Source organism: Peromyscus leucopus, chromosome 22, assembly GCF_004664715.2.
Source record: "Peromyscus leucopus breed LL Stock chromosome 22, UCI_PerLeu_2.1, whole genome shotgun sequence".
Taxonomy (NCBI): domain Eukaryota; kingdom Metazoa; phylum Chordata; class Mammalia; order Rodentia; family Cricetidae; genus Peromyscus; species Peromyscus leucopus.
Window position 1 is genome coordinate 17,468,029 of NC_051081.1, and position 60,948 is coordinate 17,528,976.

At 50.2% G+C, this 60,948-nt stretch overlaps 1 protein-coding gene across 1 annotated transcript; it reads left to right on the top strand.

Moving 5' to 3' along the window:
- Positions 1-7,316: 7,316 nt before the first annotated feature.
- On the top strand, positions 7,317-59,217 carry Kcnk12 (potassium two pore domain channel subfamily K member 12). The gene is made up of 2 exons (XM_028892973.2): positions 7,317-8,814; positions 58,190-59,217. Exons 1-2 carry the CDS (start codon positions 8,424-8,426, stop codon positions 59,089-59,091), a joined length of 1,293 nt encoding a protein of 430 aa, XP_028748806.1. The 5' UTR covers positions 7,317-8,423; the 3' UTR covers positions 59,092-59,217.
- Positions 59,218-60,948: the final 1,731 nt, after the last annotated feature.

The window sequence follows — 60,948 nt, forward strand, 5'->3', positions numbered from 1 at the left end:
AATCAGAGCATTTGACATGCAGACCATCCCACAGCATACACATCCTAAAAAAAGAAACTTATCAAGAGATCACTGAACAATTAAGAATTATTTAAGTTGATTTTTGTTCTTAAGACATGGAGTCTCTTTTTCCAACTATATGCAACTCCCAAGAGAGTCATTTAGTATTTAAGGACACAAATTGGAAGTAAAAGAATGGAAAACATATTCTTGAGGGCCTGAGGTACAGTTACACAAGTAGCACACTTGGCTAGCATGTGTGGAGTCTGGATTCAATCCCAATATCGGGGGGTGGACTTTGGGACATGGGATGTGGCCCATATAATTCAGTGTAGAGCCTGTACTTAGTATGTGCACAGCACTGGGTTCAATCCCTATACTGGAGTGTGTGTGTGCGTGTGTGTGTGTGTGTGTGTGTGTGTGTGTGTGACAGGCATTTGTGAGCTGCCTAATGTGGGGGCTGGAACTGAACTCTGCTCCCCTGAAAGAGCAGTGAGCACTTCTAACCACTGAGCTATCTTTCCACGCCCCCAAAAGATATCCTTTAAAAACAGTTACTAAAAGAGAGCTGGGTGGCTATCCTATTCTTAGACAAACTAGACTTTGAGAAAATGAGTGAGCGAGCAAGAGAGAGAGGAAAGAGATTGCATATTAATAAAAGGGTAAACTCATCAAGAAACTCTACTCTCCTAAATATATAACAGAATCCCAAAATGTCTGACAATAAGCACTGACAGGTTTAGAGGGAAAATTATACAGTTTTATAATAAGAGTTGGAGACTTCAATATCCCATATCCAATAGTCAATGGGACTATTGGACTAATAGACTAATAATGCAATAGAGGCATATTCCACATGAGGTTTACTCAGTCTCAAGAACCCTCTCTTTTGAGTGGCAGTTGTCAAGAAGAACATCTCCAGAGCAAGAGCAAGACATCATAAGTACCACTGTGGTTGCCTGTGACCTTGCATCCTTTGTGACATTACTTATCTACTGCTGATCACATGCCCCTTCCTGTGAAGATCCACGTTGGGTATCAAAGATGTCCTCTTCTCGGGTCATAAGTCCAGGCTTAACTTTGTCTTCAAATGCCAAATGGCTCCAGGAAGTTAGAGCTGTGGTACATGGGTCGTCGGTGATGTCCCACGCCGTCCACTCACTTAGACCCTGGTGTGAGCCCCAGGCTTCAGCCAGGCTTCACTTTCCTTAGAACAATTTTGTCAAATAGCTCCTGGTCCACAGTCTGCCCCTCCCCTGCTCTTCCCTTTACCAAGTCTCCCTGGCCTCACGTTAGATTAGCCGACTGTCTCTTCTATCCCCAAAGGTGACAGTGGCTTACTCCTCCACCATCCTGTGGCACTGGCATGAAGAAACCTTTGCCAAATCACTGAGGAAAACACAATCCTAACTTCAAGAGAGCGTAGGGAAGACAATGGCTTTTAACAACCAGAAAGGGAACCCAAGCAGCCTTTCACAGAGGAGAGATGACCAACTTCCTCCAGTTTTCAAAAAGAAACTTTATTATTTAAAAAAAACCTTCCAAATAAAACACAACACACCCAAGTTAACCATAGCCAAAGTCTACAGAGCTTAATGAATTTATAGACAGTTAAAATTGGCATCAAAAACAGAAACTGTGAAGCTTCATGTTAAATTTTACACTTTCAGTACTGAATGTATTTTATGCATGTATCCACCACCAAATTAAAAAAACCCAGGACAGAATAAGAACTAGAAAAACAATTAGCTTTATATCCTTTTATATTTATGTTTATATATATTCATAATTTGTGTCCATTAGCCGATTTCACTCCTTCCTGATTCACTTAGATTTCACACCAATTCTTCTAGACTTGTTCCACAAGATAGAAAGTGAAGAAATTCATTCTATGAGGCCAATATCATCTTTATACCAAAACCAAGTAGAGACAAATAAAAACAACTGCAAAACAATTTCTTTGATGACCATAGATGCAAAATTTTTTAGCCAAATACTTACTAACCAAACTCAGAAACACACTAAGGAAAGCTTACATTATGACCAAGTGGGCTTTGTCCCAGAAAGCTAAGGTTGGTTCAATAAACATAAATCAATGAATGTACTACACCGTATAAACAAACCCAAGGACAGAAACAATGTAATTATTTCAATTGACACAGAAGGCATTTGACAAAGTTCAACGTGCCTTTGTGAGAAAAGTTCCAGAGATTTTAGGAGTGGCTGGAACATACCTCAAAATAGTAAAGGGTCTGTCCAACAAACCTGTAGCCAGCATTATATTAAATGGAGACAAACTGAGAGCATTTCCTCTAAAATCAGGAAGGAGATAAGGTATCCACTCTCCTCTCTTATTCAGTATAATGCTCAAATCTTAGCTACGGCAATCAGACAAGAGAAAGACATAAAAGAGGTAATAGGAAGAGAAAAAGTCAAACTAGTCCTGTTTCCAGTGACATGGTTTTTACTTAAAAGACCCTATTGGGTCTACTAGAAAACTCTTGGACCTAATAAACACAGTGAAGTTGTAGGAGAAAAAAATCAACATATACATAAAACAGTATCCTTCATTTATACTAATAGTCCATTCTCTCATAAAAAAATTGGAAGTAATATTCTATCCAAATTAATTCTCCCAAAATTGAGTATTTATACAGGAATATATGTAACCAAAGAGGTGAAAAGTCTCTACAGTAAAAAATATTGAAAAAGAAAAGTACAGAAGGTACTAGAAGATGGAAAAATATTCCATGTTCCTGGATAGGCAGAATTAATATTGTGAAAATATTTATGCTACCAAGATTAATATACAGAATTAACGCAATTGTTATCAAATTACCATGTCATATCTTACTGGTCTAGAAAAAAACAAAGCATTTATATAGAACCAGGAAAGACCTGAGGAGTAAGAACAGTGCTGGAGTCACAGCACGGGACCTCAAACTATACCATGAAGCTATAGTGATGAAGAGAGAGGATTCCGTTATCAACAGATGATACATGAAAACAGAAAGTTTCCAGAAAGCAAAGGGCAACAGCCCCCAGAACGGGAGAAAGTGATCACCAACCCCCTTCAGATAGGGGGCTGATACCCAGAACTTGTAAAGAACTGTAGATAATAGTGTCTGAGCAGTTCTGAGAAGATCAAAAAGGTTTGGAGGCACCCAGCACGTTTCCAATCTGCTACTTGGAATGCAGAATCCTAACAAAAATTCTGTCAGCACAGATTAATTTTTAAAAGAGAGTATTGTTTGGAACAAATTCCTTTGTTCAAACTGAATTTTATAACCATTTTTCTCTTTACAGCTAAACTGGTTCAAATTTTCCACCTTTTTGTTGTTTTTGAGAGAGAGTCGCATGTAGCCCAAGCTGGCTGCAGATTCACTATGTATTTTGAACATCTGATCCCCCTGCCTCTGTTGGGATTACAGACATGTGCTGTCACTAGGGTTTTATGTGGTGCTTGGATCAAACCCAGAAGGCAAGCACTCAACCAACTGAGCCACATCAGCCCCCCAACACTAGTTATTTTAATTTTTAATAAGTTATTTTTCACTGGGCATGGGTATGTACATCTTTAATTCTAGCACCCAGGAGACAGAGGCAGGTAGAGCTCTATGGGTTGTAGACCAGCTTGGTCTACATAGTGAAGGAAAGAAGGAAGGAAGGAAGGAAGGAAGAAGGAAGGAAGGAAGGAAGGAAGGAAGGATGATATTATTTTTCTAAGGAGGAGGCATGTGTCTGAAACTCATAACCATCTTGCTTCACCCTCCACAGTGCTGTGATACAAAAATGGGTCACCATGCCTGGCTCTACTATTTTTTAAATACAAACTTGTCAAATCCATTACCCTTGTGCTTCTTAAACAGGTCTACTGAGCTTCAGTTCACATAGCGTACAATTCTGGGATTTACAATACATAACTGGATGTTTTTTAGTCTCTAAACGGAATCATAGCATCATCACCACAATCAACTTCAGGATATTTTCACCGCCCTCATACAGAAACTCAGTCATCCATTGTCATTCCCATCCGTCCCTGTCTCAGGGTTTCCAGTGCTGTGAAGAGACGCCATGACCATGACGATTCTTATAAAACAAAGCATTTAACTGGGGCTGGCTTACAGATTCAGAGTTTAGTCCATTGTCAGCATGATGAGAAGCACAGTGTGTGCAGGTAGACATGGTGGGTGCTGGAGATGGACTGAGAGCTCTACACTCAGATGGGCAGACAGCAGAAAGACAATGCCACCCTGGGCCTGGCTTGAGCATCTGAGACCTCAAAGCCTGCCCCCAGTGACACATATCCTCCAACACACCTCCTAATAGTGCCAGTCCCTAGAGCCTGTGGGGGCCATTTTCTTCAAACCACCACAATCCTTAACCCCAAAGTGACCACTGAGCTTCTTCTGTCTTTGTGGATTTACTCATTAGGACATTTCATAAAACTGGACTTCATAATATGTGATCTTTTGTGATACTGTTTTCCTTATAAGCACAATTCTTTTAGGATTATTATATGTTTATTGCCCATATCAGTACTTCACTCCACTTGCTGGTGAACATTCTGTTGTACAGACATACTGTGTTTTAGTTTCTCACATATTAGCTGACCTAACAGTTCCTGTTTGTTACCGCTGTGACTGTCAGTATTTCTGAGTGTAGTAGATACACATTCTATGTATCTTGGCTGTGTTCCTACGCATGGAGATGCTGGTTGAGTTTGAATCTGGCGTTACCTGACTTTCTTGGCTAACACTCCAACATTGTATTTCCCCTTACAAAAGACAGAAAGGGAGGAAGAAAAGAGGAAGAGGAGGAAGGGAGAAACAGACAAATGTCTGTTCATTTGTCCTGTCTGAAGTTCCTGAGTACATGGTAGATACAAGAAGGTTGGGGTTGAAATGCCAGCATCAAAGTCATGGGCCAAAATTTCCTACAAAGGAAAAGTTTAGTGAGAAAAAGAAAACTCGGGTTGACAAGATGGCTCAGTGAGTAGGGAAGGGCACTTGGTACCAATCCTGATGACCTGAGTTCATTCTTCAGAGCCGACTTGGTAGAAGGAGAGCATCAACTCCCCTAAGTTGTCTTCTGACCTCATCCACATACAGTAGTGTGTACTCACACATGTTTACACAGGCGCGCACACACATCAAGTCAAAATTTTAAAAGAAAAGGGAATCGAAGCTGATTCTCTATTTGGAAAGCTGAAGAAGAGGGGCCCACTGCGTGATCAGTGGCCTGGGGGAGTGGGTCGGAAGTGGGGTGCTTTAGGAGTAAGAAGTAGAAGGCGTAGAAGGCAAAGCTGGGATGAGACACCCCCCCCCATACTCCCCCACCTGCCACACCCCCATCACCAACTCTGGAAAATCACATAATAAAGGCGCTGAACCACAAACTCACAGACTTAAACACCAATTTTGTATAGGGCTAGAAAGCCATTGGAGAGTGAGGTTTGGAGACATCTGTCACATGACTAGGCTGAATGGGCAGGACGACAGCAGTGACTGGCAGTTAGGATGGCCCTAGGTGGGGAAATTTTGCCTCAGCAAGCCCTAGCCTCAGGACTGTTGCGACAATTCTGGGCTGAGGTAAAAGCATTAGGATAGCCAGCTGGCACAATCAGTGCCTTAGATATTGATTTAGTGGGCAAAAGCCACATTCATCATGGGGCTGGTTCCCTAAAGGACCCACATCTATGAGCAGGGAACTCATCATTTCTCTATTACATAAATAGATTCGCCACTCGGCACTGAAGTTGATGCCAAGGGTTTTCTGCTAATCAAGCTAGAGTCGCAGGTTGGAGGACAGGGTGGGCCCCCAGCCAGCTAGGCAAGGAGTGAGACCCAGAGGCACAGAACGCTGCAGTCAAGCACACCAGCCCTGCTCTGGGAGTCTGGCAAAGCCAGGAGAGGCCTGGCAGTGTCTCTCAGCTGCATCTGGAGGCTCCGCGGACATCTCCTGAAATCACACCTCTCGGGCATGATTCTTTCAGAGGTCCATGGCTAGGCCATCCTTACTGTCTGCAGAGGCCGACTGGGGCAACAGTCAGCGGAGGCAAAGGCTTGGGAAGGGAGCAGTTGACGATAACAGTAGTTTGCAGTGGTGATGGATGGCGACTGGATAAAGCTCCCACTGTGAATCAGCGTACTCAGGGTTCTCAGTGGATAAGCTGTTCTCCTCCTTAAACCACAACTAGCCGTCCGCAGTGGGGTGGATCTCTCCCCATCTGTGCATACCTAGAGGGGCGTGGTCCCCTCTACCCATACACTGGAGCAGCGCCTCTAAGATGCAAGCCTCCCTTACCCCTGGTTGGTCACCATCTACATCCCAAGACAGGTGTCACTCAACACTCCACACCTCTCCTGCCTCCAGTGCCAGCCTGTGCCTCTACACTGGGTGGCGGGATGGGGGGATTCCAGATTTATAGCTGTGAAATATTCACTGCGTGGTTGGTTCACAATAAGTACCACCACGCTGCAAACACCCCTCTGAGTAGGTGGTAGCGTTTTTCCTGTGGTGGAGGCTAGCAAGTCTGGCCCTGGGCTGGGGGCAGGATGAAGACAGCTCAGCATTTTGCCAGAGTTCCCTCAGCCACCTGGAGTGTCTAAGAAGTCACCATCAGTATTCTCTTCCCTGTTATCTATATCATATCCTTAGTAGGCTCTTCCTCGCGGCCAATAAAAGAGAGAAGGAGGGGAAAGGGGGGAGATGGTTACCCAGAGAGGACGGAATTATCTGTCTATACCGAGGGCGTTCCTCACTGCACAACTTTATGACCCCAGCCAAACTGGGTTCTGCCTGGCAGAGAAGGACCAGCGGCTGCGCGCATCACCCACTGTATATACACCCACCGATACAGGGCGGAGGAGGCTTCCGTAGGGCGTTCCAAAGCACACTGTTTCTCCTAGCGAGCTTCTACCCTCCTCACCCTCCACCGCACCCGGGGTGTATCCAGTCTCTGGCCCCTCGGGCGAGTGAGCTGGGGTAGCAGAGAAGCCCCAGCAGTGCCGGGCCTAGGATCCTCCTGCTCTGGTGGCCCCAAGTCCCCCACCTGCGCGTGACTCCTCCTCCCGACTCAGTTCCGCAGCGTCCGCACCCTGGCGACACGCTGTTTCGGCCACCGCACCTGCGTCAGGGTGGAGTAGGGGACAATCTGGAGGTAGAAGGGGAAAACAAGGAGGGTCTGGGGAGCACCGTGGTGCCGGGTGAGCAACCGCGCTCCGGGTGGAGGGTCCCCGCAGCCTAGAGCCTCCCACCCCGGTCTGCCGCACCGATGCGCTGTCCGCGGTGCTGACGCCGGCCGGCCGCTCGGTCGGGAGGGGGAGCAGACGCCCTGGTTCCCGCCGCGCCCGGAGCCTGTCCTTGGTTCCCAAGCCGTGTCTCTTCCCCGAGAGGACTCCGCCGGAGTCCTGGCGCAGCGGTTGGATCCAGGCACAAAAGAGTGAGCAAAGGGAACTTAAACTTCAGGCCGGAGGCCGAGAATCGGAAGTCGGGTTTGGCTCCCGATGGCCCCCAGCCCCTGAGACCTTAAAGCACCAAGTTGAGTAAAGTTTCCCAGTGGCTTGAGAAAGGAAGCGACTCCGGAGCCCAAGCGCAGGGAAGGAAGGACGCGGTTGTCTAGCGCGCTGGCAGCCAGCACCGCAGTGGGACACCTGCTCCGATGGGACGCGCTGGTGCCGCCAGAACGACCCGGAGGCGTCGCAGGAGCCCAACTCTCCACCCCTTCCTCCCTTCCTTACTCACCCCTCCCCAACACCCCGCCCCGTGCTCCGGTGACTCCGCCTTTCCGTGCTGGGTAGCTCTCCGGCGGTAGCAGGGAAGGGAAAGAACCGCTTCCCCGGAGGACTCGGCTCGGCTCTGAGGCTCCGAAGCCGACACCGCCAGCTCAGTATCAGCGGTGGAACAGGACCGCCCGCCCAGCCTGCGCCTAGGCGCCACCGAGCCCCGGCAGCCTCATGGGACGCCCCAGAGGACTCGCTCTCTGCCCTGTCACCGTGTTCCGATCCTAGGCGTCCGGACTCCACGGCTCAACCGGTTCGCAACCCCACGGCCTGTCCGGAGAGGAGTATGCGGCCCGGGGCCCGGTGGACTCCGGCCACCGGGCGGCGCTGGCCTAGCTGCGGAGCCCGGAGCCCGAGGGCAGCAAGTGACGAGCCGCGGGAGGCAGTAAGGCGTCGGGGAGCCGAGAGAAGCGCTCCAGCCCGGGTGCCCGCTGGGCCGCACGACCCACGGTGTGTGGCCTGAAACCCGGGCAGGAGGCGGAGGCTCCCTGCCGTCCCGGTTCCGGGGGAGGCTGCAGAGGGGCTCCGCGGCGGCCCCCCAGACCTCTGGCCACCATCCTCACGCTCCTGCTCCTGCGGTGGGGATGTCACGGCCCCGGCTCCGAGCGCCGCCCCAGCCCCGGGGCTGAGCTGCGGACCATGTCCTCCCGCAGCCCCCGGCCCCCGCCCCGCCGCTGCCGCCGCCGCCTGCCGCGTCCCTCCTGCTGCTGCTGCTGCTGCCGCCGCTCGCACCTCAACGAGGACACCGGGCGCTTCGTGCTGCTGGCCGCGCTCATCGGCCTCTACCTGGTGGCGGGCGCCACCGTCTTCTCCGCGCTCGAGAGCCCGGGCGAGGCGGAGGCGCGGGCGCGCTGGGGCGCCACGCTGCGCAACTTCAGCGCGGCGCACGGCGTGGCGGAGCCGGAGCTGCGCGCCTTCCTCCGGCACTACGAGGCCGCGCTGGCCGCCGGGGTCCGCGCCGACGCCCTGCGACCGCGCTGGGACTTCCCCGGAGCCTTCTACTTCGTGGGCACCGTGGTGTCGACCATAGGTGAGCGGCGCGCCCCGCGCGTCTTTCCCCTGCGCGCCGGTCACTCGCTGTCCTTTCCACCGACCTCAGGCTGGGCCCTCTTCCTGACACCCTTTGCCTGCTTCTGTCTCGTTCTCCGTCCTCTGGTCCTCTTACTTTTCTTTCCTGCATTCGGAGCGAGAGGTGGCCCGAATGCACCATCTCCAGCTCTTAGCGGCTGTCATCACATTTGACTTGTGTGTCAGCGAGGCGCCAAGCACTTTGAGCGCTCCATGTCCAGGCTCCGCTCCTCGGTTTTGTCCTCTGTAAGAGGGTTGCTGAGAGAACAGGTGTTGAGGGCTGCTATTTCCCACTCCACCCAGGCCTCGCTATCCTCAGCAGGTGAATATAAAAGCCTTTTCTGCGTCCATTCCCAGCTTTTTAATTTCCTCCTCGCATTCTCTTCTCCTGTCGACACTGCCCCACCCCCTCAAAGTAAAGTCCGTTATTTGCAATCCACCTCTTCCGCTCAACTGTTTTACACCATTCGCCTTGGTTGTTCCCCTTCCATCTTCTCCAAGTTCTTGACCTCTTGTCCAACCAATGACAGCCAGGCGGTAGTCGCCTTTGCATTACACTTTCGGTATAAACAGCTCAGGTTTTCTTAACGTTGGGGGAAATGTGCAGACTTGAGATCCCAGCTCTCCTCCCCAGCTAGACTGAGTCCCCTGGCGCTCCTTCTGGAGAGACGGTCTCCAGCCACCACTGTGTCCAGCCCCCTCCACCCACTCCTTTTCCCAGGCGTTCCGCATCATGTAAAGCAGCCACCTCCCCCATTTATGTAGCTCTGCAGAGTGCCGAGGAAACATACTTTGACAAGACTTGGTTGTGTCTCACCCACTCCTTTTTGAGTCTCAGGGTAAGAGAAGCTCTTGCTGGTCACACTCGTCACCCCAAGACATCCTTTTCCGCTGGTACAATTTGGGAGGAAGGGGCTGTGCTTTCAGGGTGGAGAAGTGAGAAACTTCATATGAACACATTTTCTTTGTGACAGTTCAGAGTATGGGGCATGGACTCCGCCTCAGGCAGAGAGAGGTAGCAGGTTTGTTCAGGATATGCACAGAGGGAGATGTCTCTCTGCATCTCTCTCTGTCTCTCTCTCTCTCTGTATAGTCTGTGAAAGTACTTCCTTGCCTCCAATCATTTTTCTCCCGTGTCATGCTTGATCTGATTATTTTAAATAGAAAAGGCAAATATGGACCAAGTCCAAAGTCTACACAAATTAGATATTTTTAAAAAACCCTTTAAAAATATATATCATGTTGTTATGGTGATTGAAGATATAAAATGACCCCCTCAAAATCCCCTTTTAAGAGCTGCATCGAGTTGCTATAGCAACTAGAGGGTTTTTTTTTTTTAAGTGCTTTAAAAGTACTAGGGATGCTTAATCTTGGAGGATGACATCATGTGTTTATAATTCATTGTTGACATGTACTTGTCTGGTAAACACTCCCTGTTGCTTCTTCTACCTGAAGGTACACCTGTGAATATATTTTGTCACAGTACCTTTCTCCCAGTGACATGCTCTAGCTTCCTAATGGAGCTGCAAGATAAGCAGAAGTTATTGCCCAGTGTGCTCTTCCTCTCCAGGCTGGGAATCCATCCAAAGAGCCTGTCCCTGTGACCTGTGCTCACTGTGTGTCTCTCCTGAGCATCACTGTCCTTCCTTCTGGGGCTTCCCCCTCAACTTCATGTACAAAATCAAGTCAGCTTGTTTGGAAATTGTTCCCTACCTCAACCTTTTCCCTACCGTCAGGATTGGCTGCTCTTTAGTCAAATGGAATGGAACTGTGCTCTCTCTTTTAGATTTAGGCAGGCAGTGCGGATGAGCTACCACCAAAGATTGTGGCTGGGCTATGAATGGCCTAGCAAGTTGCTTCCAAAATCTGCAGGGCAACATTAGTACCAGCCTGTGGACGGCTCGGGGTGGAACTGGCCCTCTGTGGGGAAACCAAAACTGCGTATGCGTATGAGTGGTCTCTGCCAGCTGCCTGCTTGCCTGCCACACTTGGGGATAGTGGTTTAGATTGGTCCTTTTATGTCAGCCAAGTAAGTTCTTCTGAGTGCCCAACCAGCGTGATTATCCTTTCAGCCTTCTCTGTGAAAAATATATTTGGTTGAGATTTCCGCAAAGACCTACATATGTCGGTTTATATTCTGCTTGTCTATCCCCTCCCCTTCAAATGTCTGTTTGTTATTATTACTGATGCAGTTACGGATGCAATCACACAGGGAACCAAAGCTCAGCCATAAATGCAGAGTGGAGGATCTCCAGTCCGCCACCTCATCCAGGGAAGAGGAAAACTATCATGTTCTGGGTTTTATTTGATCAACAATCCTCACAGGGTGTGTGGTTCATGCGACAGTGTGGAATTCAGGGGTCCAACTCTGTATCCCGCCTAATGAGATGGAACATTTTTGTTGTTGTTTATCTGGCTCAGCTGAATGATCCGCATGGTTTAAGTATAGACATTCCTTCATTCATTTTGTAACTGCGAAGGGTTTTGTGTGCCAGGCCCTGTTTAGAAAGGTTAACTTTTGCTCTTCATGACAGCAGTTTGAGCATATCTCAACAGGGGCAGCTGAGATGCAACATGTCTGATCCATCCCCACTAAAGATGACCAGAACAAAAAGGAGTCTGAGTGGTATAGTGTTAGGAGATTTATACAAGGTCACACAGTTATGAGGGATTCACCTCAATCCAGAGCTGAATTTGTGTGGGGTATATTACAGTAATTTCATACATAGAGCAGTGGGAATATCCTTATGTGAGAATGAAATATTAATAATGTGTATCTGTTTCTCTCTCTCTCTCTCTCTCTCTCTCTCTCTCTCTCTCTCTCTCTGTGTGTGTGTGTGTGTGTGTGTGTGTGTGTGTGTGTGTGTGTGTGTGTGTATCTATCTGTATGCCTGTATGCATGCATAAATCTGATGCTAAGGCAAGGACTAGTTTGCTAGTCGGGCCAGCAACTGATTAAATACAGAAAAAAACTTGAAGGGTCGCACAGATGTTCCAGGCAGATGAGTTAGAAGCAGCTATAGGCCTTAGGCAGGCAAGGGCCAATACAAACTACAGAAAATCAGAAACAGGGCTAGCAAGCAGGGGACATTCTGGAGAAGTGTGGTCTAAGAACCCTCACTCTCGAGAGCACCCATTCAGGGGAGGTAACAGAAAGGGCGGGAATTGGTCTTCAGTGGTAGCAGCAGAAAGGGAGATTCGATCTGACCATGCATGTTCAAGGTCAGACGGAACATCACCGTGAGAGGGAATATGTGTCCTAGCATTTGACCTGAACAGGGCCCCCTATCCTGAGCTGGGCACTTTGCAACTGTGTAAACACACACGTCTTCACACAGCACAGACCCCACGGGGAAATGTGCCTGCAATTATTCAGCGGTAGTTGAGGATGTATAAAAAGTCTGAGTAGCTCGAGCAAGACATTTAAAAAGTCCACTTTGTACCCTAAATTATTCATCCTGGTTGCTCACACAGATCTGAAGCCCTGGGTAATTACTACTTCTCCCTTTACTCTCTGTGACATATTCCCTAGGGGAGGGTGGGGTTAAGTTTATTTTAATGTGAACATGTTTGTGTCTGCATTCCTCCATTTAACAAACACCCAAAGCAACAACACTTGAGACAGATGCAAGTGTGGCCTTTGGTACATCATCATCTGTATCATCTGGCGTCAGGTGAACCAAGGATGAGGACCGTACCAAGGCACTCACTCCTCTAGTTCCCAACTGTGTTCTTAGCAGCAACACTCTGGCTTGGAGAAATTCAGAACCGTCCAAAGAGTATTAATCCATCATCTCACATCTTAAAGGATGCTTTATTGGTTTGCTTTGAGCAGATTAAAAGGAAGCTCTCCCTTGGGGCTTTCATTATGCATCTGCTGTCAGATTTACACATACAGAAGAACATATTTAAAAGTCTTTCTCAAATGGCAGCTTGGTCGAAACAGAAATATTTTTGCTTCCTTTTATTAGGTTTCCTGGCAGAGTTTCTGAGCTGCAAAGCTAAAAATCATGCCGGTGGAGACGAGATGGTGTAGGTACGAGAGTTGTTGAGTTTGGCACTGCATAATTTAGCTCGATGCTTTCAGAATTAGGCGCACTTAATTATTCGGCCACAAGATTAGTAACAAGTCCTGACTCCATTCACCCCCCTCCCTTTAAAAAAAAAAAACCAAAAACATGGGTTTCTAAAAACTGTTTTTGCTGCAGAGGAGACTAAGACGCTGTAAGACCAAGATCACTACCATAATTCATTTGGTTCTTCTAACATGTATGTGAAGTGGCTGGAGGTGGTTTTGACACCTGGAGTGGCGTCCGTGTCCCAGAAGGAGGTGGGTGCCTTCTCTCAGTTCTTTCTTTCATTAGCTGGGTTTTTTGTTGGAATGAGACACTGTGACAGAATTGAAGGATATTGGGGGAAACAGACATTGGGTTTGAAGCTGGAGATGAACAAGAAATGCGTTTCTATTCTCTGCCCCTCCCCCACCCTCCACCTCAGAGCTGACCCAGGCCACAGTAAACAGTGATTGCTTAAGTGATTCAGAGAACAAGTCCCTCAGAATAGAACACTGCTCCAACCCAGCCCTTCTCCTGTCTGCCAATCCCCTGCAGTGGGCAAACTAAGGACCTAACTGACCTGGGCTGCTCTGTTTCCCTCTGTTCTATCATCAATGTCAAGTCCGTGGCTCTCCGTGGCCTGCACATGTGGCTTTTAGTAGGTGCATACTCTTCGTTGTGGTTGATGCTTCCTTACTGCAGGCTAGCTGGGTGGTTCCCTGTCCGGGCTATTTCGAGCAATGCCACAAAGAGCATCTTCAGGCGTATGGCCTGGTCCTTCTGCAGAGCATCTCCTCAGGGTGAGTCTCCAGCCGTGAAATTGCTGAGTCAGTCAGTGGGCACCGCTAGTGAAATTGCTGAGTCAGTGGGTGTTGCTGTCTTCACGGCTTCGGGCCAGCCATCTTGGAGGGAGGAATTGTTGGCTCTCTCCTGAAGTGAGTGTCTGCTTCTACAAAGCCTCACAGAGGTTGCACAGCCATCCGCTAATTACTCCCTGGACGCGGGCCACATATATAGGTTTTCTCTAGGATCATGATGAACTAGGCTGATGCCATCTCAGCCTCCACTGCTGCTTCCTGTGGGAGCCTTGGTTGCGAGAAGAAAGACGAGGAGAAACATATGGGGACAGCTACAGACTAAGAGAAGAGGAACATCTGGATCCGCATCTTTCCAAGTCTCAGGCAGCTGATGAGGAGCATCCTTCCATTCAGCCCTGACACTGCCCAAGGGCCTCAGTCTGGGTGGCTCAGAGTTACACCAAATGGAGCAAAAGCACCCTTAAGTTTTTATAGCCGCAAGTACCATGAAGATCTTCTAGAACTTTCTCTACGCATTTAGAAGAACATTTTGTCAACAAAAGCCAGCCAGAACCCATTATAGAACAGACTGTAGCAGAGCTGTGCTGACTAGGTATCAAGACAAGAAGCTCACCATTAGACCATCCCCCAGACACCATCTACTATCTGAACTCCCCCATCCCCCCACCCCTTAAGACAGAATCCTGCCGTGTAGCCCAGGCTGGCTGCTGCTTGCTCTATGGCCTGGACTGGATTAGAACTCATTTCCAAGGGCTAGGATTGCAGGCATAAAATATTACAATTGGACCCTTGAAGTCTTTGAGGGACCCTAAAGCCCTTCTAAGACTAGTCCAGAAGGAGCTCAATTAAATGTATTCCTTCTCTTCTACAAGGCCCGGAGTGGCCCAGAAGTTGCCTACAGTCCCATAGCAAGCCTGAAAGGGCAATGAGAACTCAGACTTTAGAAAAGTTTCCTCGGAATTGCGGAAGGAGATGGATTTCCCACTTACACACATGTACTCACGGAGGGAAGGGGACAGGGATGGAGGGAAGTGCAGGAGCAGGGGGATAATGTTCTTGCCAACACTGCTCAAAAGGAAGCAAGGACTGAATTAGGCCCAAGTTCTCCCAAGCCAGTACCTAGGCTTCTAGAAGAGCGCGTGTTCATCTATCCACAAAAAAGGAAGGGGAAGGAATTGTTTGTAAAACTTCCTGATCTGAAGGTGGTGGCCACAGCCTTAGGTATGTGCTTGGAATCAAGGTCCCCACCTTCCCAACCTTCGCCTTGCAGGCTGCTCATATTAGGAGAAGCTAAGAGACAGCCAAAGGCCGTTGTTCTGTTCTTGGGGTGGTCCCGACCCCAGGTCTTCTCTGAGTGCTCCAGCCCTGCCCTTGCCTCTGTCCAGTGCCACTGACCCCAGGTTCTGGAATGGGTACATGGGCCAGCAACCAGCAGGACCAAAATGTGTCTGGATCCCATAGAGTCCACACTGAGAGGTTCCAGCCTCAGATCTTCACAGGAGCAGACGGGGTCCCCCTGGAGCTGAAATAATGGGTGGTAAGCCCTGAAGCATCCCACTGTCTACGGGACTGAGGGGAGCTGAAACAGCATGTGTGGGGGTGCTTGTGCAGGGCAGAGAAGGTCTTTAGTCCTCACCCAAGCTGTGCTTGGCTGCTCAGCGCTCTGGCCCTAGGAAATCCCACCCTAAGTGCTGCTGTCCATAGCCAACTGCCAATTTTAGTCCTTAGAAGCAACTAGACCTCCTCTAGTGGCCTGTGGCTGTGGTGAAGGAGGCTTTGCACAGTCTTGAGTGCCACCTTCCTGGACTTGGACAGAGCTAAAGTGGTTCATCATCGGGTCACTGGTGACATGAGTGTCTGGGTCCCAGAAGGTGTGGCTCTATTCGCTTCCCCTGGGTCTCAGAGGACCCCTACTGAGGTGACTGGTAGAACACCCAGTGACTTGCAGTTTCAAGTTGTATAATTCTTATCTTCAGGGCAGATGTTGTAGACTAGAAGGACAAGGTCCCCCATGCAGTGTCTCTCACATTGCACAGGACAAAGGAACCACCCAGGGTCTCCCCACTGCAGTTTCCGACTGGAGGCCTACGGTGGGACCTTGGGGTCTGCATTCCTCACAACCTCCTCGCTGTGTCTAGACTTCTGGGCCTCAGACCACACTGTGGAGTAGGAATCAGGGCAGGAGCACAGTCAGGGTCAGTGGCTGTGTGGCTTTGGGCCGGGCACATCCCCACCAGGTGACTCAGTCTCCCCAACCTTTAAAGAAGGGAATGCCAGGAACCACTCGAGTCCCTTCCCCCTCTGATGCTGTCTCATGTGTGAGGACTGTTCCCTTAGCCTTGCCAGTGTGGACTGAGCACACACTGGCTACACCAGCTGCAGCTGCCCGCCTGCGGCCCAGTCCAGCTCTGTGCCTTCCAAGCTGTGAACTACTGGAACGGGAACTACTACTATAAAGTGAAGATAACGATGTCTCCTGAGCTCGGTGTGTTGTCCACACCTGCAGTTCTAGCGCTCAGAAGGCAGAGGCAAGAGGATTGCCATGAGTTTGATCTCAATGTGGGCCTACATAATGAGTTCAAGGCCAGCCTGAGCAGACCCCATTCAAAATCCACAAACAAAATATCTAGGGATGCAGCTCAGTGGTAGATCACGTACTTGCCTAGCATCACACCAACCAAATGTACATCACATCAAAACAAACAAACAAACAAATAAATAAATAAATAAATAAATAAATAAACAATAGAACTAAAAAGCAGTAACCTGGGCATGGTGGTTCATGCACACTTGTAATCCTAGAGTTGGAGAGGTGACCCCCTGCAGTCAGTCTAGCCTACTTAGCAAGTTCCAGGCCAGCCAAAGACTATCTTAAGGGAGCAGCAGGGAGGTTGGACCTAGAGAGATGGTTTAGCCGTCTAAGAGCACTTGTTGCTCTTGCAGAGACCTGGGATTGCTTCCCAGCACTCACATGACAGCTTACAATCATCTATAACTACAGTTCCAGAGGATCCAATGCCCTCTTCTAGACTCTGCAGGTTCTACACACAAGTGGTACACAGATTCATGTGCAGGCAAAACACTCATATACACAGTAAATCAATAAATGTTTATACACACATATGTTGATGGTCTCTGGCATATATATACATGCACACACTATTACCATTGCTGTGCTAAACACCATGATCAAAGCAAGTTGGTAGGAAAGGATTATTTGGCTTACAGTTCCATATCACAGTTCATCATCAGAGGAAGTCAAGAAAGGAACTCAAACAGGGCAGGAACCTGGAGGCAGGAGCTGATGCAGAGGCCATGGAGGGGTGCTGCTTACTGGCTTGCTCCACATGACTTGCTCAACCTGCTTTTTTATAGAACCCAGGATCACCAGCCCAGGGTGGCCCCATCCACAATGGGCCCTCCCATATCAATCACTAATTGAGGAAATTCCTTACAGACTTGCCTGCAGCCTGATCTTATGGGTACATTTTCTCAACTGAGGCTCCCTCCTCTCTAATGACTCTGGCTTGTGTCAAGCTGACATAAAACTAGCTAGCACAACCAACCCCTTGTCAACTTGACACACAAACACATCACTGTTAAGCCATAACCTTTCCTTTCTTATTCATCCCCAAGATCACGCATTAATAAAGACATCACAATATAAGACATTTTACAAAGTCTCACAGCCTTTAAAAATTCAAACAAGGGCTGGAGAGATGGCTCAGGGGTTAAGAGCACTGACTGCTCTTCCAGAGGTCCTGAGTTCAATTCCCAACAACCACATGGTGGCTCACAACCATCTGTAATGAGGTCTGGTGCCCTCTTCTGGCCTGCAGACATATGTGCAGGCAGAACACTGTATACATAATAAATAAATAAATCTTTAAAAAAAAATTCAAACAATTAGGGGCTGGAGCAATGGCTCAGTGGTTAAGAGCACTAAATGCTCTTCCAGAAGACCTAGGTTCAGTTCCTAGTACCCACATGGCAGCTCTTAACTGTCTGTAACTCCAGTTCCAGGGGATCTGGCACCCTCACAAAGACATACATGCAGGCAAAATCAATGCACATAAAAATACACAAATTGTTTTAAAAAAATTAAGCAATTAAAAATTAGGTCACTTTAAAATATTCAGTCTCTTTTAAAATCCAAAGTCTTTTAAAATTTAATGTCTTTTAACTGTAGACTCCTAGAAAAATGAAAGATAACTTGAATACTTTCTTACTTCAAGAGGGAAGAACCAGGGCACAGTCATAACTACACCAAAGCAAATCCAAACTCAAACTGTGTACGTTACTCAGTGTCTAGGATCCACTCCCATCTTCTAAACTCCCCCAAGGGGCTTGGGTCACTTCTCCAGCTCTGCCCTCTGCAGCACACACAGCTTGTCTTCTGGGCTCCGGCTGGCCCCCTCCACGGCTGCTGCTGTTCTTGGTGGTCACCCACGGTACTGGCGTCTCCAGTATGCTGCAGTAGGCCGCATTCCCATCGATAGCCTCTTCTAGGCTCTCTTCATGGTGCCAAAGCTCAACTTCTCTACACGACCCCTTCAGTCCTGGGCCTTCAACTGCTACTGAGGCTGCACCTGCACCGATTTCCTCTCCTGGCCTCCCAGTGCAAGGCCTCAGCTGCTCTCCATGACTGTCTCAGTTAGGGTTTCTACCGCTGGGAAGAGAGACTACGGCCACAGCAACACTTATAAAGGAAACCGTTTCACTGGGGCTGGCTCACAGTGTCAGAGGTTTAGTCCATTATCATAATGGCGGCGTGGCGGCAGATGTGGTGCTGGAGAAGGAGCTGAGAGTTCTACATCTTCATCCACAGGCAGCCCAAGCAACCGTGTCCCACTTCCTACTCCAACAAGGCCACGCCTCCAAATAGTGCCACACCCTTTGAGTCTGTGGGGGCCAGTCACATTCAGACTAACACAATGGCCCGGTTATGCCTTCAGAACCAGTACCACTTACTTGACACTTACACCACCAAGTTCAGCTGCCAGTGTGAGATACAAACCGTAGCCATCTCTGGAACGCAGCTTCTGCGTGCTGACTTCGAGGAAACACTTCCCAGATTTCACCTCAGTGATGCTGGTCTCCTCCCCCTCCCCCTCCTCCCCCTCCTTCCCCTCCTCCCCTTCCTCCTCCCCCTTCTCTTCCTCCTCCTCCTCCTCTTTTTGAGACAGGGTTTCTCTGTGTAGCCCTGGCTGTTCTGGAACTAGCTCTGTAGACCAGGCTGACCTCGAACTCACAGAGATTCACCTGCCTCTGCCTCCCGAGTGCTAGGATTAAAGGCGTGTGCCACCACCACCAGGTGCTGGTGTATTCTTAATCACAACTAATTTCTTAGCTCCAGCTACCTAGCATCAATTGTCCTGGTAACACAAAGGTTTCCCTTCAGTGATGTTGATTTTTTGTTACCCATGTGCTGACTCTTCAGCCTCAGCTGACCAGAACCATAGATTCTTAATTCAAATATGCAATGACCCTGATAGAGTCTTTAAGTGACTCTCAAACTTCACAGGCCAGGCCTCCATCCTCTGCATTTCTCTTAACACTCTTGTCTTCCAAGCTCCCACAGAACAACTCACCAAAGTTTAAATACTCAATGGCTTTACAAGCCCAAAGTTCCAAAGTGTCTCCACATTCTCCCCAAAACACATGATCAGGCCTGTCACAGCAATACCCTACCTCATCTTGGTTTCCAGACAGTTTCTTGTGTCTTGCGCTTTAACTTTAGTAGGCTGCTCAACTCACAGAATCCGCCTGCTCTGCCCCGATGCTGGATAAAACAGCACCAACATCTGGTTAGAGCTACTATGCTGTGATAAAACACCATGATCTACGCAAGTTGGTAGGAAAGGGTTTCTTTGACATATGAGTCCACATTCAGTTCATCATCAGAAGAAGTCAAGACAGGAACTCAAACAGTGCAGGAACCTGGAGGCAGGAGCTGATGCAGAGACCATGGAGGGGAGCTGACTGTTGCTCATGGCTTGCTCAACCTGCTTTCTTACAGAACCCAGGATTACCAGCCTCAGGTGGCCCACCCACAATGGGCCCTCCCACATTAATCACTAATGGAGGAAATCCCTTCAGGCTTGCCTACAGCCTGATCTTATGAGTGCATTTTCTCAACTGAGGCTCCCTCCTCTCCAATGACTCTAGCTTGTGCCAAGTTGACATAAAACTAGCCAGGACACATACCCAGAATAGAAAGAAATGGTTCTTGCTCATGACCTGCTTTAAAAGTTAAAAGGGTTCATCCTGTGTGCATGCCTTGTCAGGCCACAGTGGCACAACGGCTTACTAGAGTTGGCCATGCCTTGTTGGTGACTCCTGGGCTGCCCTTGGAGCCCACCCTCCCCCACCCCCCCACCCCCACCCCCCCCCCCCCCCCCCCCCCCCCCCGCCGCCTCACCACCCTGTGCAGGGTCCTCTGGGTCTCTGCCACATCTATACAGTGGCATCCACCACTTTGAGGTGACCTCTGTCTCTAGGGAATGCTATAGTCCTGTGCTGTTACATAACTATTGCGGTGATTTGGTTTAGTTTGCATTTGAGGCAAGATCTCACGTAGCTTAGGCTGGCCTTGAACTTGCTATGTAGTTGAGGATGACTTTGAACACATGATCCTTCTGCATCTACCTCCAAGACTATAATGGTGTTCTTTATTAGTTTTTTTTTTTTTTTTGAGCACTCTTAGATACATTTATTTATTTGTTTGTTTGTTTATGTGTTTTTGGAGACAAGGTCTCATGTAGTCTAGGCTAGCCCTGAACTTGATATGTAGCTAAGAGTGACCCTGAATCCATGATCCTCTTTCTTTCTTCTCCCAAATGTTGGGATTGCATGCACCACTATGACCCATTTTCTGAGGAGCTAGGGATCAAATCCCGGGCTTTGCAGTTGCTAGGCAAGCACCCTGTCACCTGAGCGACATCTCCAGGACCCAGCTAATGTCTTAGCCATTCTGCACATGATCTGGCCAAGGACTGAGTGATTGAACCCAGTGCTTTTTCTGCCCCCGGCCTCCACAGAGCCATCAGCAGCCCTGTCCTTCCCACATTCCTGTTTCTTGGAAGGAGGTTGTGGGCACTAAAAGCAACGGAGAAAAGTCTGGCCCAGGTGGGTCCTACCCTGTTCCCCTGGACCTGGTATCAAGACCACTGATGGAGAATGATTCCAGAAACTTCTCACTCCAGACCACCACGCCAGCAGTCAAGGCCTGTGTTCCAGGGTTGAAGGAATGACCAAACCCTCGTCATCTCCTTGGTTGACTCCCCTTCCATGTCGTCTGGCATGTCTACACATGTGCCTTCATCTATGTTTTCCCAGAAGCCTCCCCAAATCCTTTGGACAGAAAAAAAACACTTCTCCTTCTGTAGCTACAGAGGAAGCTCAGGGAGGTTGAGGGACAGTCGTCGTCACGCAGGTCAGTCCTGGCAGAACAAGAATTTGGGGTCCTGACTGCCCAGGATCCTATCTGCTGTTCCTGACTTAGTCATTAAAGCCTGGGAACCCTCGGGTCTGCCCCTGGCGGGAGGTGGAAGAGGTAGGGGAGGATCCCAGGCAGGACTGCAGGGCAGTTAGGAACTCTAAGACCTGGCCTTACCGTGTTAGCCTCCATGGCTATGCTGGAGCAAGGGCTGCCCGCTCTCCATCCCACAGCCCACACCTCTGAAAGGCGGCCGCTAAGCAGGCCGGCATGGTACCACCGCCCCCCAAGGGTTGACTCAAGGGAAAGTCTGCTCAAGGTCATAGCCTAAAGGTCAACCCTGCCCAGCTGTTGAGCAACGTAAAAACCCTGTGTCTGTGAGTGTATCCATTCACCAGCCCTAACTTCGGGCTACCCCTCCTCACTCCTCCTCCAACTCCTCCACCTACCCACACACCACACACTTGCTCCAGGCACATCAGCAAGCCGCTCGGCCAACGCTCACGCTGTTTCCTCCACCTAGAAGAAGACGCTTCCCTTCCTTCCCATTTCTACCCATTTTCTACTTGGTCTTCCAGGTGCCTGGCATGAAGGCCCTCTCACAGCCCCTAGACATGTGCTAATTATTCACGTCTGTGCCAGTTTCCCCAGCTCTGATGCGTGCCTGCATCGGGTGGAATAGGGTGTGTCCGAAGCTGGCATAAGGCCTCCCACACTCGTGTGCGATTTGCCCTCTCTTTCTCCAAGGCACCAGCAAGGTCGTAGCAGTGCCGGGCCCCGCTGCACGTAGAAAAGCGCTCATGGCTGCATCAGCATGGAGTGTTGAGTGCCTCCTCGGAAGTGGCCTCTCTGTCTAGAGATGATGAGGCCCAAAGGGAGTCTGTATCAGTCTCGGAGCATGTTGCTTGGCACAAAGTACTCGATTGGCCAACGCACGTTGAGTGGACAGATGAGTGAATGGATAACCGAAAAAGCTTGGGCCTCTGGGAAACAGCAAGCTATGCCCCTCCCCCAGATCTTCCTCCCCCCATCCCACCCCTGTGGTTGGTAGAGCTGAACATGTTCCTGGCCCCTCGGTCTGGCCACCGCTTCATCTCTCCGAAGCTGGCAGGTACGCAGCCAGCTCGGTCATCTGGGACTCCCCTGGCTGGCATTCAGGCATTGCGGCTTTTGAGTCAGATGGGTCCTGTCCTGACCCTGCTTAATTTAGGGCTTTGGGGTATAAATATGCCTGGCCAAGTCAGAATTGCTGGAGCGAAAACAAAGCAGGCGAAATAAGATCGCGGCACACAATACTGCCCCGCCCCCTCCGCTGGGCATGGTGGGAAAAGTTCAGTCCTGAATAAGAGCTTCTACTTCTGGTCCCGTTTCTCCCATCGCCTTGGAGTCCGGTCTTGCCTTGGTTTTAGCTGTGTCCCTCAGTCACGAGAGGCCCCTCTCAGTTCCGTCTCTAGACCCCGCATGGCCTATGACTTTAGCAACTCAGGACACACCACACGGATGGACACTGCCTCACAAATCTGATGGAAGTTTTTATCCGTAAGAAAATATAATTCCACAAACCAAGAAAAGCCACACCCACCCACACAGCCCAGCACCTCCACGATGCCTCCAGAAATACTCAGGGAAGCTTTTATTGGAATTGGGTGTCCCAGCTTTCTGGAAAGTTACAGTGGAGATCAGCGCAAACCCTGAATCACAGCCCACGTGCTTTCTCCCTTTTCCCTTCCAAATGGCCGAGATCTCTCTCCCCTCTGCCAAGTGCTCCGAATTCGGAGTGCCTTCCCAAAGCCTCATTGGCTGCTCACCCCAGACCCTGCCAGAAGTGCTGTGGGGACAGTTGCTGCAGGAGGGGAAAGAGAGCACGTTAGCACTCACCCCCGGGGAGCAGCACTTTGGAGGCCTGGAGAGTTTGGATCGTAGGGTTCTCTGCTTCCTCAGAAAGCTGAGGTGGCATGTTAGCCAATCCTGAGGGCGATACAGCAGCCCCTGCCCGCATCAGTGCCGATGTGGGGGACCTCAGGCCCAACTCTGCCAACATGCTCGCCACCAGCCCCACGCTTCCTGTTAGGTGCGCACTCACTACGGAACCGGTGGTTAGCATCTATCTCCTTTGCGGATGATGGGTTCCTGGAAGGAGCCTGTGTCTGGCCTTCTCCTCTTCCCATCGAATCAAGCATGGCACATGGCTCCAGGACTATTCTTGAAATGAATGTACATTTGAACAAATGGTTGAGATTTCCCAGCCTACCTGGGTGCTTACTAAAGAAAAAGCAAGCTATGAAAACCTCCACTTGCAAACTAAATGACAAGCCGAGCCGAGGAGTCGGTTCAAGGTCATCTCTGCTGCACAATGAGTTTGAAGCTCACCTGAGCCACATGAGAACCTTTCCAAAACACAAACAAACAAACAAACAAAACAAAGCCAGGCAGTGGTGGCTCACACCTTTGATCCCAGCACTTGGGAGGCAGAGGCAGGTGAATCTCTGTGAGTTCGAGGCCAGCCTGGTCTACAGAGTGAGTTCCAGGACAGCCAGGGCTGTTACACATAGAAACCCTGTCTCAAAAAACACAAAATACACACACACACACACACACACACACACACACACACACACACACACTTTAAAATAAAAAAGGAAGAGGAGGAAGAAGGAAAGGAAGGAAGGAGGAAAGAAGGAGGAAGGAAGGAAAAAGTAGATAATGATTGACTCTATAAAAGAAAACTCCAGTGTTTGAGTTCTCCATGGCAGGGCTGCTCTGAGCTGGGTGTCCCGGCAGGTTAAAAAGGAGCAGAACTTGAAGCCAGCCTCTGCAGACTCTCCTTCACCACCTTGCAAGCCCCTAATGCCTGAGGTAGCCTCGGTCCCTCCCGTCAGATTCACAGGCAATAAATATCTACGACCTACCGGACCATGGAGAAGAGTGTCCAAGAGGCTGGAGTGCTTGCAGCAGGCACTCAGGCCATGGAGCTGCCCAGCAGAGACTGGGCTGTGGGCCCGACTGGGAGAACCGGCCTCACAAGGCTGCTGGACGAGCTCGGTGTGGACGGCAGGTGTGCGTTATTCATGCCTGCAGTTTAAGGATGAGGAATCCTGCATCAGGAGACAGCTCACTCTGAGCCTGGGTGCAGAGTGCTAGTGGAGAGTGCTGGGATTGGGCTGTGATTCTGTCACTTACCCCCTGCTTCTTCAGTGAATCTATTTCCACTCCTCGACGAGTCACCCTAGACGACTCAGCCATGAGCTTGACACCTTGACATCTCTGAAGCAATGCGTCTCTCCATCCACTCCGACAGGTTCCATCCACTCCCTTGGAATGACCAATAATTGCACAGCAAGGAAAAAAGTCGGGTTTGGTGGGTACACACCTGTAATCCCAGCACTTGGGAGGTAGAGGCAGAAGGATTAGAGGTTCAAGATTAGCTTGGTCTACATAGCAAGTTCCAGGCCAGCCAGGGCCGCATGGCAAGATTTGGTTTCAAACACAATAAGACAGCAAGCCAAAACTATGTAATGGGCCAGAATATTGATTCCCGCCCTTGCTTATCTTTTTCTAGTCTTCGTCTCAATGAATGTCACCAACACTGTAGAGCTCTCCCAATTCTTTCTTCCTAACTTTCCAAGTCCAATCCATTGTCAAATCTTGCCAGGGGGCTGGAGAGCTGGCTCAGAGGTTAAGAGCACTGGCTGTTCTTCCAGAGGCCCTGAGTTCAATTCCCAGCAACCACATGGTGGTTTACAACCATCTGTAATGAGATCTGGTGCCCTCTTCTAGCCTGCAGGGATGCAGGCAAAAACTCGGTATGCATAATAAATAAATAAATTTTTTTAAAAAAAAATCTTGCCATTTCAACCCATCTTGTCTGCCTCCCCATCATCCTTAGCCTCCCCATCATCCTTCCTCTCCCCCAGCCCTCTGCATGGTCTCCCGTGGAAGGCTGCCAGGGTCCTAACCCATCCTAGCTTCTAGTTTCTTCTCTGCTTCTTGACAGCCTGTTTTCCAAAACCAAAGATAACTTTAAAAAGGGCGTCGGGGGGGGGGCGGGGTCTCATGTAGCCCAGGCTAGCCTATAGCTCACCATGTAGTCAATGCTACCCTTGAACTCTTGATCCCCCTAATCCACCGCCCAAGTGCTGTGATTATGGTTACAAGCCACCATGCCCAATTTACTAAAGATCGTTAAAAACAGGTCAGGTCAGTCCACTCTCTTGCTTGAAACCTTCAATGCACGCCTGCTGCCCCCAAATCGTGTTCTTTCCTGCAGGGCCCATGCTGCTTTCTCCTTTTCTCACTGCAGCGTGCTGGACATCTTCTTAGACCTCAGACCACTAGCGTTTACTTTCTTAGTCTTGGGTGCACCGTTCCGTAAATCACAGATGGCTAACTTCTCAACTCTAGTCAGGCCTCATTGTCTAGAGCGAACATGTCACCCCTCACGGAGCCTTCCTGGCCCCCTAACTGTAGTCGCCTCTCACTTGGTTACTGCCTGCCCTAAGGGCATGCATTCTTTTCAGAAATCCTAGTCACAAAAACAAAACAAAAACAAAAACAAAAAAAAAAACAAAGAAATCTTGGTCACATATCCCACCTACTCCCTGCATATGAGAGCAGAGACCTTGTCTCTCAGATTCCCACTGCCTGGTGTTTGCAGAACAAATATATAAACTTTCCAAGTTTTATGGGGGAGTTCTTTCTACTTTTTTTTTTAAATTCTGTACATGTATGGGATGTATTGTGACCACCCCTCACTCCCGTTTCTCATCTTTGCCAGTGAACCACCTTCTTTTTGCATATCTCCTTTTCTTTTCTTTTGAGAGAGGGTCTCATGTATCCCAGGCCAGCCTCGAACTCACTGGGTAACCAAAGATGTCCTTGATTTTCGAATCCTCCGCCTTTACCCTCTCAACGCTGTGGTGGCAGACCCCTGCTACTACATGTAGTTCCCGTTTTAACATCTATAAAGCAGGAGTGGGAAGAGCACTTGTGTCTCCTGGTGGGTGGGAGGTAATACGAGACAGTGGCTGTGGATGCTTCAGCCCTTACATTTAATAAGCCCTCTAAGATGGGGCCGTGCTCATACGAATGCATCATTGGGCTGAGATCATCCGGGGAGTGGCCAGATCACGGCCGAGGAGCCTGACCCATCTTTTGTTTTTCCACTGTGTCTGACAGGGTAGGTAGGCCTGAGGAAGAGCCGGGGGCAGAAGCAGGCTGCCTCAAGCATGTTAAGTAGCAGTGACCTGCAATTGTCTTGATGGCAGACCTTAAGGGCCAGGCAGAAATGCGCAGACTGGAAGCAGGAGTTGTTCTAAGTTCCGGAGTGTTGTAGGGAAGCATCCTGGCCACGTAGTCAGGCAATCTAGTTAGCTTCAACCACCAGCACCCAGATTGCCTAGAAACAACCAAGTAATTGTGTAATCACTTGTCTTAGCTGTTTACCAACATGTAAGTCAGCCCACCGCCAGCTGTCCCTCACTTTATCGAGAGCTGTGTGTCTCTAACAGCAGAGCATTCTTTGAGGGACATGGACTTAGCTCGTATATTTAGTTCTGGCCCGCTGTGTGATCCCACACTCTTTCAAAAGGGCTGTCACTGTGAATTGTTTTGTGAGTTCTGAGTGCTCATGGCGTTCTGTCTTATAGCTGCCGTTGGAATGGACAGTTAGTGGATCTGGCAGCTGGAATGTAGAAGCTGTACACAAGCCTTCCTCACCATGACCTTGTGAGGGGGGACTTAACCAGGGTCAAGGGTCCAGGGAGATCCCTCCAATCATAGACTGAGGGGATGTAATGTAGCAGCCCAGGAGGGAACTGGGTGGGATGAACCAGTGATAGACGCTTAATCTCATGGTTGTGGGTTCATGTAGCCTGAGTCTTTTCTGGGGGGGGGGGGGGCACAGCTGCTTAAAAAATAATCATTCAGAGGCTGAATATTAATTATAATTGTTTGGCTGATGGCTCAGGCTTACTATTAACTAGCTCTTACAACTTAAATTAACCCATTTCTATTCCTCTAAGTACTGCCACGTGGCTGTGGTGTCGCCGGTCTGCTGGCATGTTGCTCCTTGGGTGGCTGGATGGCATCTCCTCGACTCTGCCCTTCTTTCTCGGTGTATTCAGTTTATCTTTCCCGCCTAGTAATATTCTGCCCTGCCATAGGCCAAATCAGCTATTCATCAGTTAATAAAAGCAACACATATTCGAAGCGTACAGAAGGACATCCCAACATCAGGTGGACCCTTTGGAAAGCAGCGTAGAGGATTTCAATTGCCAACACCCAACTCTAGCTCCAAGGGATCCAGTGCCCTCTTCTGGCCACCACAGGCACCTGTACACATGTGCACATACACACCCACAGTCATACACACACATACAGAGATAGAGAGAATAAAATAAATCGGGGGGGGGGGTCAAAAAAGACCACAATATGAAGATCCATGGCGAGGGGCTGGCAGGGCCTGGAGCTCTCCACAGTGCACCTGGAGAAGAAGCCTTTAGAGGAGGAAACCCCCTCCTCCAAAGTGGGCTCGTCAGCGCTGCCCCACCCTGGGATCTCAGGACAACAGCCTCCTGTGTCCTGCAGAGAAAGGCACTGGTGCTGGGATGCAGCAGAAGCCGGCATATAACAACGACCTTAATTCACGGAGCCTTGTCCTTAGAATCTCGTTACCCTCATCTAATCCCTGCTTTATTTCTTTTTTTTTTTTAATGTTTTCCCATAAAACCTCTGCTTTATAGCCATTTATGGCTGAAGGGCACCCCAGATGCCTACTCCAAGCTGGTACTCTGATGAATTCTATCAGCCCGTGACCCCGTCCCCTCCCAAGGCTAAGTGTGGAGGAGGGAGGGGACCCAAAGCCTCCATTATTCCAGGACTCGGGAGTCATCAGGCATCTGTATGGCTCTGACTCTGCTTGTCTGCGGTGTTTCCAAGTTTTCCCTGCTGGGCTGTACTGAGATGACATTCAGAGCCCTCTCCAGCCTCTGCACAGGGCAGCCTGGGGCTAGAGCTGCACCTTAAACTGACAGGCTCCGCCAAAATGCACCAGACATTTTTTATGGATTAACGAGCCTAGAAGTAGAGAGCTCAGGAAATCTTGTAGTATGGATGTGGAGGCAGGAGTTACACTAATCTCCCATCTACATTTTCCAGAACAATTATCAGGCCTTGTGTTCCAATTCAGCATCCAGAAAACACGGCCCCAGTTAGATAAGTAGATACTTATTCACCAAGTGTTTGCTGGATGTCCTCCGTGTGCACATTCTTAAATCCCTAGGGATGTGGCAATGGACACATAGACAGATCCCGCACTATAACATTCTGCTTATGGAAGAAAGGCAATAGGGCCCACAAATAAGGAGTGTTGCGTGGTCACGCACGCTACAAAGAGAAAACAGCAGGGTAAGGCGCTGGCTGTGTACATCCGTTTATGCTTGCTTACCTCGATTGCATGAGAGCCCTGGGTTCGATCTCCAGCCCGCTTCTGACCTGTCAGATGCCACATGCATGTGACGCACATACATACATGCAGGAAAAACACTCATACATGAAATTAAAAAAGAAAAAGATGGCTTGCTGCTTCCAGAGATGGGGAAAGGTGGACTTGTATCTCAGGTTGGGACTGAGACACAAGTTTGGGATTTGCCAATTTATAGACCATTTTAATATAGTCTTAAGAGGGGGAAGACATGAATGTAAGTGCTCAGATGATCAGGGTACAGCTCAGTGCTAGACTATTTGCCTCTAAGGAGGAAGTTCTGGGGAAGCTAGAAATATTTCCCAGTACCAGGAGTCATTGTCTGTATACTTCCAGAATGCACTAATTAGCAGAAATCCATGCTGCCCTCTGAAGTCCCTGAATTAATTCAGCGGCATGTGTAAGAGCATCCTTCTTCATCTTGAGTCCGTTTGGAAACAAGAGCTCAAGTGTGCAGGAGAAATATAAGGCTTTGCACAGTGCTGCATAAATATGTAACTGCCTGGGCCCCAGGACTCCATGATAGATCACCAGGGCCCAGGACTCCATGATAGATCACCAGGGCCCAGGACTCCATGATCACCAGAACCCCAGGACTCCATGATAGATCACCAGACCCCAGGACTCCATGATCACCAGAACCCCAGAACTCCATGAGAGATCAACAGGGCCCAGGACTCCATGATCACCAGAACCCCAGGACTCCATGATCACCAGAACCCCAGGACTCCATGATAGATCACCAGGGCCCAGAACTCCATGATCACCAGAACCCCAGGACTCCATGATCACCAGAACCCAAGGACTCCATGATCCCAGAACCCCAGGCCCATGATCACAGCCAGAACTCCATGATCACCAGAACTCCAGGACTCCATGATCACCAGGGCCTACAACTCCATGCTAGGTCACAAGGGCCCAGGAATCCATGCTAGGTCACAGGGCCCAGGACTCCATGCTAGTCACAGGCCAGACTCCATGCTAGGTCACAGGCCCAGGACTTCATGCTAGGTCACCAGGGCCCAGGACTCCATGCTAGGTCACAGGGCCCAGGACTCCATGCTAGGTCACAGGGCCCAGGACTCCATGCTAGGTCACAGGGCCCAGGACTCCATGCTAGTCACCAGGCCCAGACTCCATCTAGTCACAGGCCCAGGACTCCATGCTAGGTCACAGGGCCCAGGATTCCGGCCCCCCCTGCAGTTTTTCGGGAGCCAGCTGTAAGGCATAGGGAACACATTCACTTCGGAAGAGTCTTTCCTTAATACAGCTGTCTCTGTACCTGGGTGATGGCGCTGAGTGGGCTATTTCTCAAGGGAGCCCTTACCCGTTACCTGTTGGCCTCATCCCTGAGCAAATTATTTACCCAAAGAAAACAAGAATTTAATTGAAAATTTAGCCAGGCATTTTTATGACAGCCTCTGTCCTCCATGCTCAGCCTTCGCCTCCAGGTTGTGGTATTTGCTCTGCACCTGTCAGCGCGAACGGTCGGCGTGAGAAGGTGTTTGCACAGCGCGAAGCAGCTCGCACACGTTGCTCATTACACCCTCATCTGCATCCTGTGGCGGCAGGTACAACGTGTACTGTTATCTGCAGACAAGGAAACGGAACAGAGATGGGATGGGAGGGGGCAGGGCTGGAGAGATGGCTCGGCCATGAGGAGCACTTGGCCTTGCCCAGGACCCAGGTTTGGTTCCCAGCACCCACATGACAGCTCACAACTGTCTGTAACTCCAGTTCTAGGGCATCTAATGCCCGTTTTGGGCCTCTGCAGATACCAGGCATGCGCACGGCACATATACATATAAGCAGGCAAAACATCAACACACATAAAATAAAATAAATAAATCTAAAATTTTTCTAAAAGTAGGTCACTCGACTTTCTGAGCTCGAGGATGGCTCCTTGATCTGGGAACAGAACTGACGGTCTAACCCAGGTGTGACTGACTCCATGGCGGACTCACCCCACTCACCCCACAAAGCTGGTCCTCCCCGAATGACACATGGAGAGACATAAAGCTGCTTACCAATGACTGAGCCAGGGGAAGGCAACAACCTTTTCTGATAATGGCTTCCTGTTTGCTCAAGGGGAAGCTTCGCATGCGCCCAGCCCTTCCAGATCTCGGTACAGCCGCTACCCCTGCTAGCCAAGACCGGCAGACCATGCAGGGACTCCAGGTCTGCGAGGGTCGCTCTGAGGAACCTGCCTGGTCACTTGGGCCTCGTTCACCCTCCTTTCTGAGTTGTCTTCTGCCTATGATGGCGACATCCCACAACCTTGTCATCATCTTACCCTTGGATGGCTTCCCTTCCCACCCAGGCTTGTCCTGATTAAAAACAATAAGCCAAGCTGGGCAGTGGTGGCACACACCTTTAATCCCAGCACTCGGGAGGCAGAGGCAGGAGGATCTCTGTGAGTTCGAGGCCAGCCTGGGCTACAGAGTGAGTTCCAGGACAGCCAGGGCTACACAGGGTGAGACCCTGTCTCAAAAAAATGAACAAACAAACAGAAACAAAGAATGGGCTATCAAGAGGGGGTAACTGCCTAGCCTGAAGATCTGAGTTTGATCCCCAGGTCCCACATGGTGGAAGAAGAGAACCCCCAAAAGTTGTTCTCTGACCATTCAATGCTCACACGTGCCTATAGACATATACACATACATAAATAAAATGTAATAACCTGTCTTTAAAGAAACCAAAAGCCAAAAGGAAAAAGAAGAAAGAAAGGGTGGGAAATTTCCTATTTCCACCACCATTATTTACCTCTGAGTCTTCCCTCGTGATAAAATGTGGGGCATTGCTTTTCATGTATTTTTTTTTAAGTATCCTTTTTGCTAGATGCATAGTGTTCCTTAGAGAGGGTGTACCATGGTTTGTCGTGAGTATGTGTTTCCCCTCCGTAAGGCCTGTCTCACTGACACCCTCCCCCACCAGGAGGGCCCTGGTGAAGACTGTGAGTAATTGGGTTGTCTGGGGGAGGGAAAGGAGGTGGGTTATGCTTGGTGCACGGTATGTGTTAGCTCCAGAGGGGCCATTTAGAAGGCTGGAAAATTACAGAGTGCTCATGCCCAGCCCACGTCTGCCAACAAAGGGCACCTACAACAAATGCCGGGAAATTACAGCCTCTGCCGTCTGAGCGGCTCAGACGGGAGAAAAGGACACGGGACCCACGTGTCTGAATAAGAACACTGGGACAGTGGTGTGGCTAGCCCTGGGCCTGGGAGGGACGCTCAGAGGAAGGAAGGCCTCCCAGGGCCCCCTCACACACAGCTCAACAGCTCAGTGCTCAGTGGCTGAGGCGCCCGGAGGAAAATTCTCCAGGTTGCCATCTTGCTGAGGAAGATGATCCAGAGGGAGAATCCCTTTGGTGAAGTTCTGCCCTGGGACGCCTGCATGTGGGCAGCGGGAAGCAGGAGCGCAGGGCAGTTGAAGAGGTGAGAGCTCGTGTGTGTGTGTGTGTGTGTGTGTGTGTGTGTGTGTGTGTGTGTGATGGTGGAGGACCAGCCATGCTCAGCACCCTGAGTCCAATAGAAAGATGTGACTGTGCGGCTAGGAAGTCGTAAAGCCCATGCCTCATACGCATGGGGACCTGGATTTGATCCCCAGGACCCGTGTTAGGAAGCTGGGTGTTGTGGAATGCATTTGTGGCCCCGTTACAGAGGGGCTCCTGGAGCTCACTGGCCAGCCAGTCTAGTAAGACCCTTGAGGTTGACCTCTGGCCTCCATACACACATGCACGTATGTACATACATGCACTCATCCACACAGGAACATGTACACACACACACACACACACACAGGAGGTGAGAGTGAGGGTATGTTCTAGAAGGTTGCTGGCCTTCCACTGGGTGGGGTGAGGCAGGCCCGGCCTGGCCTTCAGCACCACATCTGGGAACCCCTGCTCTTAGAGCCTGTGTTGGTGACCTGGCTGCCTGGAAGGACCTCCACCTCCTGCCCATCACAGGACCCGCTAGGAGTGGGGGGGTGTCCTTCCCCAGGCCCAGCTCCCAGGGGACCAGAACACACGCAGTTCCAGGATCTCATGGCTGTCCTGGTCCGACCTCTGTTTAAGGAAGAACCAACAGAGCACATGCCTGAGGGCTACACCTGTCCTTCTGGATCTGGAGTGTCCGTCAGGTCACACCTGTCCTTCTGGAGTGTCCATCAGGTCACACCTGTCCTTCTGGATCTGGAGTGTCCGTCAGGTCACACCTGTCCTTCCGGAGTGTCCGTCAGGTCACACCTGTCCCTCTGGAGTGTCTGTCAGGTCACACCTGTCTTCTGGAGTGTCTGTCAGGTCACACCTGTCTTCTGGAGTGTCTGTCAGGTCATACCTGTCTTCTGGAGTGTCTGTCAGGTCATACCTGTCCTTCTGGAGTGTCTGTCAGGTCACACCCATCCCTCTGGAGTGTCTGTCAGGTCACACCTGTCTTCTGGAGTGTCTGTCAGGTCATACCTGTCCCTCTGGAGTGTCTGTCAGGTCATACCTGTCCCTCTGGAGTGTCTGTCAGGTCACACCTGTCTTCTGGAGTGTCTGTCAGGTCATACCTGTCTTCTGGAGTGTCTGTCAGGTCATACCTGTCCCTCTGGAGTGTCTGTCAGGTCACACCTGTCCCTCTGGAGTGTCTGTCAGGTCACACCTGTCCTCTGGAGTGTCTGTCAGGTCACACCTGTCCCTCTGGAGTGTCTGTCAGGTCACACCCGTCCCTCCTGGAGTGTCCAGCCTCAGAGCAGACGTCCCTGGCAGCTCAGCCGACCTCTCCTCACTTTTGGATGTCTACTCTGAGACCTAGAGAGAGGCTCAGCCACAGTGGGGTCCCTGATGGAGCTCTGACCCCGCTCTACCAACCCCCACACCTCACCTGAGCCTCAGACTGTACATCTAAAGACGGGCTGACACACGACCTACTTAGGTAGGTGTGAGGAATAAAACCTGTCTAAAACTGCCAAGGCCACTCAAGCTTCGGGGAAGGAAGTGTCACAGGCCAGTGTCTGAGGTTTAAAGGGTGTAGCTGTGTCCTGTTCTTGGTGGGGGTGGTTGGTGGTAGCCATGGTGAGAGTTGCCATCTAGTGCCCTAGCCGCGGTTTTTTCCAGTTACTCAGATGCCTCAAGGGTGGGAGAAATGGCTTGGCAGTTAAGAGCCCAAAGACCCAGATTTCATTCCTGGCACTCAGGCAGCATCTTAACAACTGTCTGTAACTTCTGTTCAGGAGGGTCTGACGCCCTCTTCTGGCCTCTGCAGGCTCTGCATACACATTTGCGCAGACATACATGCAGCCAAAACACCCATACACATAAAGTAAAAATAATTAATTTTAATTAGTAATTAAAAAAATTTTTTTTTGGTTTTTTGAGACAGGGTTTCTCTGTGTAGTTTTGGTGCCTGTCCTGGATCTCGCTCTGTAGACCAGGCTGGCCTCGAACTCACAGAGATCCACCTGCCTCTGCCTCCTGAATGCTGGAATTAAAGGCGTGTGCCACTACCACCCAGCTATAATTTTAAAAAATTTAAAAAATAAAAAACAAATTAAAAATAATATTAAAAAAAAAAAACTTCTACCTCAACTTATTCTCTTTAAAGGATTACTGTTGCCTGCCAGCCTGTGAACAGGCCTGGGGGATGTTTTGTTGTTTGTTTTGGGGAGTGGGTCTCAGGGAGTCCAGGCTAACCCCGAACTTGCTGTGTAGCCAAGGGTGATCTTGAACTTCTGATCTTTCTCCTCTGCCTCTCAAGTGCTCACATTATAGGCCTGCGCTACCATACTGGTTTATACAGCACTGGGAATCGAACCCAGGGCTTTGTGCACGCCAGGCAAGCTGTCTTCCTACTAAGCTACACTCTCTTACTCGTTTGGAAGTGTGTCCCGTTAATCGGTGCAGGAGTTTGAGAGCTTTGGCAATCTGCTCTTGCTATGACTGGCAGGCACCGGCCGTGCGGGAAGGCCACAGCCTGGGGACCCTCACCCAGCGTTGGTCTCTTGCCTGGTGCCAGCCCTGCTGGACTTGAATGGTCACAGTGTGGCAGGGCTGTAACCCCTGTCGGCTCCTGAAAGCCCATCCTGGCTGCAAGACCACAGAACAGGACGTGGCTTTAGAACCCACCCTGCCCTCAGAGTCAGGACCCCCCGTCTGTCATCTCAGCGCGTAGGAGATGGAGGCAGGAGCATCGTTTAAGGGCAGCCCGGGATCTATGAGACACGGTGTCAAAACAAGAAAAAAAGCAAAAGGCGTTCTACAGTTAACCAAGATATAAAGAAATTAATCTGTTAGGTTTTTATTGCATTTTCTTGTGTGTGTGTGTATGTGTGTATTTTCTTGTGTGTATGTGCATATCTTGTATATTAATAAAGGACCAGCCTTAATGATATACTTCCCAGAGGCTCAGAAGAGAAGCTACGAACGGCGAGAATCATTTTCAGGAAAAGAATCTAAGTACACCGAGCTCTTTGTCCGTCTATTTATTCCTCTGGGATAACATCCTATCTACACAGCTTCAGTTCTGCTCTCGTGCCTAGCTCCTTTCTTGCCTGATTTCTCTCTACATTTATCTGCTGTCCTCTCTAAGTTCTAACTTAATTCTCTCTTCTTAATTCTGCCTCATCCTTCTCATCTTGTTCTTACCCAGCTAGTATTTTCTTGTCTGGCTCTTCCTCATCTTCCATCCTGACCTCCAGTTCTCTAGTCTAAAATCCTCTCCTGCCCAAATCCTCAATATCCTCTCTTTGTTCTCCTTAATCCTCAGTTCCCCTCAGTCTCTGAGGTGTTCAGTTATAACCCCAAGCCATAGAGATCCTCTGGAAGAGCAAGGTCACCAGGCTTAAATTCTTATGGGCTTATAAAGGCAGGTAAGAATTTTTCTCCGACAGTACCTGTCAGACTTTCTTTACAACCCAAATGAGTGCTAATGATCAATGGAATGGAATTTATGTGCGCAGTCTACATTCCTAGAAGTGGTTAGGTAAGAAATTGGGAGTCTATTAGTAAGGCTGTAAGGAAGGAGGGTCTTACCCTAAATTGAACAAGAAATCAAGCTATCTGCTTGACCTAGGAGACAGGTGTTATTCATTTGGCCTTGGATGCTTGATAGGTATTTTAGATAAGTACACTGTTAGGAGTTCTTGAAAGCATGCATAGTACTACAAGAAAATCACTGTAGAAACCAGCTAATATATAAACAAAAGCTAAAATATCACCAAGACTTCTTAAGCCCTGGCTTGACCTTTGGAGAAGTCCTTGACTTTTCCAAGTAGTGGCTTTTGTGATAGTAGCTTGCAGCACACACACACACGTACTACACATAGCATTTTCTTGTGTGTATGTGCATATGTGCACACACACATGTACTACATATAGCATGTGTGAGGAGGTCAGGGAACAACTTTCAGGAATTCCTTCTCTCTTCCACCCTGTGGGTACTGGGAATCGAACTCGGGTTTTCGGGCTTGGCAGCCTTTACCCTCTGAGCCACTTCACCTGCCCTGTTGACTGTTTTCCTGAGACGGTTTCATTCTGCAGTCCAAGCTGCAAATTTAGAGACTCTTCCCACTCAGCCTCCTGGGTGTTAGAATTACGGCATGTAATTCCTCACCTCAGCACACCTCACTAATTTTTAAAATTTTTTTATTGTATAAGTTCTTTAAAAACTTTTCATTACATTGACTCATTTTGAGCATGTGTGTATGGGCCCACGCATGTGTACTACATACAGCATTCTCTTGTGTGTGTATGTGTGTGTGGGCATGGGGACTAAGCCGCAGGGCATGTGTGGAGGTCAGGTGACAGCTTGCAGGGAGTCGGGTCTCTCCTTCGACCGAGTGGATCCTGGGGGCTGAACGGACGTCATCAGGCTTGGCAGCAAGCGCCTGTACCTGCTGAGCCATCTCACTGGCCTGGGCTAACGTGTGTGTGTGTGTGTGTGTGTGTGTGTGTGTGTATACATATATATTAGTGTATATGCACATATGTGTGTATACATATATGAGTGTGTATGTACATATATACATATATAGTAGTATGTGTATATATACATATATGTGTATATACATGTATATATATTAATGTATATATGTGAGTATACATATATGTGTATACATATATTAGTGTGTGTATACATGTGTTAGTATACATATATGTATTAGTGTGTATATACATATTATATATATGTTAGCGTGTGTGTGTGTGTGTGTGTGTGTGTGTGTGTGTGTGTGTGGTGCACGTGCGTGTGCCTGCTATGGTCAGCAGATGGAAGTCAGAGGACAACTTTCAGGGTCACTTCTCTCTTTCCACCATATAGGTTCTGGGGATTGAACCTGGGTTTGGAGGCAAGTGCCTATTTCTGATGAGCCATCTTGCCAGCCCTTACACTAATTTTTTTTTTTTTTAGAGCAAAACTTTGGTTGTGTTTATTGAGTGCCTACAAGGCACTGAGGTTTATAATGAAGCTGAAAGACACCAGGGTCGGACTTGTTTGCCAGGGCCTCTGTCCATCAGCCTCCAGGAGGTGGCCCCATGACGGTGACCAGAGGAGCCAGAAGCAGGTGACCCATCTCACAGGGAGGCCATTTCTTTGGGTATAAACATCCCCCTGCAGTTAATGGGATAAATACAAACACAGCCTCCTCATCAAGGCTCTGGAATGAAGCTTTGCATCCTGGACTCCCTGCTGCCTCTGCTGCTGCAGGCCACAGTGGCCAGGGTTGGCCATGCGGGCTCCTGCAGCCAGCCAAGCTGCCGGCCCGTGTGGATCTGGTTTGGCTCCGTGGCAGCGTGGGCAGGCAGCGCACAGTGCCGTAGGCTAACACTGGGGCCAAGGACTTGGTTTCTTCTTTGCTTACGGATGGCTCTGTCTATCTGTGTCTCCCTCTGGTCATCCCTCTGCGTGTCTCTGGCCCCTCATAGCTTCCAGGATCAGATGAGAGCCTCCTTGTGGCTCTTCTTTGTCTCAAAGGAGCTATCTACCGATAGAGCCACACGCCGAGGGCTGGGACCTCCACATATGTGTGAATCGGTCTGATACGGGCTTCAGAAGCCGCCGTGAGCTCCTCATCATTGGAGGCAGAAGGATGAAGGAAACTCAGAAACAGTGAAAATATGGTGAGAGAGGACCAAGTCTGAGACACAGCATGGCAGCGATTCCTCCATGCTGCTCCGCTCTGAGCCACCCATGGGGATGGTCATATTGGCCAAAGAGAGGCCAGGGCTCCTTAAAAGGATGAAAACCAACAAGCATCATAGGAACCAAGGCTGCAGGTGCTGAGCAGGGAGTCTCCTGAATACTTATGTATGGGACAGGGGCAGCGATGCTCATGGTTTTGCAGAAGGCTGTGAAGCAGATGCCTCTATCATTCCTTCACGGAGGCAGAAGAGCTGGCGTTAAACCATAGAGAAGGCGTTTCTGTAGTCTACAGTGTCTACTTTCCGACTACCCATGTGTACTAGTTTTATGTGATAAAATACCCCAACAAAAGCAACTTTAAGAAAGGGTTTATTTCAACTTACAGTTTCAGGTTACAGTTCACTGTAGGCAAGTCAAGGAAAAAGCTTGAAGCAGCTAGACACATCCCATCCTTGAGCAGAGAGAAATTAACACATGCATGCTTACCTGTGCTTAGCCTCCTCTCAACACTTAAACAGCCCGGAATCCCTCATCTAGGGAGTAGCGCCTCCCATAGTGGGACGGGTATTCTCACATTAATTAACGCAATCATGACAATCCCCCACAGACATGCCCTCGGGACAGCCTAATCCAGCCCATCCCTCACTGAGATGCCCTTTCCCAATGACTCCACACTGTGTCACGTTGACAGTCAAAACTAGCCCATCACACCAGAGTCAGAGAGATGGCATTTGGAAGGGCTGGAGAGATGGCTCAGCAGTCAGAAGTGCGTACTATTCTTGCAGAGGACCCGAGTTTGGTTCCCAGCACACACCCTGAGCTCTAGGAGATCTGACACTCCCTTCTGGTCTCCGCAGGCACCTGCACCTGTCACATGCTCATGCAGACACACACACGTCATTTACAAATCACAAAAGTAAATACATACATTTTTAAAAGAGATGGCATTTGGAATTCCCACCAGAGGGACTCTTTGCCTATAGCCATTAGGACCTCCTGGAGAGGCGAAGTGGGGAGATGGTGTCCCTCTCCTCCCAGACAGACACGAAGCCCCTTGGCCTAGCAGTCTCACTTCGCGGCTGTCACACAGTAGGCTCTTTATAACATTAGGAAAGCCAATAGCAGATGAGCACATGGGTGAGCCAGAAAAACGGTACCCTCACTTACTGTATCTTCTGTAAGCTGGAGGTCCGCCCAGTGTGGCCTGGTCCTCTCTAAATTTGACCTTCGCTGGTACCCAACCTCAGTATTAGACTGATAACTCACATGTATTAATGTCTGCTTTCCATCAAGTACTCTGATGAGTACAAGGGCTGTTTGACCCTCCAAACCTGTCTCCTTCCGATAGACAAGGAAACGGACATGACTTGCTGAAGGTCCCTGTAAGGCATGGTGGGTCCAGGGCCTGTGGTTTAGCACCATGCCCCAGTATATGGGCAATTGACTCTGCTTCTCTGAGGCAAAGTGGCACTTCCAGCGTCTGGGTGCCCCCAGACTCCCAGGAAGTGCTCCAGGGACCACCTCTCCCGTGCCCGGAGCCGGCTGCTTCCCAGCTGCCCATCCTGAGGAACTATGAGGTTTCCATCTTACCTTTTTGCTGTTTGGCTCTGTCTCAGCTTTTGGTTTCATCTGGGTTGCTCTAATTTGGTTTTGTGAGACAGGGCGTCAGGTAGCAGAGGATGGCTTTGAACTCCTTTGAACCTGATGCCCTACCTCCCTGAGTGCTGGGATTGCACATGTTGGCTTGTTTCTGTTTTTAACCTTCTACTGCCTTTAGGTTTTGAGTCTGTTCCCTCCTGTTTGTGGCCTTGATTTGGCTCCATATCTCCTCCTGGCTGCTGCCTTGTGTGGGTCCCCTCTTTTCCATACATGTATATGCCCACACACATGTGCACAAGTGCGAGTGTGTGTGCATGCATGCACATACACACACACACACACACACACACACACGCACATGCACACACACACGTGCACACACATGCATGCATGATAATGGTTAGTCTTCCCATTTCCTTCTAAAATTTAATAAAATGCTGAAAGAAAAAAACTTAGCCAACACGCTCAGTGTCCCCACTGTTGCTTGAAATCTCCTTGGCTATCATGTGTCCTTTTCTTCTTGTAAACTCGTTGGTGGATTTGTTTCTCTCTCTTAATCCAACCAATGGCAGGGGCAGGTCTTCTCATCTTCTCGGGTGGAGTGTGCTGGGGATTTGCCAGGGCATCTCTTTGGCTGCTGTTTTCTCCCCTCTCTACGGTCCCTCCTTCAGTGCCTTTGTTCTCTGTTGTTTTAAAAAAGTATAATAAGCGGCACTGTTACCGGGCGAAAAGGTCATGAGACACGACAAAACTCAGTATCAGAGCTGTATTAGGAGGAGGGGGACAGAAGGGATTGAGCAGGCCTGTGGAGACACACGTGCAGAGAGAGGGGGGGGGCGAGGAGAGGACAGAGAAGGGGGAGGAGGAGTCTGTGTCCGGCTCTTTAAGGATTCCTCTGCACATGCTCAGGTGGGCTTCCGGAGCTACGCCACACATGTGCTGATTGTGTGACCGTGCTGTGCAAATTTGCGCAATCACGCAGTGCACTGATGACGTAGGACGTAAGACCCCTTGCGTAGCTACTGAACTGTGCATGTGTGGTCGTGCAGCTGGAGTGGCAGAAACCTAACGTTCCGGACTTTTTGCTTATTATAAAAAAGCGGGTGAACAGGAATAGGGGCGTTGTTTCTCCTGGAAAAATTGCTTCCAGCTGACTTGGTGGGCGTCGGTTGACTCTTGGTGGGGGATGGTTAGGGAAGGGAGCTTCTGAGGTAGACAGGAGTCCTGGAGTCATCTGCTGCTTTGGGAATTGTCTGACAAGGTGCTGTCCAGGTGGATTCAAGCCAGTTCCAGAGCTCGCTGACCTGTCCAGGTGGATTTTCTGGAGCTTGGAAAAATTTTGAACATATTAAGAAGCAGCCATGAGAAAATTAAAGTCTTGGGATAGTGACCATGACATTGTCGTGTTAAGTGTTTAGTACTCTGCTTACATTGGTTAGTGTTAGTGAGAGAGAGAGATTGGAACGTGTTTTTAATTTTTACCTGCTATAAGCTTTATCAGAGACATTATTTTAAGGCACCTGTTTCCCTTATTAGTTTAGCATCCAGGTGACACAGGTGATCAATTGCTGAGAGAATTTAACAGTAATAGATGATTATATTAAAGTTTGTTTTGGCAAAGCCCAGACCCCTTTGGGTCTGGGGGTGTAAATACCTTTGGACTGTTACTGTTCCTTACCCCCTGGGTATACTTGATGATCCTTGGACTCCAGCTCTATGGTGATCCTGTAACAATTAGCTGAGTAGTCAATCAGAAGAGGGCACCAGGAAGAGAAAAGCTTGTGGGGTGAGACCTCCTTCTTCTGGAATCAGGGACAAGGCAGTAGATCCTGATGTCCTCTGGGACAGAGAGAACAGGGCCCTGTGTGTATCACTGCTGACCGGTCTGGAGTGAGGCACATGGAAGGGGCAAACGAAATGAAAGCTCCTACCTTAGCTGGAAAATCTCTTCCCATTAAGTACCCCCGAAAGTACAATTAAGTCTGGTGAAGTGGGTAAGGCTGTCCCCCTACCCCGACAATAAGGGAAATGAGAAGGAGACGTGGGACCTCAAAACTCTCTTAGGATGATTAAGTGGCTTGGTGTCCAACAGGAAGGAAATGGATCGCCCCATGCTGCATCCTGGGTTCCCTGTGAGCCCGTGGCCAAGCCTAGGAGGTCTGCTGGAGGTCTTTGTTTGTCCCCATGCCATGAGGTGCATGGGGGCAGTCAGCTGATGAGTTGTCTCTCTAGGTGGCACTTTGAACAAGGCTCAATTGATAGCCTGGACGGGCACGCACTAGCCTGCGACGCCTTCTAAAACAGGGACCTGGAAGCCCCTATGCGGCTGCTCAGATAGCGTGTGCCAGCATTTGGCAATTCTGTTCATGGGCTTTCTCATCTCTCCCATGGTACCTTAAATGCCACAGCTGAGACTTCCACCTGTGGGGTCAGGAGCCCTCTCTCCAGATGCTTAAGTTTAGCCCTGATGTTGGGGAGCTCTGAGAGACAAGAGACAGATTTTATTCCGTGTCTTGATTTTTTTTTTTTTATAGTTTGATGACTTTAGGAAGACCCCCCCAGGAGGCAGGCTGTAAACTGATCTCTATTAGAGAGTCATCCGGATTATTATGATCCCAATGTGGGTCCTGGTTGTAAACTTATTTGCGTGCATCCTAGCCTGCTTCCAGACCTGTCCGTGCTTAGCGGCCTGCCTGGTACCGGAGAACAGAGCAGAGGTCACATAGGCGAAGATTGTTTGGAACCAGAGATTGCTCAGGTTTAGAAATGCACGTGGTCAGGAGAGAGAATCAGAAAGGGGTGGGGGGGTTCAGAGCTCAGGTAAAAGCATGGGGATAAGGTAACTCTTCATTTGCCCGTTCACTGGCAGAAGTTAGATAATTCCCATGAAATATCGGGATTCAAGCAGCCGTTACATGGCCAAATTTACTGGTGTCTGGGGATATTTAAGGCATTTGTCAGAGGAGGAAGCCTCCATGTCCCATGACTGCAGCCAAGAGAAAAATAAAAAATTAAAATAACAAACGAAATCCCAGGCTCCCATCTCGGGCATTCCCGAGGACAGGTAGTCTGTGGACCAGCATAAATTATCACCACATATTACACTACTTGTCATCATGGGAGGGGCAAGGTCTGGGAGCGTATGTACTGGAGGACACCCCCACCCCAGAGTCCAGACAGCATTCAATACTTCATCAAGAGAGAACGTGTCATGGTGCGCAGCCCGAGGACACCCCCCCCTCACACACACACACACACACACACACACACACATGTGTTTGCGTGCGAAATATATCTCAGGCTCCAGTCACGGGAAATGGCAAGGGATCGGAAAGGGAAAACTCACCGATCTGGTTAGCCGGCGTGTTGTGCGGAGCGTCCCGGTGGCTGAGCAAATGAAAAGAGCGGAGCAAGCTGTGGTAGGTTTAATAAACCTCGGTACAGGGTCCGGCATGCAGAGTGCTGGGAGGGCCTGGTTCGTCTTATTATATGTTTTAAAAAGTATAATAAGCGGTGCTGTTACTGGGCGAAAAGGTCATGAGACACGACAAAACTCAGTATCAGGGCTTTATTAGGAGGAGGAGGACAGAAGAGAGTGAGCAGGCCTGTGGAGACACACGTGCAGAGAGGGGGAGGAGAGGACAGAGAAGGGAGAGGAGGAGTCTGTGTCCGGCTCTTTAAGGATCCCTCTGCACATGCTCAGGTGGGCTTCCACAGCTACGCCATGCATGCACTGATTTCGTGACTGCGCTGCATGCATTTGCGTGATCATGCAGCACACTGATGACATAGGATGTAAGACCCCTTGCTTAGCTACTGAACTGTACATGTGCGGTCAAGCAGCTCGAGTGGCAGAATCCTAACACCCTCCCCTCTCTGAGGTCCCCTGTCCCCCTTCCTCAGTGCCTTTGCTCAAGCTGCTGATGGGCCTGAGACACTGTTGTCTAGAGGCCTTCAGGAGACCTCCCTCCTCTGACTCAGCACCAACCTGCCTCCTCCCTCCCTCCCCTCCCTTACACTCTACACTTTCTGCTGTTGAGACTACTCAGCACCTTCATGTCATGCACAGTGTTCGCTGTTTGGTATCCATCTTCCACACCGGGCTGGAAGTTTCAGAGAGCAGGGACCTTGGTTAGGCCCACCGGTGACTCGCAAGGCCCTGGCACGGTGCCTCATGTTCTCCAGGCCCTCAGTATGTGTCTAGTAAGTGAAGGACACTTCCTTCATAGGCTTCCTCCCTTTCAGTGCCGAGGCCTCTCAGGAACCATCATTCTTATACCACATGTGCTCCCTAGAAGGCCTTACCTACAGGACCCCTGACTCCTCGGCCCAATGTGGACCTCCCAGACCCGGTCCTCGGCACCTCCTCTGCTTGCTAAGGCATCTACTCAGATCCAGAGGCACCTCCTCCAGGAAGGCCTCCCAGCTCTTCTCTCAGGGCTCCCTGGATTCCCTCAGGATCTCCTTTTCTGTCATTTTCGAAGGCAATATCATCATTGCCACCAGGGCAGAGACCTGAAATTACTCCTTTTTACTTATTAAAGTAGGAACTAGCCGGGCGTTGGTGACGCACGCCTTTAATTCCAGCACTCGGGAGGCAGAGCCAGGCTGAGCTCTGTGAGTTCGAGGCCAGCCTGGGCTACCAAGCGAGCTCCAGGAAAGGCGCAAAGCTACACAGAGAAACCCTGTCTCGAAAAACCAAATAAATAAATAAATAAATAAATAAATAAATAAATAAATAAATAAAGTAGGAACTAGGGATAGGGCTATAACTCGGTGGTAGAGCGCTTGCCTAGTACATGCAAGATTGTAGGTTTAATCCCCATCGCTGCAAAAAGACAAAATCAGGAACAACCCCCATTTGTACCCAGAAATGTATTGGTGAAATTATTAAGGCCACTTCACGTAGTTAAAAGGGAGGTTTATTTAGTGGCATAACTTACAAATGAAGGGATAGGTAAGTTACAGGGTCTGGGGAAGACGCAGCGCAGTCCGGAGGTGTTCTCTGGAGAACTCTGCTCGGTCTACCTCCAGCATCCAGGGTCCAGGAAACAAGAGAAGGCGGCGCATCCGGATCTTGGGTCTTCAGGACCCTCTCTTGGCCCCGCCTTGTAGGCATGACAGTTACCGAAGCCTCAATGGGGGTTGGAACTTCCAGACCAAAGCTGGAATGGCTACCCACTACAGAAATGTGAAATATTTATTAAAAGCATACAGAAGGAATTTTAAATGAAAGTCATATCCTCACCACCCAAAGACATGCTCCCCACAGGAAATGAGTGTGTGTGTGTGTGTGCACACTTGCACATATACCACCAGGTAAATTGAACACTGGGAAAGAAATTCTGTTAGGAAAATAATGTGTGGCATCCAACTGGATATTACCGTGGGACACTAAGGACAGAGGCCTTTGAAGATGGACGAAGGCAGCTCCCCACAGCCAGTTTGGTGCCGACAGAAGGACTATGCTGCCCTTTGATTGAACAGAACTACAGCAGAGGAGCTCACTGTATGACCATAATGGAGCAAACTATGAGAAAAGCCCTATAATCAATCCCTAACACCAACCAAGGGGTGAGCATCTACCAGACCACAAGGGCAACCAAGCATTCCCTGTCTGGCGGGTAGGACTGGCAGTGCTCTGGATCCCATGTGCCAGCTGAGAGTGATCAAGGTGCCCATCATAAACTTACCTCCCCTCCCTGGCAGCATCCAATCCAGAGTGAAGCCTGCCGTCTTCCAGCCTTTCCCCCAAGTCTTCAGAGTCAAGCCCAGACCACAGAATCCCCCCTTTCAGATGCCCCTTCACAGAGATGCTCCCCAGAGTGTACCGTGAACCCTTGTCACCAGGAGCCCGTAAAGCCGCTTTGTTCAAAGGGTGTTTTCCTGGTGTCCTTGGCTGTGGGCCACGAACAACCTGTTCATGGCATTCCCTGTCTCCACCTTCATTATCAAAACCACAGCACACCCGATCTTAGCCTAAAGACAGAGAGCCACTTCAGAAACCCATTAAAGGAATGAAACTCCATCCAGGAGGGGATCCATGATCCCGGAACAGTACCTGCTGGTGACTGGCCGTCAGTTCCAGCAGGGATGTCAAAGCGATTCCCCCAGGGTGGGAGGAAGCCTGGAAAATTGTGTATCCTCGCTGGCCAGACGGAATGGAAAAATGCAAAGGGCTAAATAAGACTTCAGGACAACAGTCAACAGCAGAACAGAAGCGGTCGTAGGCAACCTGGAACTAAATGTCCGGAGAGGGGAAGTACTGCTGGGTAGGCCAGTGAGATGGCCCAGGGGATAAAGGCGCTTGCTGCCAAGCCTTGCCATCTGAGTTCGATTCCCAGGACCCCCATCGTAGAAGGTGAGAACTGACTCCTGCAAGTTATCTTCTGACCTCCCCCCCCACAGGCCATGGTAAGCATGTGCCCCCCAATAGATTAATTTAAAAATAAGTAAATAATGGCCGGGCAGTTGGTAGCAAATGCCTTTAGTTCCAGCACTTGGGAGGCAGAGGCAGGTGGATCTCTGGAGGCCAGCCTGATATACAGCGCTAGAAACCTTGTCTCAAAAATAATAATAATAATAACAATAATAAATAATGTTAAAAAAAAAAAAAAAACTTAAGTGAGTTCAAGGCCGACCTGGTCTACAGAGCAAGTTCCTGGACAGCCAAGGCTATACAGAGAAACTCTGTCTTGAGAGAAAAAAAAAAGTTTAAAAAATGTAAAACATGCCAGCTGGTGATGAGTCGTTTCACAAGGTGGGGGTGCCGCAAGTCCGTCACCCCTGATTATGGAAGGCAGTGAGCGCTCAGACAGTCAGGACAGGAGCGTGGCACTGACAGGCTCTGCTTCTGTGATACTATTGAGAGAGTGTAGAAGGGGGTACGGCGCTCCGGCCATCTCTGTGTCCCTGGGAGAAGGAAAGGTAAGTAGTGAAGGAGGAGGAACAGTGGAGGTGAGCAGGCCTGAGCTGCAACTCCAGGGCCTCATTCTATGCCCTTGGCCAAGGTCATGGACAGCTCCAAAACTTGGGCCCTGTCTTAGTCCCATTGCTGTGAAGAGACGTCATGACCACAGTGACTCTTACAAAGGAAAACATGGAACCGGGGCTAGCTGACAGATTCCGCGGTTTAGTCATGGCCAGAAGCACAGTGGCGTGCAGGCAGACGTGGTGCTGGAGAGGTAGCTGGGGGTTCTAGGTCTCTGCAGGCAGCAGGAAGAGAGTAACCCCAAAGCCCACCCCCAGGGACACACTTCCTCCAGTGAGGCCACACGCACTCCAACAGGGCCACACCTCCTAATAGTGCCCCTCCCTAATGACCAAGCATTCCAATCTATGAGCCTATGTGGGGGACATGCCTATTCAAACCACACAGCCTCCATCTCCTTCCCACACAGGACAGTACAAACTCGTGCCGCAGACCCAGGGCAGGCATCGTGACCGCGGCAAGCCTCTCTGCACGGTACGATTGGGCATACCTGACTGGGCATGTGCTTTGAAGCAAAATCACATATGCATGCATCCTCTTTTTTTTTTTTTTTTGGTTTTCCGAGACAGGGTTTCTCTGTGTAGCTTTGCGCCTTTCCTGGAACTCGCTTTGGAGACCAGGCTGGCCTCGAACTCACAGAGATCCGCCTGGCTCTGCCTCCCGAGTGCTGGGATTAAAGGCGTGCGCCAACACCGCCCGGCGCATGCATCCTCTTAACCTGGCCGCTGAGCAGGGCCTCAGGGACAATGGGGGAGCTTTGAGCGTCACGACTGTGCCCTGTGCTCTTCTGTCACACTCTTTCCTTCCCCAAGCCTGTGTAGTGACTCTGGACTGCACCTCAAAGGCACCAGCAGGATGCCGGGCCTGGGGTTCCAAAGGTGCGGGTTCACTCCTCAGCTCCACTCGCTCCCTGTACACAGTCACCGGACTCCCCTCTACAGCGGCTGAGAGGAGAACCCACACTTAGAACCCGCCCAGCCTAGGTCCTCGGCTCAGCAGTGACAGTCCCACCCCCGCTGACCCCTGCCAGGCTCTAAGGGAGGCTCTGGGCTCAGACATTCTGAGGTGCTATGGTGGTTGCTTTGATGGATGCCTCGGCCTGTCTGACAGCCTCTGGATGGGGCCTGTCAGCAGATTGGCAGGGCAAACAAACCGGCTTCTCTGAGGTCCCTGCTGGGTACTTCTCTGGATGCAGCTTTAAAGCTGTGGGTCTGTGTTCATTGTGTCTTCTTATCTACTGTGAACAGCCGACAGGCTACCTTCTGTGCGCAGAGGTGGGGGTTGCGAGCAGATGTGGAACACCATAGTCAAAAAGGACCAAGACTGGCCTCTGTGCATCACCAATCCCTGAGGGTTTGGCAGCTAGCCTTTTGGAGCTCTGTCCCCTCGCTAAGTGGGGACAGAGAGGACCTCAAGGCAGCCTGAGGCTAAACGGGTGGGCAGTTCTTACGTACATAATGACCTGACCGGGCAGAGCTGAACTTTCCACTGCGAGCAGGGACTCTTTGCTTTTCTAGAACCTCAATGTTCCCTAAAAATCCTGCCCCTCTGGGATTGGAAGATTCGAGATACGTTATGATGAAACCGACATCTATTGACCATGGAAATTGGGTTTATTTAGAGGGCCTGCTTTCTTGCATAGGCTTCTCTGTCTCCCTCTGAGAGGCGGCCTGACTTCCTGGTCATCACTGGAGAGAGCCTCACTAGGTGCTCTGAAGTGGGAAGAGCAAGAAGCCAGGCTGAGCAGGACTGAGCAAGGCAGGCGATCTCCTCCATTGCTGGCCACACTTCTGCTTCAACCAAAGCCCGGTCTGCTCTTTAGATTCCTCCTCCTCCTCCTCCTCCTCCTCCTCCTCCTCCCAAAGTCTTGGGCTGAGGCTGGGGTTCTGCTCTTTTGATGGGGGACAGGCGGGGTGGTGATCTCATCCTTGAAGGGGATTAGTCACCAGAGAGACAGGGACGGAGCCGGGGGCAGGATGGAGCTCGACACTATGTAAATGAGTCATCTTCCCGGCAGCTCCACCGGGGCCGGTCTTGACAGCTGCTCCCCAGGAGAGACTGTTAAACGGGAGCTACCCGGAGGCAAGAGTAGTTAGCCGGCTTTTAATAACTCATTTTGTTGAATGATTTCTTGTGAGGAGACAAGAGTTGAATCCCAGGGATGAGGCACAGAGTGGGGGTTAACCGCAATCCCAGCAGGAAAGCTGTGCCCGCGCTCAGTGCTCCAGGGAACTGCTTTGTGCTGACAGCTTACCCAAACCTTTCTCGAGTTGAAAAGCACTGGCCTAGAGGCTGGGCCCAGACACTAGGGAAGGAGCTTGTTGAGCATGCATGCATGCACAAGGCTTTGGTTTCCATCTTCATCACCAAGAAAGAAAACCCCTGGTCTGCACCATGGGATTTAGCCCTGTTTTCCCAGCTCCCCTGTCCCCTCCGTCTCCCAGCCCTCAGCCTCCTGCCATTAAACAGAAAATCATCCCAGAGGCCCCCAAAGACAAGCCAGCCAGGCAGGATAGTGGGGGGCAGGTGCTTTTGCCACTTGACTGACTGGCTCCTGCCACTGTATCTAGAGTCACTGAACACTGGAGTGAGATGGACGGACACTCAGCCCTGCACCCACAGAGAGACCTCCACCCAACACTTCTGCCCTTTGAATTCGCCCAACCACAACAGCAACAAACACAGAAGTGTCACTCTGCTTTTCCAACAACAGCCCCATACCTCTGTCGCCTGTCTATCATCTATCTATCTATCTATCTATCTATCTATCTATCTATCTATCTTATCTATCTTATCTATCTATCATCTATCTTATCTATCTGTCTGCCTATCTATCTATCATCTATCTGTCTGTCTATCTATCTATCTCCTATCTATCATCTAATCTATCTTCTACCTCTCTGGATTGACAAAGCTGGCACTTACCTCTAGATGGACCTTCTACCCAGCAGAGAGCCCGAAGCTGGAAATGAGCCCAGAGGTGAAGCTGAGGCCCAGTGAAGAGAAAGACGAGTCCATGATGGAGGCAGGCAGAGCTTGTTTCCTATGCCCAGATTCCTACCTAGTTTTTTAAAGTGCACTTTTCTCACACATCTGCCCTGAAGCACTTCAGTTATGACGTAAGGGCCGTGCCTGCCCGAGGCGTTTCCCAGGAAGCTGGTGCTTTCATATCAATCCCTAGGCTCTGGAGAAACCATGCCCTCCCTCAGCCCTCACAACCACAGTGAGAGATTGGCACTGGGTGTCACAGAGGGAATGTGGAAGGGCAGAGAGAAGCATTGTCCACGTGACCCCACTTGTAGATGGAGCCACACGACAGCCGCCACGGCTCCCGCCCTCAGCGGTCCACGGAAAGTCTTGGGAGTGGCGACTTCCTGACTTTCTTCTGAGGCTTCTAGACTCTTCAGTTCCTAGAAAGCAGAGCTGGGTAGCATTCATTCATGCAAAGCTGTGAGATGGATACAAGCTTCTCCCTGCGTTCTCCTTTTCTTTTTCCCACAGACTCATGTACTCCTACCCAGCCGCAGGCAGGCACCAGAAGACTGACCCCTGCATGTGCCCCAGACCCTGTGTCCAGCTCTAGGGGATGGCATGTCTTCCTCAGTCCTGGAGTTTGGCTCCTACACTCTTGACATCCCAGTCTTCAAAACTGAGCACAAACTCTCCATCCAGGGGCTTCCCCCCCCCAGTCACCCCAGCAAGGGTTCTTCAGGGGGAGCTACAGGGGATGCATCTGGCGAGATGGGATTGTCTGTAGGTTCTCCAGGTGACGGCTGCTGTGTGTGACTAGATCTGAGTGCTGTCTCCCTGCGACTGTGGCACACTGCCTTCCTTGTTTCTTCCAAACTCTTCCCTGGACGTCTCTCTTCTCTTCTCTTCTAGCTACAAGCATTATCACTTCTTTTTTTTTTTTTTTTTTTTTTGGTTTTTGGTTTTTCGAGACAGGGTTTCTCTGTGTAGCTTTGCGCCTTTCCTGGAACTCACTTGGTAGCCCAGGCTGGCCTTGAACTCACAGAGATCCGCCTGACTCTGCCTCCCGAGTGCTGGGATTAAAGGCGTGCGCCACCACCTCCCGTCGCATTATCACTTCTGCTGTGCTCTTGGGCAAGTTACTAACTTCAGCATCTTTATCTGTTGGGTGGATCCCATTTACGAGTCTCACAGACGGGGAGGATAGTAATTCCCACCACGGTCCATCCAATCTAAGGCACTATTCGTCACGAATACCCTCAACCATGTGTGTACCATGGAATTGACAATATTGCCAAATAAACTACGTCATTGCTTGTAAGGTGCATGATGAGTTGAGACGTGTTAAAATACAGAGGATGGGGAAGGGAACCGGGTGGGTGCCCTGGGGCGGCCAGGGTTAAATGATCTGATGAGCCTGAAGGACTCTGCACAGTGCTGGATGCTGAGGGCGCCCAGATGGGCTGTTCTTGGCCCTCCTGGGTTCCAGCCCTCTCTCAGTGCTTTGTGACCTTTCCCAGCTCCCAAAGGTTCAGGCTTATCAAGACAGCTCTTTGTCCACCCCGGGAGTCCTGAAATTTCAGGTCCGTGGCTTGGGGCCCAGGAAGTCTCTGATCCCGTCGTTCTCACCTGACCAGACCACGGAGCTCGGCTGAGAGCCTCTTTCCTCTCTTACAGAGTCAGGCCGTACTTCACCCACACTGCAGGCCCTCCCCTCACATCCAACCCCAGAGAAAGGGCCTCAGCCCAGCTTTGTATGAGTCAGTCTGTCTGTCTATCTTGTTTGTTTGGTTGGGTTTTTTTTTTGTTGTTGTTGTTGTTTTTTGTTTTTTTTGTTTTTTTTTGAAATAGGGTTTCTCTGTGTAGCTCTGGCTGTCCTGGAACTCACTCTGTAGAGACCCGCTTAAGAGACCTGATTGTTGGGGTTGGGGATTTAGCTCAGTGGTAGAGCACTTGCCTATTGCCTAGCAAGCGCAAGGCCCTGAGTTCAACCCTCATGGAGGGGGATGGACCTGATTGTGGGCTCAGTGGCTACTCTTCCAGAGGACCCGGGTTCAAGTCACAGCAGCCACATGGCAGCTCACAACTGTCTGTAATTTTAGTTTCAGGGGACCTGACACCCTCACACTAAAGCACATAAAATAAAATGAAATAAGTGATTTAAAAAAGAGAGTTCCGCTTGCCTCTGCCTCCCTAGTACTAGAATTAAAGGTGTGCCCCACACACACACCACCTGACCTTCTTATGAGTCTTGGAATTCTTGAGGGTTGAATTAAATTTGAATTTAGACAATTCAAATTTATCGGAGTGCATGCTTGTAATCCCAGTCCTGTAGCAGGGGGATTACTGAAAGTTCAAGGCCAGCCTGGGTTACAGAGCATTGTCTCTGTCTCAAAACAGTGTCAAATGAGATGGTGATGTTGGGAAAGGATTCCTAGAGACAGGTGGGTCTCCATGGCCAAGGTTAGCAAATCAAATTCAGGCCCTGCGATTGCAGTTCTAGTTCACGTAGGAAATCGTCTTTTAGTAAAAATATGCCCCAAATGGAAATTCTAATTAACTCTCTACAGCTGGACATCCTCCAAGATACCTACTGACATATTTGACTTAAATCTAATATCATAATGACTTCAGTTGATTATAGCAGAGTCCTGTGGAGATATTTGTTAAAATGCAGATTACTGGGTACTAAATAAACCCTCTGGAAGGGGACGAGTCCTGGAATCTACGCTGTAGTCATACAGTCCAGCTGCTTCCTAACACCCTGATTGTTACGTCACCCTGGGGAAATTCTTAGTGGCATTTTTAGTCTCAAAAGAATACCAGCTTGGACTATAAATCACATCCCTCTCCCCGGAGTCAGCAGAGCAGCACCTCCACGCAGAAGGTTCCAGAGGGTGATGACCCAAGTCTCCCACTGCCCCAGGGCAGTACAGCCTCCAACATACGGGTCCTGAGCACCTCTGCTTCCGTGTCGACTTCCTTGCCTGCGTTCCTGGGGATAGTTACACCCTCTTCCCAGAGTGGCTGCCTAGGAAGAGAATGTCAGTGTCCAGCGTCTCACAGAGGCTACCACCCGGGGTGCATGATGCCTATTGGTGGTGTCTGCCCGATCTCAGTCCCAGGCTCCTCAAATCGAACTGCAAAGGCTCTGTCCGCTGGGCCCCGTTTGAGAAAACCGCAGCAGGCAGACCGTGGGAATGAGAGTCACAGCTTTTGTCCGAGTGACATAACAAAGCCCCAAGTCTGCTCTTTGCAGACTGGGATGGCAGATCAGTTGTGGCGTCCACTAAACAGCAGGCTTTTGTTTACGGGGACAGACTGTACCTCTACAGGGTGTGACAGGTTGGGGGGGGCGGCGGCAGCCTCAGTTTCCTGGGGATTTCATTTTCTGGGGCTGGGGCTTTGGGGTCCTTCTCCAGATTCAAACTGAGCTGCCTGAGCTTGAGGGGGCAGCCACTCTACTGAGGAAGCAATGTGTGGGCCAGCTCCGCAGCCTTGCCCAGTGCCTTGTGCCCATCTTGATGACGGGGAGGGAAGATGTCATGTCCCGCCTTGTCTGCCGAGCTGAACTAACGATGTATGGTTTAGAGGGGAGTAGTGAGCCCGACAAACCAGACCTAGAATAAGACAATCGAAGACACACTCAGCGGCTGTTCATTGACCCACTGCCGGAGAGCCCCCAGACCTGCCGGAGGGCCCCCAGACCTGCCGGAGAGCCCCCAGACCTGCCGGAGAGCCCCCAGACCTGCCGGAGAGCCCCCAGACCTGCCGGAGAGGCCCCAGACCTGCCGGAGAGCCCCCAGACCGACCCCAGACCTGCCGGAGAGCCCCCAGACCTGCCGGAGGACCCCCAGACCTGCTGTCACCTCCGTACAGAGAGGCTGCACAGCTAATCACACACCCAGTGTCATTCAGGGGTACAGTCATTGCCCTTCCAAGTGGTTGTGCTGAGTGGAAACTGAGCCAGGGCCACGAGAAGACTCCAGCACCGGTTCTGGCCCTGCTCTATGTAGGAACAATAGGAATAGGCTGTGCACAAATAATTTGGTATTAAAGGCCACTTATCTCGTATTGGTCATCTTGCTGAGACCCTTGGAAGGTTCAGCTATCCAAGCCAAATCTGCAACCTAAACCCAAATACTAAAGGAGGACCTCAGTAGAAGCCAGAAACCAGACGTGGGGGGGTGGGGTGGTGGGGGTGTTAGAGTCCCCACAAACACTGGGAAATGGAGGAAATAGTCTTGGCCACATGATATAGAGTGGGTCTGTGGTCAACCAGACCCTTATCCAGAAGCAACAGACATCTCATGACCCAAGCCCTGGGTCAGCTCTTATCTAATGACCAGTGTGTCTCATCTGTGCTACGGAAGGTAAGTCCACCTTGGAACAACGAAGGAAGATCAGTGGTGCCTCCACGTGTCCAGGTCGAGGCGGGTAGCTGTGATCAAGAGCCACAAAGGCCTCTTAGCAACCAGAGGCAAGACACTTAGGGATAACACTCTTCTCCCTGCCTCTCCACTCCCCAGATGTGGGGCCCTGGCAGCTGCTTCACCGTAATCCATGGTCTCCTCGGTGAAGTGGGGCCTGCCTCTGTAACATGAATCTTAAAGGGGCTTAATAAAAACATCTTAAAGGGTCTTTATAGCTTGTAGAGGTGGCGTGAGCTGGTACACGCAGGGCCGGCACAGAGTGCAGGGCAAATGCCATGGAATCGGTTTGCCAAAGGGGTTGACGCAGACAGCAGCTTCATCTCCACGGGTTGTCGATGAGGACTTCCTTTTGCATGCTTTCACAGCATCTCCCACAAACACCAGCGTTTCCAAATAGCCTTCTGTTTGGGTCTGGCTCTCAGTGCCAATCTTGGGATGGAGCCTCATCCCCAGGTACCAAATCCAACCTTCTAGTTCACCTCCTGCCAAAGCTTAGCGTGTTCCTCCTGCTCTGGCCTGACCTGTGGCTCAGGAGTGTGGGTGCAAGGGAGGGCGTGGCAGGGCTGGAATCTTGTCTTATGTCACTGGGCCTTTATGTCACTTGCTAGTGGGGCTACCCTGCCCACTCTAAGGACAGGCATGCCCTTTTGTAGAGCCCTGGGTTCAATTCCTAGCACCAACCAACCAATACTCATGGCCAAAAAGCAAAACAGAATGAGAAAAGGGCCAGGGTCCCATAAACCCCTTGCGAGGACAGGCCCTCCACTGGCCTAAAGAACTCCCATTAAGGCCTCACCCCGAAGGTTCCATCACCTCCTAGTTGTGCCTAGACATCAAACCTTCAACAGATGAGAATTTGGAAGCTACTCAAGATCCAAACTAGCCAGGCATGGTGGTGAATGCTGTAAACCCATCACTTAGGAGCTAGCAGCAGGAGAATTAGGGGTTAAAGGTCATTTTTAGATATATAGCAAATTTTACTGCTATACAAAGTGTCCTGGAATTGGTTGGTTCACAGAATGAGTTCCAGGACAGTTCCAGGTGAGTAGCCTAGGTATTCGCGGAAGAAGCCTACACACAAGGACTCTAATATCTCAGATGCATCTCCCACCAATATCCAAGATAATTTCTAGACTTTCAGATGCCTGGGGGTGTGCAGGATATCCCTTTGTCAAACCTGTTTTGTTAGTGAATCCAGCATGGACACGTCTGGCTGGACATAGTGTCACACCTGTAATCCTAGCAGTCTAGAGACAGAATAAGGGATCCAGAGTTCAAGGCCAGCCTTGGTTACGTAGTAAATCTGAAGCCATCCTGGACTACATGAGAAGCCTGTTGAACCTACACACTCACACACAGGAAAAAAGAAAAAAAAAGAGGAAGAGTGAAGAATTACGTGCCACAGGTTGTTCTCAGTGTTGACACTTTAGCCGAAAAATGGAAAGAATAGGAAAGCGCAACTCAGCATTCTCATAACTAGACCAAGCACCAATTTTCCAGGCTTAGGGCTTTCCATTTCTTTAGGAATTTAACAAAGGAACCCCTCCACTAGAGGTTCCATTTCCCACTGTGACAAAGGGAGGTGGTGGTGTGTGAGGGCCAGGCTCTCGCCGCCCTCTTCCCCCACTAACACTTCAAGGGACAAGTCAAAATTCGGGTCTCTTAGGCAGGCATGGAGCTCCGTGGTAGAGGACTCGCCAGGCTTGCCCCAGGCAGGGCTGCGTTCACCAATGGCGACAAAATAACAAAACAGCCAGGTGTTTTTCTCTCAAACTCTAATAAAATAGTCCTCAAGCTGAAACAGCTAAGTTATAACAAAAGTTGTAACACTCTAAAAATCAAGAATTTTTTCTTATGAGGAGGTATGAGAAAACACATAAAATGCACAGTTTAACACATCCGACAGAGCTAGCCTTTGGGTGACAAATCAAGGACCCCTGGATGTAAATCACTCTTCCCTGCACCCTCTCCCCAAAAAGGCCCTACTCTTTCCTTATAATTTGATCAATCAAGTAGGCATCCCTTAAAAAAAAAAACTGTATTATATTACTGAAACAGTGCAGGTTATTTCCTTTACAGCTTCTTTTGTTTAATGTCCTTTTTTTTGTGTGTGAGATTCATTGTATAAGTAGCTATGGCTCGTGGTTTTTGTTTTTTCTTCAGTGAGGAGGTTCCCCTGTCTTGAGCAGACCATGGTCTAGTTACGTTGCTGGGCACTGGTTTATCAATATAGGACTCTAGCTGAATGGGGTGTGTGGGTGCAGGTGCCTGAGGCTTTGAATGGAAGAGACTTTGGACCTTCTGCAGCTAGTTACAGGTGGTTGTGAATCACCTAGATGCTGAAGTATCTACTAAGGGCCTCTGCAAGAGCAGTATGTGCTCTTAATCGATGGGCCATTTCTCCAGACGCCAATCTACAACTTTCTAAATTTATTTTATTTTGTTTTTGAGACAGGGTCTGAAGGGATTGGCATCGGCTCAGGACCCCCAAGACCAAGTTCTCAGCACAAAGGAGATTTATTTGCCCTAGAGCGACAGAGGGTAGGGAATGAGAGGCAAAGACAGGAGATACAGGATCAGGGAGAAGGGGAACGGAACCAGGGAGAGGGGGAAGGGATAGTTGTCCTGGAGGGACAAAGGACTGCCTCTGGAGAGGAAGGAGACAGATGTAGCCCGTAGGAAAATGCTATTATAAAGGTACAAGGGGAAGCCCCATGTTAGGATGAGGTGTTTAATTTTAATTGGGCATGTTAATTAGGTGAACGAAAGGGGGCTTTTGATTGCTGGACTTCAATACTTTGAAAGCTGGACCCTGGTAGTCATCGTCAGGAGGGGGAAGTGGCCAAATAGGGAATAGAACTTGGTGGCCAGCGTTAGGAATGTAATCTAATGGTTTTTAGAGAGGAAGACAGAATGGGGGAGAAGGGCAAGGCCTGCCGGAGCCATGTTTGCCGTGCTCGGGCTGGCTAGAGTCCCTTCAGGGTCTCCTATATCGTAGGCTGGCTAATGATTTACTATGTAGGCAAGGATGACCTTGAACTCCTCATCCTCCTTCCTCTGCCTCCTCAATGCTGGGATTATAAGCATTCATCACCGTGCCTACACGGTACCTCCACATGCACTAATATAAATACGGAGTTGATTTCTTCATGAGCCCAAGAAGTACAATTTGGCTTTAGATTACTGTAAAATCCTTTCACAGTCCTGAACAAACCACTAACATTTTGTTTTGTTGCTGTTATTGGCTTTTTTTCATTCTTTTGTGGCCAAATTTGGAATGCAGCACATAAACCATCTTTTTCAATGAGTAATAGCATAGGCTTTTCCTTGAACTTGAGTCAGTAAGCGTAAAATGAATAGACGGCTTGGGCGTTTCCTCCAGGGAATCAAGAAAATGATTAGCATACCCGCTTAAGGAATTTGCTCTGTTAGTGTTCGGGAGTATTTTCTCTGGCCTATTTATGGAGACGGTAAGCCAGCTGGGACAAAGCACCCTTGATTTCTTCCCAGAGCTGGACCTACCCCACAGCAGCACGCGGGTTGTTCCTTTCTGTCGGGGACACCTCTGAAGCTTTGCTCCCCCAGGCATGGAAATGTGTGATGTGGTCAGACTGCACAGACTCGAAGCCCCAAGAAAAATCAAGACCCGCCCCGCCCCGCCCCGCCCCCTTCTCACTCCGCCCTCTTCTCAAGCAAACTCTAGTGCGCACACTGGTGGGGCAGCCCGGCTTCCTGTGGGAATCCGTTAACACATCCTTTAAAGCCCAGCTTTCAGCAAATGGGTAGGTGGGTTTCCTCTCTTAATTGTAAGGGTTGAGAACAGTAAGCAGCTGCCTAGGTCTAGGACAGACCTTCCAGCCGTAGACCAGCAGCACAGGACCCAGCTGGGCCAAAACGGTTTCCCCTGGCCATGGTCTGAGCGAGGGTGACTGGTGGTGGTCCTGGAGAGAGGGGGATCAGCAGAAGCCCCGTGGCTGGGGAGGGGAACTTGTCCCCCTAAAGGATCCTTGTGTGAACTTGGTAAGTGAACCAGAGCTATCTGGTCATTCTCTCTCCCTGGTCCCAGAATAAGCCATCGCAATTACAAGATGTCCTTCTGGAAGTCCAGCCCAACAAGGCTGTCTGCCTGGAAATCCATAAAAGAAAAAAAAAATCAGTTAGGGGAACAGGTGTTACTGTAGGCTTTGTGGGCAGCTCGGTGGTTTGCGTCTGCGCACCTGTTGCTGCTTGGCAGAACCTATTGGGCCCATCTTAGTGCCTATCTGCCCTACCCATGTTGTGTAAATATCCCCACGGCAAAAGGCTTCTCTCCGTCTTGTTGGGGTTCCCATGACTGTCAGGATAGGAGTTGATGCCGCATTCTGTATTCGGCCTGTCGCACGCCCCCACTAGGTAGGGACCACCTGCCCTCGCTGACCCTGGCTCTTATCTCTACAGGTTTCGGCATGACCACCCCAGCCACAGTGGGCGGGAAGGCCTTCCTCATCGCCTACGGACTGTTCGGCTGCGCGGGGACCATCCTGTTCTTCAACCTCTTTCTGGAGCGCATCATCTCGCTGCTGGCCTTCATCATGCGCGCCTGCCGAGAGCGCCAGCTGCGCCGCAGCGGCCTGCTGCCCGCCACCTTCCGTCGGGGCTCGGCGCTGTCCGAGGCCGACAGCCTGGCGGGCTGGAAGCCCTCGGTGTACCACGTGCTGCTCATCCTGGGCCTGTTCGCCGTGCTGCTGGCATGCTGCGCCTCGGCCATGTACACCAGCGTGGAGGGCTGGGACTACGTGGACTCGCTCTACTTCTGCTTCGTCACCTTCAGCACCATCGGCTTCGGGGACCTGGTGAGCAGCCAGCACGCCGCCTACCGGAACCAGGGGCTCTACCGCCTGGGCAACTTCCTCTTCATCCTGCTCGGCGTGTGCTGCATCTACTCGCTCTTCAACGTCATCTCCATCCTCATCAAGCAGGTGCTCAACTGGATGCTGCGCAAGCTGAGCTGCCGCTGCTGCACGCGCTGCTGTCCGGCGCCCGGCGCGCCCCTGTCAAGGCGCAACGCCATCACCCCGGGCTCCCGGCTGCGCCGCCGCCTGGCCGCGCTGGGCGCCGACCCCGCGACCCGCGACAGCGACGCCGAGGGCCGCCGCCTGTCGGGCGAGCTCATCTCCATGCGCGACCTCACGGCGTCCAACAAGGTGTCGCTGGCGCTGCTGCAGAAGCAGCTGTCCGAGACGGCCAACGGCTACCCGCGCAGCGTGTGCGTCAACACGCGCCAGAACGGCTTCTCGGGCGGCGTGGGCGCGCTGGGCATCATGAACAACCGGCTGGCAGAGACCAGCGCCTCCAGGTAGAGCGGCTGCCCGCCCCCAGCGCCGCGGACCCGGCCTGGGCTGCGCGCCGCCGGGCGGGTTTGCTCCAATCCTCTCCGAGACCGCGCTTTCTTAATCTTTATCCAATAAAAACGAAACGACACGAAACAAAACAAAACCAAACCACAAAAAAAACAAAAATGTTTTCTAAAGAAATACTACTATTTGGCCAGGCCTGACGTGACCAAGGGCAAGTTTTAGATGAGACTGTGATCTTTTGAGTCCCCTCTTGGAGCACCGTGGCCCCCCAACAGATTTCCCTTGCAGGAAGAGAAAAAGTGGCACCCCAAATCCCCCCCCTCCCCGTGCCAGTGCATACTGCAGCAAGGAGAGTGCATTCCTGGGCTTTGCAGACAGGCACTAAAGCCTTCCCCATGCACACAAGCAGCTGGCAACCCCGAAGCATATGGTGCCGCCTTTCATGGCTCTGAATTACCTCCTCAGCCTTTAGAATCCTGGCCCAGCCTAGCAGCTTCCTTCTGGTCGTCAGAAGTGATATAGTCACAGTTTTGACAGGTGGGGGTAGGGAGCGCCATATGCTGCCTCCCCGTGTATATATATAGAACACCACTACACACGGGGCTGCTGTAGTATTATGCAATGAGAGGGAACCGCAGCACCAACCTGCAGTCCGTGGCAACCCCCCACACACACCTTGGAAAATGCAAATGGTGAGGGGCTTAGCTGGCCTTTCACAGCCCGCAGCTAGTCGGCTTCCTGAGTTCTGCTTGTGGAAAATCAGAGGGACCTGTAGGGAGAGGCGCTCTCAGACTGGGAGTCCTGCTCTGATCTCTGAAATGAGCCCCCCTCCCACCCCCGACTTTCTTTTCATTCACAAGCTTCGCGCACGCGCACGCGCACCGCCGCTCGCCGATACTAATCAGGACTGGGTGCCTCTTCTCGGATAAGATTTTCTTACTGTTGTCTTCTTAACCCTTGTTGACCAGTTCAACCCTTCTCCCTTTTAGAGAGCCTAGAGGGACAGCGCACAGGCCCCATCCACCTCTGCTCTAATTTAGGGCTCGGCCCTCTACCCCAACCAGGACCTACAGCACCAGAAGCCAAAAGCAAACGTCAGGCCATTAAACTCCCGTGCCTACCACATAGTGTTTAGGGGCTGGCGCAATGAGACCACACTCTGAATCCTGTGTGGTCTCCAAATAACCAGGTAGGTCTGTGTTCTCTCTGCGTACCCTACACTGGAGGTGGAGGAGGCAGGAAGGAGGGAGGGAGATGCCAGACCCCACGGGATAAAAGTGATGTTCTGAATGATGGTCCTCAGGCTGAGGGACAGAATCTCCTAGACTCGCCCTCTGCAGAGGGAAGTCCAGATCCTCAAGGCTTCATTGAACTGGCAGAGTTTGAAGCTGTGAAGGAGCACACCTCTGCCCTCTGTCTCATCTGAAGAAATGCCAATGTTTAAGGAAAGTGTCAGTTCACGGTGTGACCCAATTACACACTTCTGGTAGGAATTTTTACAAACTTTATCACCTCAGTACACTATCCCTCTCCCTGGCAAATGTGCCTGGAGTGTGTGTGCACATATGCACACATGTTCACTCACACACACAGAGAACATTAAAAACCATATTTGAATGTCAAATTCTGATTTTCCCTTCCAGTTTCAGATAGGAAGGAAAAAAATAACCCAGGGCACAGGGACTTGGTTAGTTTGGGTAATTTCCAGTCTGGTTTTGGGGTTGGTCTTTAAACACAGGCTCTAGTCTGGTATAAAACCAATGAGGTAGGGCTGACAGGAGAGAGACCGGCTTACTAAATCCTCAAGGGGTAGAACCCTCCAGAAGCCATGCTGTGACTGCACATCAGGGCCAGCCCATG

Coding starts and splice junctions, on each gene's coding strand:
- Kcnk12 (XM_028892973.2), top strand. CDS start 8,424: ATGTCCTCCCGCAGCCCCCGGCCCCCGCCCCGCCGCTGCCGCCGCCGC. Junction 8,815..58,189: donor CACCGTGGTGTCGACCATAG/GTGAGCGGCGCG, acceptor TTATCTCTACAG/GTTTCGGCATGACCACCCCA.